Here is a 72,089-nt window from a genome sequence, read left to right on the forward strand (position 1 = left end):
GCCTCTAGTGCTCTACCTTGTCTTGTTGACAATTCGGTCATTTAGCAACGAACTCTGCAATACTCTTCTTCATACTATTCCACCAATAGATTTTTCTCAAGTCACGATACATCTTTGTGGAACTCGGATGGATAGAGTATCTATAGCTATGAGCTTCCTCCATGATCCTCTCTTGAAGTTCATCCACCCTTGGCACACACAATCTACCTTGATACCTCAATACCCATCCCCCCTTGTTCAAAAGCAATCACTTGCTGCTTATGAACAGTTGCCTTCAATTCAAGCAAAACAGGGTCTTGGTCTTGTTTCTCTTTCACTTCTGACACTAATGATGATTCAACCTCATTTATTACCACTACTCTACCTTTATTGCAATCCAACAAACGGACTCCTAATCGTGCAAGTTTGTGCACATCTTTGGCTAATTTTTTCTTGTCCTCCTCGACATGGGTGGTACTACCTATAGACAACCTGCTCAAGGAATCAACAACAACATTAGCCTTACCTGGGTGATAGAGAATACTCATATCATAATCCTTAAGTAACTCCAACCACCTCTTCTATTTGAGATTAAGCTATTTCTGACTTAACACATATTGAAGACTCTTGTAATCGATGAACACATCTACATGAACACCATAAAGATAGTGACGCCATATTTTAAAAGCAAACACTATTGCAGCCAACTCTAGATCATGGGTTGGGTAATTCCTCACGTGAATCTTAAGCTTTCTGGAGGCATAAGCTCTAACTTTGCCATTTTGCATCAATACACAACCAGTACGACTCTGGATGCATCGCAATACATAACAAAACCTTGCGTACCTTCTGGTAAGGTCAACATTGGGCAATAGTCAACCTAGTTTCAATTCCTGAAAGTTTTTCTCACAAGCTTCAGACCATTGGAACTTTAGTGTCTTCTGAGTCAACTTAGTCAACGGGGATGAAATAGATGAAAACCCCTCGACAAACCTTCTATAATAACCAGACAATCCCAAGAAACTCCTAATATAAGTTGGAGACGTGGGTCTAGGCCAGTTCTGCACTGCCTCAATCTTCTGAGTGTCAACTCGGATCCCCTCACCTGAAATAATGTGGCCTAAGAATGCCACAGACTCAAGCCAAAACTCACACTTAGAGAATTTAGCATACAACTCTTTATCCCTGAGAGTTTGAAAAACTACTGTGAGATGACTAGCCTGATCTTCCTCATTCCTCGAATAAATCAAGATGTCATTAATGAATACAATAACAAACATATCAAAATAAGGCTTAAACACTCTGTTCATAAGATCCATGAACGTTGCAGGGGAATTAGTCAACCCAAAAGACATAACTATAAACTTGTAATGGCCGTAACGGGTCCTGAATGTTGTCTTAGGGATATCACTTTATCTTACTCTCAATTGATGATAGTCAGATCTGAGGTCTATCTGTCACGACCCGAGTCTAGGCCCCAGATGCGACACAACGTACTTGACCCCGAAAGGGTCTCGTACAAGCCTCTTAGCATTCATAACATTCGATATATAGAAATAGTGAAGAATTAAAACTTATTTAAATCTAAACTATCAAAAACTTCATTTAAAATCTTTCATAAGACATAACGGAAATCTAAGTCTCACATGACCATCTTAACAATGTCCTCGAAAACTAAAGTAGGGACACGACTCTTTACAATCAAAAGAACTAGAATTGTTTATTACATAAAAGGAAATAAACTTTAAAAAAACACTTGTCCTCGATCTATGAGGACGTACCACTCTAGCCTTGGAGGAATAGGAATCCAAGCACTTCAATCCTAGCTAGAATCAATCACTTGCTGGAACCTACACTTGTAGTAAAATAAGAGAAATATGGGTTAGCACACAAAAATGTACTAAGTATGATGATCATGCAAAAACATGCTTTAAAAGGGACATTTTGGTTGGAAACCATGCATTATGCCACTTTTTAGAAATATCATGTTCAATAGCATAAGAGACATACAATACAAGTATAATCATCATACAAGTCATAATACCACATTTGGACAATATCATCATGTAAACCATTACCTTCACCTTAAGTAACCCTCATGCTATACCTTGTGCACTGCATGGATGCGTCCCATACCACCATCCACCCTAAGGCACCACATTAAGGTCACCTAAAGTGAACTTACCATTCATTCCTTTTCACCTTTACACAATATCCATACATAAAATATCTAACATTTCATAACACATGACAAGGGAAAATAACTCATAATGTAACCCAAGTATAGCATGCATCATCACATTAAGCATTTAAGAGTCAACATCCTCCAATAACTTCATTTAGAGGACTTTCATACATTAGCCATTAGGACTTAGAGAACTCACTATGACCCTATCAAAGCCTACTCGCGCAATGTATAGATGGCATCTCATACTACCACCTACATTTCGTAGAACCTCTCAAGAAACCATAATGCACATCTCACATGATGGAAATAAGCATTTAACCGACATAGACCATGCAGGCTAGACATGGAATCTAGTGTCATATAGCCCCACACCGTAAAGAAGTGTTCCACTTGCCTAAGGTAGAACGGTAACATTATCTCGGATAGAATCTGGTAGCTAATATCCTATGTGGGCACATAGTTATGGGATAGGAAGATGTTCCTTGGAACTCTAACATCGATTCTAGAGTCTTCTTTACCTTAGATCATTTATGAAAAGAATGCCTTAAGCCTATCAATTCATATACATCAAGTCAAGACACATTTATTACTCATATATAAAAGGAATGCCATAGCCTATCGATTCATATTCATCAAGTCAAGACACATTCATTATACAAGAAATGATGCCTAAGCCTACTACTTCAAGTTAGAACATTACACATAGAAGCCCTTCACATTCTATCATCATCATTCATGAGTGTCAAATTGAGAATTAGCCTTTCAATAATAACATAAATACCTTCAAGACATGATCACCTTAACTTCATTGAATTCACATTCATATACTTAGTAAGTAAACACATCCACCTTTCAAGTGGATCAATAGTTCAAGCACAATTCTACTTCAACATGAACATTTAGTCATAACTTGCCTTCAAGGCAATAAATCTCAAATCATCAAAACACCAACAATTTACCATAATTAAGGCATAGGTAATGATATAATTCAATAACCCAAAGCAATTTAGACATATTACCATCATAAGCTTTCATAATCAACAAACTCAATTCATAAAGGAACAATTTAAGAATTGAGATAAATCATGGGTTCATGGAGTATTTTCATCATCAATTAAACATCAATACAATCAATATATGATATTAGAAACCATTTGAAATCGTTTGAAGAAAGAACCCATGAGATTGAGTAAAAGCCTAGGTTTTTCATGAACTTGAAAACTTTGAAAAACTTCTTTGAAATTGACTATAGGGTGAAACCTAACCCTAGATGAAGGATCACCATACCTTTACTAAGATTCCTCAAGAAATTTGCTGAAGAAATCCTTGAATCGAAACCCTAGCTCTCACTTCTTCTTTTTTTCCCTTGAGTTAGAGAGAGAAATATTGAGAGATGAAGAACTTTGGGGTTTTGATTAATGGAGTAAATGAAGTGTGTTAAGACTTGAAACTATTTATATTTATGATATAAACCATTTAAAATAAACCCCACATAATAAAACATTAAAACAAAATTACTTAAAAACCTCTAACTTGGGCAGCCCCGTTAGGGACCAAGTCCATTTCTACAGTCCGTGAAGGGGGACCACGGCCCGTGGTGGTGCCCGTGGTCCTCTAGGTAGTGTGCTTATTTGCCTTGCCAAGCCCCAATATGCTAAGGCATCTTCACGGCCATTTCTACGGGCCGTGGTCAAGACTACTGGCAGTGGAGTGGTCCGTGAATTTGGGGCAGTAGCTTGGCCACAAGGCCTTGCCTCTCATGCCACCAAGTGATCTTCACGTCCACTTCTACGGACCGTGGTCAAGACCACTGGACATGAAGTGGTCTGTGGACTTGGGGCAGTGCTTGGCCAAGGTTGGGCAGCCTTGGCCTTTGGCTTAGGCCTTGCCCCCTTGGCTTGGCACTTGCCCTTGCAACCCTTAACCAAACCTAAAAAGGTCTTTCAACTATGGAGTCTAACACGTACCTTGACATTGATCCTCACTATTAGGCTCTAGTTCATCCTATCATTTTTGGGTCATTATACTATCTTAGAAAAACAAGTGGCACCCTGAAGTTGATCGAAAAGATCATCAATTCTTGGAAGATGATACTTATTCTTGATAATAACCTTGTTAATTGGCCGTAATCAATACACATTTTAAGTGAACCATCTTTCTTCCTTTCAAATAAGACTGGAGCAATAAATGTGGGAACTGATAAATATTATTAGAAAGATGATGAAGAAGAAGGAGGCAGAGAATTTGAAAGATGCCTTCATCTTTTCAATTTATCTCTCTCTCTCTCTCACTCACTCACTCACTCACTCACTCACTCTGTTTCTTTGTGGAAAATAAGTGGGAGAGATGATTGTAATGGGGAAGTAGTGGCTAGTTGGTTAAGTGCATGGTGGTTATATGTAATGAAATATGTACGGGTTGAATTATACATCTATTTGTTGATTCAACAAACGAATCAAATATTATAACTCAACATGTCAAAATGTAACATAATTTCATATGTACAAAATCAAATTTGTAGATTTGGAATTTTGTTAATTCTAAGGAGCAAAGTTGGATCATATTAAATGATGATTCCTTATTTGATTCGAGCAAACACTAAAAAAGTAAAAGTCATAGCATGTTAATTGAATTAATCTATTTTTATCACAATTAAATTTGATTCAATTTATTCATTTAACGCCGCTAATTAATTTATATATTCTAATTAACTTAGATTTGAGACTTGGTGCATTGATTAACTAACATGATGTCTTAAAGTATAAATATTAAATAAAAATGGAACTATTAAGTAATATCTTGATGTAAAGATTACTTATATATCTTCCTTCATACTTAGGCATTTTGATTTTTGAATGAAAATCACAATAATGAATATTTGATGGTTTATAAGGACTGGTCAAACTAAAAGTAACATATTAGTCAATTTTCTTTGTTGTGACACTATAAATGTAACTTATTAACTTTTGTTCAATAATTTATAAACGTTTTAAAAAAATATAAATTATACAAGATAAGTCTAATTGAACGAACTCAATTAAGAAGACATTAACAAGAGAAATCAATTTGTGACCTCCATTTTGGAATACCAAATGGTGGTGCACCAACACAATCACACTTACACTTAACATAAACATAATTAACAAGCAACCCAAACAATAATATCCTCTTACTTGTCTATAGCCAAGTTTCTTATACCATATTATCATACTAACTACATATAACTTGATAAATAAGACAGAGTACATGAGAGAATACACAGAATACTACTAGGTCTGACATAATATTTCTAACATCATATGAGTGGTTGGGATGTAACTCATACACCACGTACAATTCTGAAACTAAAAAGATCATAAAAGCAATAAAAGTATGCATGGCTTTTCCCTCGAACCATGAGGACTCACCAGTCTAAGTGATCAATAGCGGAGTAGGCCACCTAAGTACGTCTGAATGGAGGAGCGTCGAATCCTATATTATGAGACAATATAGGTACAAATATGCATTAGTATTATGAATGTACTAAGTATGGGAAATAAACATAAACATGATATCATAATGAGTTAGAAATGTGAATTTGCAAGACCAAGTAAATACATAAGGAAGTTTAAATGTCAAATCAAAAAAGTGTATACAAGGTCAATTAATCTTAAAATCATAAAGAAAGATTTCGTAAAACCTTTGAAAAAAATATAATTCATTTGTGGGATATTTACCATTAACCAACAATAAGACCATGTGAGCTATAACATGGAATCTGGTGTAACCATCACACTTAGGGGTGTGCATCATTTGTATTAAACTGAAAATCAAACCAAATCAGACTGAACTCTAATTTGGATTATATTTTTTTTGTTTTTGTTTTTTGTTTGGTTTTGGATTAATAATTTACTTTATTTGATTTTTTGGTTTGGTTTAAAATGTTAAAAATATAAACCAAAAAACCAAGGAGAGTCTACTTGTCAATGTAGAACTCCATATCATTCATTATTGCTAAGGTGGATACACTAGGTAGGTCATTTAAGACAATCCTATGCATGTAGTTAGGGACAAGGAGATTGCTTCATGAGATTCGACCTCAACTAATGGGAAAATCTTCATCTCAAAATCCTTTCGATGCTAATAAATTCCAACGAAAAAGGCATCATCATAATTATCGTAAAAATACTTGGAAAGTCAACGATTAAGACTACCAATTCAATTTTAAGTCATATTAGAGTATCTCCTTTCAATATCATGATTTCATAAGCTTGTTCATATATAAGACACTTCCTTTCTAAGCATCTACATATGATTTCTTTCATATGTGAGAAAAACTTTCACAAATCATTGACACTTTATCTTAAAAGTATCCTTTAGTCATAAATCATTACTTTCATAAAACATGCATAAATTCATAATCATAATCCATAAGTTCATAAACATAATTCATATCCATAAAATAGGCATAGGCATGTGTTCATGTGAAATCAATAAAAAAATATGTAATTGTATCAAATTATGCATAATAAGATTGAATATAAGCAATTGAATCACAATAAATTAAACCCATACAGAATCACATGAAACCCTAAGAGAATTAGGTGAAATTGAATTGAAGAATTGAGTTTTTCTCTTGGAACCCAGTAGATGAAAGGGATTCGTTGATGAATTCCCATATACCTTAGCAATCATAGCTCATGTAGCCCTTGAAACCCTAGTTCTTCACCTTGGAGCTCTCGAGAGAATTTGGAGAAGAAACTCTTTAGAGATATTGTGAGTTTGAGTGAATGTGAGGAAATGAGTATTGTTTTGAAGAGTAAAAGCAGTTATAAAGGTATTTATAGGGCCAAAACGACGTATTTTAGGAGTTAATTTTAGGTAGAAAAAGACCAAAACACACTGAATTAAAAACTGTCAAAAAACCTTACGACTTCGACATACGGACCATACTTGTCAGTCGTAGAACACTTACTAGGACTCAACATTTTTTATCACTTTCGTGAGATCTTCCTTCGACCCGCCAAACGTTCTATAGCTTGTAAACTCGATCCGTAGAACCTATGTTTCCCAAAAATTCTCCAAGTCCAAAAACACTTCAAATGATTTGCCTTCTACAAACCGTGGGAGTTCATACAGCCCATCCCGTTCATCCGTAAGTCATCATTAGAGACTTGGCATTTAACAAAATTTAACTCAAGTTCCATGAAAATCTTTCTATGAGTCATAGAGGTTCCTACGAACCATAGATAGGTTATGTGGAAACTGCACTAGTGCACTTTTCTGAGACTTTTCCTTTCCAATTCAACTTTTCGATTACTGAGGTGTTACAATAAAGTTTTCTTCCCACTCATGTTTTACACATTTTCAACATCATGCCTCCTAGAAGATCATATCTTAGAAGGAATATGAATGAGGAGAAACAAGCACATATGGCTCCAACAGATCCGTTAGGTGAACATGTTACTCATGTTGAGTTTAAGGCTACTTTCCAAGTGATAGCCCAATCTATGACTGCTCAGCCAACTGAGAAGTTACAGCCCCTATTAACCTGGATGTTGGTACTACTGTAACTAGAGTTTGGGACTTCACTCGAATGAACCCTCCAGAGTTCCATGGGTTTATGGTGGACAAGGATCTACAAAGTTTATTGAGGGTATTTAGAAGATTACTGGGATTATGAGAATCACTCCAATCAAGAGTGAAAATTTGGTTGTGTATCATTTGAATGGAGTGACTAAGATTTGGTATAAACTATTAAGGAGGAAAAGTTGTCGATGCAGGTCCATTGGATTGAGAAAAGTTCAAGGGTGCTCTTTCCACTTGAGTAGAGAGAGAGGCTAAGGTTAAAGAGTTCATAAATCTAAGACAAGGTAACATGACAGTGAATGAGTATTCTTTGAAGTTTACTCGATTTTCCAAGTATGTTTCGACTATGGTGGCCGACTCTAGGGCTCGTATGAGTAAGTTCTTCTCTAGTGTTTCTAAGATGGTCATGAAGGATTGTAGGACTGCGATGTTGATTAAATAGATTGATATCTCTAGGTTGATGACGCATGGTTGATTAACGTTTCAAAGACACTTCATCTAGTTCTAAGCGTCAACGATCGTTAATCAATGTATAACCCAATTAAATAAGTTGGAGTCGAATCCCACAGAGAGCGGTACGTGTTTGAGATTCAATAGTAAAGTGTGAACTGTTCAAATCAGTCATAGGAATAGAAATTATCGAATAAAAACATCATTCGAATCATGGGGTGATACGAATGACAAATGGGGGGTTTGGTTTGAAATTATCAACTACAAACAGTAACAAACAATACGAATTAACAATAGTGAGATGAGTTCTTGGGATGTGATTCGATTATAATCTAATATAGACAAATGGGTAATTGCAACTATTAGAAAATAGCTAGATATTAGTGAGTAAGCTAGACTATAAAAGAGGTAAACTTTCTCTCGAACAATTTACCCCGAATCAAGTCGATTTCTCTCGAACATCAACAATCATGCAAAATAAGAACAGCCCACACCTTAGTCCATTCACTCTTTCGAGCTGAATGTGTGGAAAAGGGTTTGGGATTCACTCTTTCGAGCTGAACTCATGTCAACCCAATACCCACAGAGCATCAATCAAACACCTTAGTTTTAAAATCTCTCTCTCGAGCAAGCTAAGAACACAAAGGTAGAACTGTATTTGCAACTAAAATTCTTAAATTAAACCACAATAAATGATTGAACTCACTTCTTAATAGCATTTAAACTAACAATTAGCAATACCCATAAACTAAATCAGCCCATAATCACACCCAAAGAATTAAGGTTTTAGCTAGACATCATAAAAGGATAAAAATCGTTACCAAATTGATTTTTCATTAACTGGGTAAGATTGATTTCGTCTTTACAATGGTCCAATTCAAAGAATCTCAAAGACCCACTTCCAATTTCTCAAAAATGAAAAACTTCAATTCTTCAAAGCTAAAAAAAACTAGAGAAAACCTGTCTCATAGTTCAAAACTTAATAATATACTAAGATATTATGATATCAGATGCCAAACTAAATGTTCAAAAATGTATTTATAGTCGCCAAAAATGTGTTGCAAAGAGTCACTCAAAGAAGTAAGTCAGGCTCACCGAACCACTCGGCGATCCGCCCTTTGGTCATTTACATCGCCCTTCTGCCTTGGCATTCAGCAACCTCAAGGTCTGTAACTTTGGGCGATCTAACTTTGCATCACGAAACCACTCAGTGCTCCGCTGACTGTTCCTTTCTCTCGTTAGTTCTTTCCTTCAGGGTTTGGCGCACTGGAACTTTAGGCGGTCAAGTAGCCATTCGACAACTCGCTAAATGGACTTGGCGATCACCAGACTTGCATTTCTTTAATATTTCAGGTCACTTCATTTCTTTTTGCAAATTAGTGTCTTTGCTTTGTTCCTTAATCCATATACTTGGAAATCAAAGGTTTTACATCAATTATTGACACAAAATAAGCATTTGAGAACACTAAACCTATATAAATAAAGCCTTAAATGAGTCCAATTCTCGGACTCATCAATGGTCAATGGATTAAAGGGAAAAAGTTTAAGAAGAGTGCTAGGGGGACTAAGAGGGCTTGGAAAGATAGTGTGCACTACTCTCATCAGAAATTAGAAGGTGGGTAGTCGATCTTAGTTTTGTTAGAAATATTAAGGCCTGGCCCCATCTTTTGCTAGCGCTCTAGTGCTAAATTTAACAAGGATAAGGCGCTAGGCTATAAGTCATAGAGCAACATTTCTAGTGGACATTCTTTCCCCCCGCGTGACAAATGTGTGATAAGAACTATCCAGGAGAGTGTATGACCGGTACTGGTAGGTGCTTTGGATTTGATAAGACTGATCATCGATTGAGGGATTGCCCATTGGACACAAACAAGGGCAGACATGTTTGTCACCAGGCTCAGCCTTACGCTTCAGCATGCTACATGATTCAGTAGGGTACCTCATCTAGGACTGGTGGCTGACAACTTCAAAACAAGTTTTATGCTCTTCATACTCAATAAGATTCCCCTGATGTAGTCACTAGTATGTCACGAGTCTTTCAGTTTAATTTTTATGCCTTGTTAGATCCAGAAGCCACACTTTATTTCGTAACTCTTTAGATTACTATGAAATTTGATGTCAGTTTTGAATTATTATTAGAACCCTTCTCACTCTCTACTCCTATTGGTGAGTCAATTTTAGCTAAATGGGTATATGAGATTAGGTACCAAGTCGATAAGGTATGTAGACACCTAGCGATCACTATAGGTCATAACTGTATTGGAAAACATAAAACTCTTAACATATATGTACGTATGAGAGTGAGACTTATGATTTCTAGAGGTATGTTATTGATTGGTGCGATGGTTATGCATCTGTAAGGTGAGGATGAATATGAAACTCATTTGACTTGTTGCATTAGGACAAGTGTGTCGAAGTATCTTTTTACATTACGATAAGTATGTTGAATTATCTTATTGTATTATGGAAAGTGTATTGAATTGATTTGTTGAATTTTAACAAGTATATGCTGATTTATATTGATTAAATGTCTAGTGGTGTTAAAAGAGTAGTACTTGCTTAACTCTTGCAATTTGAATTCCCTTATAAATGCTAGGTATGGTTGAACTATCTTATACGTGATAAGTCTATGGGTGTGAATTGTGAATATATTAAAGAAGTGGTGATGTTGTGATGAATGTGCTATATGTGTTAACTATGTGCAAATGTTTGTCTATATGTTCTATGGATGTGATTATATTTGCTACTAGTCTTAGTCGATCCTAAAACGCTGATGCTACTTCTGCACTTTATTTTGAGTGCAAATTGTGATCTAGAGGTGTCTACCATCCTCATATTTAGTTGAGTTGCTTCTAGATCTGAGGTTGAGCTACTTCTGTTTGAGGTGTCACAAATCATTTTATTTGTTGATGTTTTTCTTCTTAGACATTAAGATTCCTTATTTATTAGTTATTACTATTCTTAGACTTGTTAGTTAGATGTTCTAGTACAATGACTTTCAGATTCTGGGATTGTAATAATTAGACTTCCACATTTATCTATTCATTTAAGATTTAGACTTTATCATGTTGTGATTTCGATTTTTGACTAGATTATTAGATGAATGCATGATTTAGGATATTAAGTGTTAGTTCACTCATCGGGGGTTGATGTGGGTGCTACTTATGCAATTTGGATTGTGACACTTTCACCATCGCAACCTCCAAAGCCCCAATAAATAGGGATGAACATAAATCATCAAAACAAAATTTACTATACCAATTTTTTATTGCAATAGAGGATCAAACTTTAAAAGTTCAGTATTTAATATCTATGTTTAATTGTCGATTACCTAACTATCGAAATTGAACTTTAGAAATACCAAGTCGATTATCAAATGCCCACCCCTAGGTATCTCTATTTTATTATATATAAATAATATTAACGAATAATTGAGATGTATTGATTGACCTATCCCGATAAATTTACAATGTTAAAAAATGAGAGTAAAATCTAACCTCTATACATGGATGACTAACATGTTAAATATTGGAGAAATAATGAACATACCTTGTTAAAAATATATTTTCCTTCAATTCGATAATTACTTAATTATTATTGAACGAAAATCTGATTTATCGAACTGAACTTTGAAAGCTCATCGTTGATATCTACTTTCAATTATCTAATTATCAAATCAAACTTTTAAAATACCGAATGCCCACTCCTAAGTATGGGTGTTCACGGCTCGGTTTGGATCAGATAAGTCACACCCCAAACTCAAGGGGCGGAACTGGCTCCTAATGCCAAAACTCAAGCCCGAGCCGATTCTGCTGAACCATTTGCTACTAGCGCATGACAGCCACACGCAATCAAGAAATCAAACAAGTATATCTCGACTTAAAACTAAGTCATCGGCCGGCAAGACCCCTGCCAACTGATCTATAAAAGAAACAGCTACTCCCAGGAGATCATATAAATAAATAGCCAACTAGCACAGAAGTCCTGATTGGGCCGTCGAGGCCACCATGATATCTATACCAAAACTAAAAGTAGGTATATATCAATACAATACATCAAACAACTCACAAGCTTCAGCAAACCACCCGCATAGGCCAGTATGGCCATAACATAGCTATACACCCCATACACTAGTCTGCAAGCCTCTAAGAGTAGTAAAGATTAGCGGGATAGGGCCCCAGCCTACCCATAAGGATATATGCAACAAAAGGTAACAAACCTCCCAACTCTGGCAGCTCCGGAGGAAAGGGGCTAGCCAACCGGATAAAAGTCAATCCTGTTGTTGAGGAGGTCTACTCAGTCGTCTGTCAGGACCTGCATGCATGAATGCAGCGCCCCCAGGCAATGCGGCGTCATTACAAAATAATGTACAAAGTATGAAAGGCAATAGTCTATGATGAGGTATCCTGATATACTGGAATAATCTGATAAATAAATCAAGGATAAGATAAGTGTACTGACCTGCTTCTAAATCTAAACTTATCAAAAATAATAAAACAACAACCTAACCAAGCCCCCATAAGCTCGGCAGGTACAAACAGCACACAAGACCACCTACTCAGGCCCCCATAAGCCCGGAAGGTGCCAATAAGCCTATATACCCCTACCAGTAGTCCCCTAGCCCCGTAGACAATCACATAGCCCTCTTAGGCATTAATATAGCCCCGTAGGTAGCACATAGCTCTCTTAGGCATCAACATAGCTTATAGACAACTCATAGCCCTCTTAGGCAACAACATGACCCTGTAGGAAGCACATAGCCTTCTTAGGTGTCAATATAGCCCTGTAGGCAACTCATAGCCCTTCTAGGCACAATATAGTCCTATTAGACAACATCCCCCATAGGCAGTTCATAGCTCAACAACTAACCACAATAGCCCTAAGGGCAACAACAAACAATTAACTAGGCTGAAGGCGAGCAATTTAGCTACAAACAATATATATGAATAATCTCCAAGTCATTCTTAACTTAGGGTCTTTCTTAACAGATCGTGAGTCCCTAAAATGAGGGGTTATAACCACTCAATCAACCAACCATTCACAATTACCTCTACAAGATCACCAACGCTTGCTACATCTAAGGAAATATGTCGAACGAAGGGAATAACCTTAACATACCTTTTCAATGAACACTCGAAAGACCGTAGTTCCTTCACGAAAGTTGTTCCTTATGTCCTAAGCTTCCCAAACACTATATATACACAGCTGGTACGCACCTATAAACAGTTTATAATTAATCTTATATCGGCAGATTTGCCATATTGCTCCAACTTGTCGAAACGTTCGTAGAAATTCATAAAAACAATCATAAAAGAGTCCCGAGATGATTGCCTTAGTTAACCAAGTTAAAACCTTGAAGAAACACCAATAATTACAAATTTATATCTTTAAAAACCAGCTCCAAACGCAGCAAATAGAAGGGAAAAACGATTGCCACGTGTAGGGATTACGTTTCTAGGCACGGGGGCAATGTTTAATGGTAGAAATCGTCAAAACTAACCTTCATTATGCTAGGACTTCATAGAAACTCTCTCCTGAGCTTTCTCTCTGGTTTTGGAACTGAAATGAACTGTTTCCATGGCTAAAAACGTTAAATAACCGACATACCATATTTCTTTACCCGACCCGGATTCTGCCATAGCAGTCCCTGGTAAAACCCTCATAATTTTTTACTCGGATGTCCGTTTGATACGGGGTTTTGTGCGTTGCAAACTAGACTCGTAGGCCTTCGATTTAATGGGTAATAGGCCTTCTAACTCTTTATATATTGGGAGAAAACATCCAATACATTTGACCCAAATTTCAAAGAAATCTTTAAAAATGAACTTATGATAACTTTCGCCAACTTTTATTTTGCCACTTACTTAACTTCAAAACTTGAGATAAAACCCTTGAACACTTAAAATATGACATACCACATCCTTTTTAATTTATTACTCATCCTCTTTGTCTTTCCATGAAGGCACGAGTTAATTTAGACGTTTTGGAAAAGTCGGGGTATTAGAGGTTATTGGTAAAAACCAAAACCAAACCAACTTAATCGGTTCTAAAATTATCAAAACCAAACCAAACCAAATATAATATATATTTATCGGTTTTGTGGTTATCGGTTTCAATTTGGTTTGGTTCGGTTATTCGGTTGTTAACCATACACAAAAAAATAAAACAATTCATTCAAAATGTGAAAAAGTGACAACAATCCATTCAAAATAAAAAATAGTTAGAATGACTTAAATTACCGAAATTTCGATCACTGAATTTACTATCAATAAAACTTTAAAATTCACTATATTGGACTAGAAGAAAGAGACAATAACATTTTCAGTCCCACAAAGAATTGTCATAGACACTCATATACATGAAATCAATAAGTATAAAGAAATTTTAATGAAAACATATATAAGATCTTTAAAATTGTTTATAAAAATAATATATTTAAGTATGTATATTAATAAAATATATGTATATAATTCATCGATTTGGTTATTTCTTCGGGTTTTTTCGAATAAAATCATAACCAAACCAAATACTACCGGTTTTCTAAAATCTAAAATCAAACCAAACCCAAATAAAATTGGTTTTATTTTATCGATTTGATTTGATTTTTAGATTTGGATCAATTTTTATCCAAACTGTGAACATCCTTGCTCCTAAGAACAAGTGTATTTGACTTCAATTTTAATAAGACATGTATGAACTATAGTAGCAACTCTTATTGGAGGGAAGAGAGAAAATAAAAATATGGAGCAGTTAATTTAATTCCACCACCATCCCTTTTCCCCTTTTTCACTCTCTCTCTCTCTCCTTAGCTTGAAGAAGAAGAGTTAAGAGTTAGTACTAGCAACCAAGAAGGCAAGAACTGTACAAAGTTAACCGAATCTTCCTTCTTCCCCTTCCATCTCCCCCCTCCCCACCCCACTTTTTATACCCACCCTTTTTGCCCGTATCCCCAAATTCTCTCACAAATATTGAGTCTTTTTTCATTCTCTCCCTTCCATGATACTTCACCATGTCCAAAATGAAGCATTTACTCAGGAAACTTCATATCGGCGGTGGTGTGGCCGATAATCCTCCTCACCTTGCCCCTCATCACACCTCTCCTACTCATCAACCACCTCTTGTACTTGATCCGAATCAGCAAAATAACCGGTTTGAACAATCTGGGTCAACTTCATCTTTGTCTCCTCAAACGACGCCGGCATCAGCAGCATTGCCCAGAGTCCCTGAGATGAATTCGGCTTCGGCTTCTGATTCTGCTGATTTTAATTACTTTGAGGAGGAGTTTCAGGTTCAATTGGCTTTGGCGATCAGTGTTTCTGACCCAGATTCTCGTGAAGATCCGGAAACGGCCCAGATCAAAGCAGCCCAAGAGATAAGTTTAGGATGTTCGCCTTTGGAAAATCCTGTGGAGTTCCTTTCACTTCGTTATTGGGTATATTCGAATCCCCCTTCTGATTATTTAATATTTTGATTGTTTTTTTCTTAATTGCTTTTGCAAATTCTCAATTTAGGTTTAATTTCCATTTTTTTGCTTATTGATGCTACATTGAGGAATTTACTTGTTCTGGTACCTTACATGGAAAAATACTGAAACTCTGCTTCAAATTATCCTAATTTGCCAATAAATTATGTTAAAATTGGACTGCTTGACCTTTGTTTTTTTTGGTTGTATGGGGGACAACTGACTAGGTAAGGGGAATAGTGTGATTGGAATGAACTCCTATGTATGAAAGACTCCCACTGATACTATTTGGTTATACACCTCGGTTATATCGAACTGCCACTTGTGCTTCTATGTGATTACAGTTTTAGTTTTGTATTTAGTTTTAGTTCTTGTGGGATTTCACTGGTATGTTGTTATTGTATAGGCGTACTTCCATATTTAAATCATAAGCCTCTTGTACTGGGATCAAGCTATAAGCTCAGATATTTGAACTTGAGAGTCAATTAAATTTGCTTAAAATTGTAAGTAGGCATCTATTCAGTTCATTGTAAATTTGTGAGTATACACAGTCCTCATCTCCACCTTACTCATTTTCTTTGTGTTCACTTTGATGTATGACGTAATCATCAATCCTATCGACCCTGGGGAATACAGCTAGAACAGTTTTAACCTACATTACAGAAACGACATCTAATTTTTGGTTTGTATACGTGTCTTTGTCTAAAAACTTTTTAATTCGTTCTATTTTTCTCTGATAATCATCTACATATAAAATCATTTTAATATTTTTTATATGAATACAATGAGTACAAGTTCCAACTATGAACTATGGGCTCATACTAATTGCTATTATTCGCTTTCCTCCAACGCCGTTTGGTTAAGCCAGCTGTTTCAAGTGACTCCACTCTCCAAAAGTTAGATATCTTTTAATGCGTCACTCAGTTGGGATCTTGTTATGTTTAAGTTTTAGATTACCTCACTATAAAAGCTCTATCTTGTAACCGTCGTCGTGTTAATTGGACCGCTATCCTTGCACCTACATTTGTACTTTATTGATCCATTAATGAGAACCTCCATCTGTGCACGACTCTTACTTTTTTTTGGCTGGACTCGGATACTTTATTGATAAAGTAATAACTTTCCCTTAAATGTTAATTAAGCAATAAAACAACAAGTATCTAATTTCTAGCTGCTTCACTATCACAAGTTGTCTATTTAACTCTATTTGGAACTTTTTTTTTATAATCGTGGTGTTCGGGCCAGCTTGCGTGCACCTCGACTAATTCCACGGGATACATGCCACCTTCCACACGTACCCGCTAGCTCTGTCCACCAAGGCTACGACAGAGGGAAATAAATCATTTAGTGTTTTTTTTTAATCTTTGTTGGGATTTGAACCTGATACCTCATGATTCTCAACTCACCCTATAGACCACTAGGTCACACCCTTGGGTGCACTAGCCCTATTTGGAACTTAAAGTTGGATGCAATATATTCCACTTAAAATGCTTTACAAATTTGAAGTGAAAACAATTTGATTCATAACTAAAATTAAAAATAACCATTTCTACGATATAACATGTCTTTAACAAGTAATATGATAGGTTATTAATACAAAAATATTGTTTTTTTTTTTAAACTGGTAACTTTAGTCTATATATCCACATGTATATTACAACAAAAGTGCAGTTCCCCTTCAAAAGTATTACAACTTACAGTGTAAAACAGTCTTAATCTAAACTGCTACCTATAAACAATCTAGCACATCAAAGATGTCTTCTTCCCTAGTTAATATATCTTGTTTACACCAAAAATAGAAAAGAGCTAAACAATTCATCTTGTTCTTCTGTAAGCTATTCTGCCCATTTTCAAAACTCCCGTTGTTTCTCTCTGTCTAAATTGTCCACCAAATACATGCTGGGACAAGTTTCCATTTCTTCTCCTTATCAGAAGCATTTCCATCTCTATTCCAGCTGCTTAGGACTCCTTTAATGCTCCCTTTGAAAAGATATAAATATATAAAAGCTTATAGGTATGTCAGATACTAAGAATTCAACATAATTTACTGTTTTGGTTTCTAGTTTCCTTCTTCTGTACATAGAAGGAAAAAACTAAGTCATACATTCAAAAGTATTGTTCAGACAATGCATCTTAATGTTTCAGCTGAATTATTCAGTTTAATAAGCATCAACCATTTCTTAAAAAAATAAAATAGATATCAACCTTCAGACGTTAGACTTCGAAATTTTAGTTTTATCAAATAGTTCTTGTATAACAATTAACAATATAAGCTTGGAGGTCAAATTGAATTGCATTCTTCGTCATATGTAGTAACAACACATCAGTGCAGTAACAAATAGATGTGTTCTCTCTCTCTTGCTGCACCGTCTTAATTAGGTGTTATTAGATAATAGAATTTTTAGTAGGTGTTTGTGTTTAGCTATTAGTTGCTTCATATGGGTTTGACTTAGTTATCTTTAGAAAATGGAATTTTCTACCTTCGTTGTTTTATCTTGGATTATTAGGCGAAATGAATTTTATAATGTAGGTTTATTTGATTCAATCTGATTGAAACTCAAATTTCTGAACATTAAAACATATTACCCAACCCTAAGACTTTTTTTTGAGAAGTTACCCAAACAAACATTGACCTTTTCTTAAAAAAATAAACAGATATCAACTTTCAGAGGTTGGACTTCGAAATTTTAGTTTTATCAAATAGTTCCTCTATAACAATTAACAATATAAGCTTGGAGGTCAAATTGAATTACATTCTTCTTCATCTGTAGTAACAACACATCAGTGCAATAACAAAATAGATGTATTCTCTTTCTCTGCACTATCTTAATTAGGTGTTATTTATATAATAGAAGTTTTAGTACGTATCCTTTCTCAAAAAAAAGAAGTTTTAGACTCTTTTTTTTCGAAAAGTTACCCAACCCTAAGACTGGTTTACTTCTCACTATTTGGGATCGGTTTTAGGCAATGATAATCTGAAATAATCTCAAAGATCTTCAATCAGATCCTTGGGACTCCAATTTGTAATATCTACATAGATGTAAGTGTCAGGTTTGGTGCACGTTGATGTACTTAATCTTCCTATTCACTTAAGTTTACGATTGATGGATATCGTAAATGTTGGCGCTTGCAGGTAAAAATTGTGTCATTACATGTGAGCACTAGAAATTAAAATAAAATTTTCTATGTATGACCTTTTGCATAGGAGGTCTTGTCATTCTAGGAGTTGCTTAGGGGGTACTATTTTTGAGCTTTCAAAATTAATAAAGTAATTAATTTATGGGATAGTGCTACTTATATAGTTGATGAACGGTAGGTCTTACTAGTTGCGATTTACTCTTTCCTCCAAATCTTTAGGCTAAACTAGCTATTTCAAGTGACCGAGCTCTACAAAAGTCTGATATCTCCCTTTAATGCATTAAGCCATTGGGATCTCGTTACATACATTTAAGGAGAAAATGGCCAAATGACCCCCCAATTTATTATCAGATTTCCAACTACACACCTATTCTTCGCGGGAGTCATATTACCCCCTGAACTACTTTACAATGGAATAAATAACCCCTTAAGTGCTGAGTTGACATAGAGAGTGTATTTCACTGTCGAGTGAGAGTGAGTTGCCTTATATTTTTTTTAATTTCCATTTTTTTTTCTAATTTTCTTTTTTCTTTCTCTTTCTTTCTTCTTATTTATCTATACAACTATACATTTTTCACCATTATCATTGTTGAAGTTTTTTCAATGGATGTATGGTATAAAAATTATCAACAATTAATGCATTTTATGAATAAATAATTTTTCAATAGACTTATTTAAAACATATCTAACAAGTTAATTTTTTTTTTTTTAAAAAAAACATACCCATCAATTAATTTTTTTAAAGTCATGGACTCGAGAGTAACAAAATCAAAGTGAAGTAATTGTATATTTAAAAAGTATTTTCAAACTTATTAAAAGGAACTAAAACAAAACAATTTCTTCTACATTTTAAAAGAAAAATCCTACATGTTCTCCTAAAACCCATGAAGAATCAAAATAGAAAACTCAAATTATAAATTAATCATAAAAATTTTAGAGGGAGAAAGAATAAAGAATGGGGAAGAGAGAGAGGTTTCTCAAATTGGTCTTCTCATCCGCGATGATTTTGAGTTGTCGGCGGAATCTTCAGGCGATGAATCTGATCTCGAATGTTCATGACCCATTTAATATGTATCTGAAATTGTCCAAGGAAATAAATCAAACGAAATGTAAAAAAATCTGGAAAAATTGTTGAATTGATTGGATGAAAGATTTGATTAGATACTCTATCTTCTAAGCTCTAGAGATTCGGAGTAGATGAAAAGGTGACTTGAATTTTGTTTTTATAAATTGTTAGAGATATATAAATTTATTGAGGTAAAAAATGGTGTTTATTATAGTTAGGGCTGAAGAAATGATTGGGGAAGAAAGGAAGAGGAAGGAAGAGAACCTTTTTTTAATTTTTTTTATTAAATGGTGAAATACACGTGTCAAGTGCATGTATTTCACCGCAAGACACATGCTTGGTAATGACATTTCAGGGAGAAAATAATTCTCAGGGGGGTAATAGGATCCCCGTGAAGTACAAGTGTGTAATTGGAAATCCGGTAATAGAGTGGGGGGTCATTTGGCTATTTCTCTACATTTAAGTTTTACATTACCTCATTTTAAATGTTGTATCTTGTAAACCTAAAACTTGTTAGCCAGAGAATTAGTCTGTCACGACCCAAACCGTCATGATTGGCGCCCATACTAAACCCTTGGTGGGGGAACCATATCTTACCAACTACCAATGGCATAACCGATTCATTTAACACATTCAAAAGCATTTGAGACGAGAAATAAGAGTTCTCAAATATAACTGCGATAAAGTGCAGAAATTTAACTATTACAATCCCCAAGATCTGAAAGTCATTATACAAGGACTCTAACTAATAATGTCTAGGAGTAGCAAAAGCAAATAAAGTAAAAGAATGCCAGAAAGGAAATAGATGTCGGTCATCAAGAAGATCTGTGGCGGCCTGGATAGGAGTAGCTCACCTTCAAATTGGAAATGTGAGAAATATAGGAGAAATATATTATTGAATTGTGTATCTACATTATTACATTGAGACCCTATTTATAGACACTACGTTGGAATCCTTTTCCAACTAGGATTCTTATTCCTATTCCTATTCCTATTCCTATTCTAATTAGGATTGTATATACTAATTTCTATTCTAACACTCCCCTCAAGCTGGTGCATACAAATCATATGTACTTAGCTTGTTACAGATGTAATTAATACGAGGACCGGTGAGGGACTTGGTGAAGATATCTGCAAGCTGATCATTTGACTTCATGAATTTCGTAACAATATCTCCTGAGAGTATCTTTTCTCTGATAAAGTGACAGTCAATCTCAATGTGCTTAGTCCTTTCATGAAACACTGGATTTGATGCGATATGAAGAGCCGCTTGATTATCACACACAAGTTTCATTTAATCGATTTCGCCAAATTTTCGCTCTCCCAGCAACAGTTTGATCCAAACTAGCTCATAAGTTGTTGCCGCCATTGCTCGATATTTTGATTCTGCACTAGATCGAGCAACCACGCTCTGTTTCTTACTCTTCCACGACACCAAATTACCTCCTACTAAAACACAATATTCGGATGTCGAACGTCTATCAGAGGGTGATCCTGCCCAATCAACGTCTGTATATCCAGTGATATGCTCATGGCCTTGATCCTCAAAGAGTAGTCCTTTACCGAGAGCTGACTTTATATATCGTAGAATACGAACAATTACTTCCCAATGACTATCACAAGGGGAAGTCATAAACTGACTTACAACACTCACAGGAAAAGAGATGTCAGGTCTAGTCACTGTGAGATAGTTCAACTTTCCAACCAGCCGTCTATACCTTTCAGGATTACTAAGTGGCTCCCCCTGTCCTGAAAGGAGTTTAACATTCAGATCCATAGGAGTGTCAATGGGTCTACATCCCATTATTCTTGTCTCCTCAAGAATGTCTAAGGCATACTTGCGTTGAGAAATAACAATACCTGATCTAGACTGAGCAACCTCAATACCTAGAAAATACTTCAGTCTGCCAAGGTCTTTAGTCTGAAAATGCTTAAAGAGATGTTACTTCAAATTAGTGATATCATCTTGATCATTGCCTGTGATAACAATATCATCAACATAAACAACTAAATAAATACACTGATTTGGTGCAGAATGCCGATAAAACACAGAGTGATCAGCTCCACTACGAGTCATGCCGAACTCTTGAATTATTTTGCTAAACTTTCCAAACTAGGCTCGAGGAGACTGTTTTAGACCATAGAGTGACGTAGACATATTGGATTCTTGTTTCTTTAAGTTGGTCATTCTAGATATCACATCATAGAATCGAGATATATCATTAGTATATAAAGTACGTGCCTTTTCCCAAACTAAATAACATGTCTGGGATGGGCGAAACAAGGGCATTAACTTGGAATCAATAGATCCTATGCCATAGGAGACTACATAATTGAGCATCAACCTTCTCCCATTGTGCGTTGGCTTTATCATCTGCCTCACTAGCCTTTGCCTTTTCATCTACCACACAAGCATTGTTGATCAAGTGATCTTGGACGCCTTGACCCTTGCACCACAACTCAATTGAAGAAGCCCAAGCTAAATAGTTTGAGCTTCCCATTAATGGTTCTGAAGTGATCATAGCACTGGAACTTCCTATATTTTTGGAGCCAAGAATATCAATCCCGAACGACATATTGTGATATTAGAATATTCTCACAAAAAAAATAAAATAATAATAATTAGATCTGACTGCTGGAAATAAAATAAAAATTTGGGGCCAGAATCTGATTGCTGGAAATAAAATAGAAATTTTGGGCCAGAATCTGACTGCTGAAAAGATCTAACTGCCGGAAAAAAATAAATCTGGCCGCCAAAAACTGGTCGGAATCAGGAAAAAAAATTATATGGTCAGCCTCGGAATCAAGAGGCAACCCCACTGGGAAAAAAAACTGCTGGAAAAAAAAAAGGCCTGAATAATTGCTGAATTTTTTTTTCTGGAACAACAATTTAGGTCACCGGAAAATTGCACAGTGACAACTGATTGAATTTTCTCACCATTGCTTTGATACCATGTGAGCAATATAGGAGAAATATATTATTGAATTGTGTATCTACATTATTACATTGAGACCCTATTTATAGACACTACATTGGAATCCTTTTCCAACTAGGATTCCTATTCTTATTCCTATTCCTATTCTAATTAGGATTGTATATAAGTATTTCTATTCTAACAGGAAACACTATTGTGCTAGATATAGGGGCACATAGAAGATAATGGGTCATAAACTGCACTTAAAGAAAAGTGCAGGAGTAGAATCAATACAAACATTATGTACTAGTAGGCATCATAGGCCGACTCAGGTTAGTAACAAGTATATACTAATAAACCAACAAAACGAGTGGACATGTACAACAACACTTAATCAATAACTCAGTAATTCAAGTAGTCAACACTGTAAATAACCTCATTCCCAACATATCAATGTCAAACAATCACTGGACATATAAGTCACCAAAATACATATAATAGCTATCACAAAACTCTGCAATATAAAGTAGTCACACACAATCATGGAATTATATCCAAACTAATCCACATCTGTTCAGCCTCTGTATCTCATCAGTCTCACGCAGTGCCATATACAACACTCACAATTGTCACTCATCTGTACACACATGATAAGGGACTTTAATCTTGCCCAACTGTCCATGACCTGTAGGGGTCGTTAGGTGTCCATGTACCGTACATGCATAGTACCCAATCCATCATACAACCGCTTGTGCGTAAGCTCATATTGAACTCGAGCCACTCATATATATTCTTTGAACCTAAATATATCTCACTATGTTCTTTGCTCAATTATCTCTCAAGATAACGACAAGTACAAAATGAATATCACAAGTGCATCACAATGTCATTTAAAGATATGCTTCAACAATTTGACAACTTATTCAAGCATTGTCAAACCAACAAATATCAACCAAAGACTATGTATGAAGACCAATCAAACATGCTTTACCGACTCACAACGCATACAAGCGGCTAATCAAAGTCTAATTGCAAATAAACCATAACCTACCTAAATTGAAGAACCTGAACAAGCAAGTTATTTCATGTGAGCCTTCCCTTTCCTTAATGCCTCAGAATGCTCAAATTTAAAACAAGCAAATACAAGAATATTCAATCATCTATTCTTCTAACAATAGCTTTGGAAATTCAAACCTACTTAATTCTACTCTTTCTCAAGGTTTAACACGTTACCCATGGGTTAATTCATCATACACTAGTTTTCCAATGATCATATTAGCCTATTTCATGGAGTTTCTACTCTATTAACCCCTTTAGAGTGGTTTTCATGCTAAGGATCCTTGTCTATTGGACTCTAGGTCCCTACAACATCATAAACACATATTAGAGCATCAATTCCATCCTAAGAAGTGTTAATTAACAACTTAGAAGCAAAATATACACTAATTACGTCAACCCATAGGTTTTCCCACAATATTTATGAACTCTAGGGTTCCAACCCATAATCCACCATTTTCGATTCTAGGATGTTAATGAATCACTAGGTGGAATAGTTGATGAAGTAGACTTACCTCGAAGAAGAAAATAGCCCTAACATTGGAAAAATCGTCTCTATAGGGTTTTTGGGACACGTTCTTTAAGTTATGAAGGAGAGACTTGAATTAACTAACTTTAGCGCCTATTCTACCTCGTTTCGTCTCCCGCAACGTCTACTTCTTCACTATAGTGGACCCGCTATGGTGAGTCGTGGCGATATAGCTCACCCATGCTACATTGAGTCCCTGCCTACTACGACGGTTTCGCTACAGCGGAAACCCTACCACTGCAGCAGAACCCCCCTTGTCACGACCCAGGGGTACACCCTAGGTGTAACATGGCGTATAAGACCCCGAGGCCCCATATAAGCCACTTAACATTCATAACATAAGAAATAGAAGATAAGAGATTTAAAACACATTTCAAGCCCAATAGTTTATAAAAGAAAAGCAGAAGTCTAAAACACTTGTCTCAATAGCCATCTAATACAATAGAATGAAATTGGGCCTAGCCCATACATCATGTTCAAAACTGAAATACAAGAAAGAAACTAATCAATGAAAGTCCGTCCTCGAAGCATGAGGACTCACCAAGCTCGAAAATCAACCACGGGTGCAGCATCGAAATTGAAGAGTCCGCGCAACTTAGGCCTTAATCGACATAGAGACCATATGAGCTATAACATGATCCCCGGTGTCTCCCACACCGAAAAGGGTTGTCCTACTTGTCAAGGTAAGGACCATGAACTTCTAGCTTAAGTGGATCCACTAGCTAATGTCTATCTAGACAATCATCCTATGGAGGCACATAGGTAAGGGATAAGGAGATTGCTTCTGAAACCCGGCCTCTACTAACGGGAGAGCCTCCATTTCAATATCCTCTCGGTGCTAAGCATAAATCCCATAGAATAGTCATTTCTTGTTCTTATTATCCATGGAAGGGCACGTCATCTTGCCAATCCAAGCTAAGTCATAAGTCATCAATGGGAAGGTACCATTAAATATCCAATCCAAGCTAGGTTTCATTAGGATAGCTCCTTATCATTGATTCAATTAGGTGAAAAGACCTTTCAACCTTAGAATCCTTACTATGTGAGAAAAACTTTCACAATCATGCTTTCATGTGTTTATGAGAAAATCCTTTCAACAACACAACATTAACATCATCATTGATACTTCACTCTCAAAGCATCCTTAAAGCATTTACATAGATTTCATAAGAACACGATAATTTCATAATCTCCTCTTTCATACTTCAAAATCCCACATCACATCATCATAATTGGAAAATATGGGATTTACATGTGTTCATGGGAAAACATCATAAAATCATAGTATTTCATCAATTCATGCATAAGAGATCATAATTCAATCATTTAAATCAATAATCAAAAGAACCCATGGCAATTGAAGAAACTCAATTGGGGAATTCTAATCTTTGAAAATTGGAGAATTTGGGAACTCTATGAATAGAAGGAATCCATGGATGAAAACCATCATATGTCAAAGCCAATTGCTTATCTTAAATGGAGGAATTGAGACTTGACTTGAAACCCTAGGTTGAACCCTTCTTCTTCTTTAAGTTCTAGAGAGAAATATTTTGGAGAGTTCTTCTTTTTGGTGAATTGAGAGAATGATTTCTATTGGGAAATTTGGGGGTTAAAATACTTATATAGGGGTCTTAGTGAAGGGTTAAATGACGTAGTATTAGGCTAGACTAATTAGGAAAAGACCCAACTACCCCTAAACTTAACTGCCGACCCACCATCTACGGCCCTAATCGACAGACCGTGGACTAACCTATGGCCCGTCCTGGTGGTCCATCGTTCGAATTAGAGAGCTGGATTTTGGCCTTTGAACCACGAGTCCCCCAACCACGGACCGTGGTCTGATCGACGATCCGTTGGTCAGGCCGTGGTTTCATGGTTCCTGGGAGACTATGGGTGCCCAGTCCACGGACCATACCCACGATCCGTGGTCTCATCCACGGGTCGTGGTTGGCCCTCATGGCTGGCACCTAAAATCCCTGAAAATTGCCATGTTGCCCTTTTTCGAATACGAGGTGTTACACCCCTCTCCCTTACCTTGAAACTAGATGAAAATTGATATAAGCACCATCTCACAACACAACTCTCAATTGTAAGACATCACGACACAAACCAAACGCAACAATTACTACAAATGTCTGTTACGAACTCACTTGTAGCCTCAAAATCTCTTGCAGAGGTCTCAATTACTAGGTCACCTCTTAACGGAACACAACAACCACAATTCATCTCAATTAAACAAGAGTTTTCAGTTTTAAACCTCCCAATCTTTGAGTTCTTATTAGCTCATTTCATTATCTGGACTCTAACAAGGGTACTATGGTCTCAACCTCTATAACGATTAGATGGGTCGTTACATAAGATACCAATTAAACAATCGTTGTCCCCGAACGTACAAGAAAGGGAATAAGGAAAGAATTACCCAACTCAGCGAAAAGTTTGGGATATTTACTATGAATGTCTGATTCAATCTCATAAGTGGCCTATTCCATGGGATGGTCCTTCCACTAGACCTTCATGGATGCAATATCTCTGGACCTCAGCTTACAGACCTCTCTATCTAAGATAATCGCTGGCTATTCTTCATAAGACAACTTTTCCTTAAACAAGACTAAATCCCAACAAATAATATAATTACCATCACCATGATACTTTTTCAACATAGAAACATGAAATACCGGTGAACTCCCACCAAACCTGGAGGCAAATCCAAATCATAGGCTACCTCCCCCACACGTCTAAGAATCTCAAATGGACCAACAAAGTTTGAACCTCCCTAGTCAATGGATGTTTTGTAACCTCCAAACAAGCTAGACTACCTATACTCTCGGACTTCAGAGCATCAACTACTACATTGGCCTTGCCCAGATAATATAAAATGGTGACATCATAATCCTTGAGCAACTTCATCCACCTCTGCTGCCTCAAGTTAAAGTCTCTCTAGGTAAATACATGTTGCAAACTACAGTAATCCGTAAATACCTCATAACAGAAACCATAAAGGTAGTGTCTCCAAATCTTTAGAGCAAACACTACTGCTCCCAACTCGAAGTTATGATCAAAATATCACCCAAACAAAACGTGAAGCATCATAATAAACAACAAAATTTGTACCCTCCATAGTCATTGCTAAGATGGGAGCCGTAGTCAGTGGAGTCATGAGATTTAGAAAGCTCTCCTCTCACTCATCAGACCATGGAAACAACACTTCTTTCTGAGTCAAACGAGTCAGCTGGGAAGCAATAGAAGCAAATTAATCACAAAAAACAGTCCCAACTCTTTACTGCCTCCACTTTTTGTGGATCAATCATTATCCATTCCTTCGTAACCACATGCCCCAAGAAGGATGCATCTTACCACCAAAACTCACATTTGGAGAACGTCGAAAAAAAATTCTTTTCAACAACCCCAAAACAATGCTCAAATGATTCTTATGCTCCTCCTTACTCCTCGAATATACCAATATATCATTAATAAAAATTATCACAAACAAATCCAAATACGGTTTAAAAGATCCCATTTATCAGGCTCATAAAAGCAGTTGTGGCATTAGTAAGCCCAAAAGACATAACCAAAAACTCATAGTAGGGGAAAACTCTGTATACGAGCCGTATACTAAAAGATACTAAAAAAGAAAACCTATATCAAAAAAGGAGACCCAATCTTCTATACAAACTGGGTTCTCATAGGAACACCAAAAACAAACTAGAACAAAAGACTATTTTCCAGCTTTACAATATCTTGTGCAACCCCTTCAAATGCTCTTCTCTTTCTCTCTCTCCAAACAACACTCAACAACTTTACAAAAAAGAATAAGATATGATTTCTGAGACCTCGTGGGTGCACCAAAAAGAAATGCTCCCTCTATTTCAATTAGTTTGTCTTACTTTCCTTTTTAGTCCGTTTAAAAAAGAATGTCACTTTCTATATTTAGTAGCTCTTTACACCCAACATCCTATATGACATATTTAAGACCACATGATTCAAAGGGTATTTTGGTTCATTACACACATCTTCAGTTTATATAAAATTGTACCACCGAAACTTAAAGGTAAGTTCTACAAGTGGTGGTTAGATCGACTTTGTTGTGTGGACGGAGTGTTGGTCAATCAAGAACTTTCATGTTCAGAAGATACAAGTTGAAGAGATGGATGTGTGGACATATTAGAAGAGATAGGATTAGGAATGAGGATATCCGAGACAAGGTGGGAATGACCTCCGTAGTGAGATGGTTTGGGCATGTGAAGAGGAGATGTGTAGACCCCCCCGTGAGGAGGTGCGAGAGGTTGCATATAGTGGGTATGAGGAGAGGTAGAGGTAGGCCAAAGAAGTATTGGGGAGAGTTGATTAGACATGACATGATGCAACTTCAACTTACCGAGGACATGACCTTAGATAGAAGGGTATGAAAGTCACGAATTAGGTATAAGGTTAGTAGGTGGTTGAGTTTTGTCTTGCTTTTTGGTGCAATTAGGCTTGGTGGGAGTCCGGTAGCACCGTGTTTGTTGTAGTATTAGTCATAAACATGTAGTCTCTTGCTTTTGATATCTACTACCATTTGTTGTCTGTTATGTTTTAGTTACCGCTTTATTCCGTCGTTATTATTCTTTTTTCTGAATGCTTTGTACTGCTTTCCTTATCAATTGTCATGTTCTCTTCAGTGTCTTATTTTTTTTTCATAACTGTTTTGATTTGTTGCACTTAAGGCGAGGGTCTTTGAAAATAGTCTCTCTACCTCCACGAGGTAGAGGTAAGGTATGCGTACACTTTACCTTCCCAAGACTGCACTTGTGGGATTGGACTGGTTATGTTGTTGTTGTACGCACATCTTTAGTTTAAGACCACAAGATTCAAAAGCCTTTTATTTTTCTAAAACTTTGTGCTGTGTAAAACTAAGACAAAAAATTTGAGGAGGCAGTAAAAGATAGAGGTTATTCCTCAAGCTTACATAATTCTTCTCTACTTATTGAAAGCTCTTCTATTTTTCTCTCTTCATATCTTCCACATTTGTGCTAATGGCGCAACACCCCATGCTTCATGTTTTCTCTTTCCTCTCTTAAGGGTCTAGTTAAATATTTGCATATTTAACCGTGCCTAATATCACTCATTGAAGACCAACTCATATCAGTATTTCACACCACAAGTAAGACTATCCGATAATGTAATAGGATGTGATTCATGTCTTTTCTGGAGCTTTTACTCATGAAGTATCTACTGATGTATGTAATCTCCTCTTCCGCGAGTTCTCAGCCGTCAAGATCACCTCCTTACGGCTAGCCAAGTGAAAAAGTACCCTTTTCTCAGTATGCCAACTCTTACCTGCCCAAAAGCTTCTCATAATTGGACTTAAAAGAAAATATGTCATTATTCTCTGTCCTCCATCTCCATGCATCATGATTAGCTTGTATAATATTTTGTTTGTGAAGTAATCCAATTCAACGTTAGAATTTTGCCATCTCCCAATCTCGCAAGTTCCTCATGAACCTCAAAGCCAATGAACTTATCTACCTTGTAGCCTTCGTGTCCCTTGGATTGTCATCTCCTTTTGGCATGAAATCTGTACATATTTGGAAAGATGATACTAAAAGTGTTGTTCTCACATCACTTGTGACCTCAAAATTTACCCTACTCCTATCACCTATCCTGCATGACACATTCCCATCAAATCCCCCCCCCCCCCCTTCAAGATATTTCTCTAAAGCTGACATTAAGTGTTGCATTTTTAGTCCTGCGTTCTCCTTCCAGTGCTCTATATTTCTCCTCAATCACTTCCCTCTAAAAGTATTCTCCTTTACTCCAAATCTCCATAACCACTGATAGCACCCTGTTAAGGACCTATACATCTTTAATCCCAAGTATTCCCCGACATTTTGAAGCCATGACAGTCTTCCAGTTTATCAGGTGAAAATTTCCCCACTTGTAACATCCCATAGAAGAAATGTTTTTTTCACTTTCTTAGAATGGAAATTTTCTCATGTTCTATGCTATAGTGTTCTGTTATATTAGTGAAAGGTAGGATTGGACTAATGTTGAAATTATTATGGATTAAATTACTCCAAGAAATTAAACATCATCACTATTGGATGCAAGTGCACTTTAAAATGTAGTCCTTACCTTGATCCTAATTCCCATTGAATTAGAACATCCAACATTGACAAAGGCAGTACTATAAAAGTAATTATATACATTAATTTACCTCGTTGTGTGTATAAACAGTTAGTTACTTATAGCAGACTGCAGACTTTGGGTTGTCTCTATTTAGTGCTTTGTTTCCTGTGTTCCTTGCTTAAGTTTTGCATCTGAAGTTTGAATTGGTTCTAAGCCTTCTACCTTGTGTTAATGCAGAACTATAATGTCGTAAATTATGATGAGAAAGTGATGGATGGATTCTATGATGTTTATGGAATTAATTCCAGTGCGGCGATTCAGGGAAAGATGCCTTTGGTAGTGGATCTAAAAGCAGTTTCGGTTTTGGATAATGTTGCTTATGAAGTTATCTTAGTAAACCGTGCAGCTGATATGGAACTGCGGCAGCTTGAGGAGAGAGTGTACTTCATGTCCCGGGAATGCCGAGCTTTAAAGAAGGTCCCGGTTACAAGCTTTTTAGTTGAGAAAATCGCTGACCTTGTTGTTAATAAGATGGGAGGTCCTGTTAATGATGCAGAAGAAATGTCAAAGAGGTGGACTGCAAGGAGTTACGAGCTAAGAATTTCATTAAACTCTATCATTCTTCCCCTTGGCTGTCTTGATATTGGACATTCTCGACATAGGGCCTTACTCTTTAAGGTGACAAGAGCTTCAATCTCTCCTTACATTTCTTTACTAGATTGATATGGATAATTAGCTTGCTTTAGGATAAAACATACTGTTCTTTTTTTTGGGTTCTAGTATCAAATGATTGATACTCATTATCATGAAGTATTCAGTAGTGAAGTATTTCCTGGCTAACTTCCTCATTTTTATCATCTGTAACTACCAAGTAACACTTACTATTTACTTCAGATAGATCTTTGCCTGTCTTTCAATGGTCAGCAGTGGAATCCATGCTCTAGTATAAGGGCATCTGGCATCTTATTCAAAATGAGAAGACAGTGCTAATTCTATCATTTTAAGCTATATTTAGTCCTTTTCTAACCGAATGGAAAATACGGAAAATCTCTGATTTCCAAGAGTGGATGATTGACTTTCTCTTTTACACCAGTTTATTGTTTAGTTGGTTTCTTTTCTAAAGGACTACAACATTTTCTATGATTTTTGTTGAGAGTCTTTCCAGACTCATGCTTTTAACCATACCATTTACTCTGCTGAATAGGTACTTGCTGATAGAATCAACCTACCATGCAAGCTAGTTAAGGGAAGTTACTACACTGGCACTGATGACGGAGCAGTTAATTTGATCAAATTTGACAATGGAAGGTAAAGAATCTTTTGGTGGCACATTTTTCCTGGATGTTTATAGTGTTTGCTGAAAATATCGATTTGTGTTTAAATCTTTTCAAGAGGTGAATTTGGTTCTGCTTTCTCAAAATTAGTATTTCTAATAAAATCCTTCGTAGTGGCTGTTGAGTTTCTGATGGCTCTTCTCTCTCTCTCTTAGATCTTTCCACCCTATATTTCTAGTTGTCGAAAATCATGTAGAGCAGGGGTGAGGTTTGAGGGTTTTGGATGGGTAAATGCTAGCTTCAAAAAAGATGCAGCACCCCCTCCCCCCCTTTTACTCTGTTTGAGCAGATATGCTTTTGATTTTAATACAAATTTGGTGAGCTTTCTGCACAGAGAATGCTGCCTGGTATATTTACTAACATTTTTTTTTATTTAGCAAGAATAACCGTTATATCTTTTTATTTTTTTCATGCTTCAGTTATCAAGTAAATGAAGTTAAGGCATACTTATATTCGTCTTTGTAAAATATAGTATTGTTTATACTAAATAAAAAAGAGTACTGTTAATTTCCCTCTGTTTTCTCTTTTTCCTCTTGCAAGTGTAGTCAAAAGTTTGTTGTCTAAATCTTGCTGTTTCATGTAGGTTATTTGCTGTTTATCAATCTTTTGCCTTTATCTTCTATTTAAGTTCTTTAACCTTCTTCTGTAGAATTACAACCATGAAAATTTAGGAAATTTCCAGTAGTGACCTGACTGATTATTTTTTTTATTGTGCAGTGAATATATTATTGATTTAATGGGTGCACCAGGTGCCCTGATTCCTACTGAGGCACCAAGTGGTCAATTACAAAGTTATGCAGTAGATGTGCACAGTGTAACACCACTTCCTTCTGGCGGTACTGTCATTTCATTTCCTGTTTTTGACACACAAACTGGGACAGGATCAGGTTCAGTTACTGCTGCTCATGGAACTGCCAATACATGGATTTCAAGGGGAGAACCAGCTTTCTACCACAATGAAGCAAAGGGGAATTGTGGAAATAGTTCAGGTAGAACTGGAAGCACCCAGTTTGAGCATGACTCTGGAAATCTCCTTCCATTGTCGGCTAGATTATGTGATGCTTCAGCAGTTTCCCATGATAACGCATCCATTGCACAAATAACGCAAGCTAGAGAAGCTTACGAGAATGTGAACAGTCTTGCAGAAAACTCAGAAGTTAAACTCCTAGGTGTTTCTCCAGAGAGTCAAATGTATTTGCAATCAGATCTGGTTTTAGGAGTTGTTGCTGGAAAAAATCAATTATCAGAGGAAAGGGCTGTTGATACTAGACAAAGTTCAGAAATTAACAAGCAGTCTCTTGTAGCCTACACCGGGATGCAGTTCCCTTACAGTATATCCTATAAAGGTGAACAGGAGTATACCGTTGCTGCACCGAGAGACAATACATTATATGATACTTCAGGTGAGAATTTTGCACTCGTTGGATGTAGAACGAATGAAACAATCCAAATTGGTCAAGGAGAATGTGTGGATATTTCTTATTTATCCATTTTCTTGATCTTTTAGAAGAACAATCTGAAAGTTGTTTTACTTGATGAAGGTGATAAATTCTTTAGGGAGAAGTTTGGAAATATTTCAGATAACGATTGTACTTACAAAGACAAAGAATCAGCTTCAAAAGCAAGGGAAATAGTTACTTGCATACAGTCTAAGTCTTATGCGGTGCAGAAAGAACAGCTTGATCCAATGCTACGTGGAGTGGCAGAGTGGGAAATTCCATGGGAAAATCTCCATGTTGGTGAACGTATTGGTATTGGTAAGACTCAGTACTTTAAGTTCATCTTCTGTGATCGGACATGGATTGGTGATGCAACATTGGAGAAAAGTTTGTGCATATTTATCTAAATCAAATATAAGCTTTCACTTTTTGGCTTTCTGTTGTGAACGTATGGGTACATGTTGCTATCTTGTTGTTAAATGATTGAAGAAAAATGGCAGAGTCAGACAGAATAGTTCTGTATGTTATTCGTAAATTATGTAGTTCACAGTTCATATGCAGTTACTTACCGAATGATGCAAGGTACACATTACGGAAATGTGTTCTCAGATTATAGAGCACAATCATACTTTATGCCCGTAAAAAGGCCACTTCTAATTATGTTGTTAAACTAGGTCATAAGCAAAAAAAATGTTGAATCATTTTTCCCCCTAGTGTTTGTGATTTCAGGCTTAGTCATTTTAAATTCTCCAATTTTTGTGAATATTCCTGTTAATAAGTCATGTGTTAATTTTATATGAATAATAAGGTTTAAATTACAACCAGTTTCAAAAAATATAAGAAGGTCTAAATGACAAGTGTTCAGATGAAATTTGTTAGATTCTTTCCTTGTCAGAACTAGGTCTGTGTTAGTTTAATTGTGATTATTCATTGGCAAATTGTAGCATGCACATTGGGTTAAGGTGAATTGGTAGATGATATGACCTTTTATTTAATGGATGTGCCAACTATTGGAAAGGGCTGAATGCATTACCTTTCTTCACATGAACAATACAGTACTCCTGCCATCCCAAATTCAGTTGTCCAAATTTTGACCGTTTTATGGAAACGGAATTGTTATATATTTTGTGTGAGGAACAGATGTTGGAGAGTTCTCACAGCTTGTTGATTTCATTCTAAACTGAATATTTTGTTGAAGATGTAATATCCTTTTATGTACTTTGCAGTATCTCCCTGGTACTAGCTTTATTAAAATACTATTATCTTATGAAACATATTAATGCCTTTTCAGTATCATATTACCAAAAGTTATCATAGTACCTTCTTTTCTTAAAATTATCAAAATACTCCAATTCTGGAAGAGGTATAATTGTGTGAGTGCCTCCAGTAGTATTGTTTGACTAGAGACTTTTAGCGCTTTGCTAAATATTTCCCCCTTCCCTTCTTTTTACTTACTTTTAGGAAGCAGATTATTTGTTCCTTATTAATGCAGTTTAACGTGTAAATTAGTTATTTTTTTCTTGCTCAAGTGAATGTAAAAAGAAGAATATCATTGAGATTGGATGCTCAATATAATAACACTGATTTGACTTTGCAGGGTCATATGGCGAGGTATACCGTGCAGAATGGAATGGCACAGTAAGTCTTATTTCTGATTGAATAGCTATTCGTCTACCCTGAGTAGAAATAAGAACCATAGCACATTAGCTCTAAAGTTTGACAAGTCACCAATTTTCTGTGCTCCATTTTCCAGAGAAAGCAAAATGGATTTGTCTTTTTTCATGGATCAGTTTTCTAATTTTCTGAAGGGTTCTTTCAAATTAGAGATTATTTTCTATTTCTTTTATGTGTCAATCTTTTCCATGAATTCTGAAATCGTAGGAGCTATTAACACTATTGGATGTGTGCACACTCTCTTATCATAAGAGGCGTGTGTGCACACTAGATATTAAATGACTTGACGAAATATTTAGGCACCTTACACTTTTCATCAAAATTGTTTCAAAAAATGTCATTCGCAGAGGATAATGACAAAAAGAAAATAGGAAAAACTTGAGAAATCATTGGATCATATGTGGTTCTCATGATTCCAAGTGGAAGGATAAGAAGAGTTTCCACTCTACTTTACTTTTAGTGGCACTGGTGCCTGTAAATTTCTCCCTGATTCCAATTTATGTGACATAGTTTGACGCGGGATGAAGTTTGAAAGAAAAGAAGATTTTTGAAACTTGTGGTTTTACACATGTCATAACATTTGTGTAGCTGTAAGACTTTTGAAACTTGTGGTTTACACATGCCCTAACATTTTAAGGAAGAGCTCATTTCTCATTAAGAGTAAAATGAGAAGTTTAAAGTTGAATTACTTTTAAATATAGAAATGTGCTATTTTTTTAGAATTGATTAATAAGGGAATCCTATCACATAAATTGGAACAAAGTATGTTTGGAATACAAGATGATGGTAAGGGTAATTTAGAAGCGCCATTGAACTTCAAGTAAACTCAAAGCAACTATTTCAAATAATATTATGCATAGTATTGACAAGATTTTCCTCTTAGATCTCTGTATGTAGCTTAATAGATAAGCTGATATTTCCTTTCACAAATTCCTTTCTTCCCATAGTCACTATAGTTACAACCGAACTCTCACCCATGAACTTCATTATGTCCTCTTTCCTATTTCCCTCCTTACTAAATCACCTGACAAAATCTAAAATTGGTTCAGCCAGATTCTAATTGAGCATTTTGTTCCTGATTAAAGACATATACACTTGGCAGAAAACACTGACAACCCCTTTAACTTGCCAATAAAATTCATTTTGACATTCAAACTATGGCATGTTCCTATTAAGCACCTGCACATGATTAAATATTTCTATTTGACACTTTTGGCTCAAAGTTTGGAAAATCTTTTGCTCCTGTTCTCGAGTGCTCATTCCATAGATAAGTTAATCACATAAATATGTCACATCCTTTAATTATAGACATCAATCTTAGTTGGAACATGCATGAGGTTTTACGGCCTATTGATCTAATGTGAACAATCAAAGGAGGTGAGATACAACTAGTTAACTTATCTATGTAATGGGTGCTTGCGAACACACATAAGCTTTTCTAAAATTGAGCGAATTGTCTAAAGGTGTTCGGGTGCTCAATCGGAATAGGCCGTAGTTTGAGTGTCCGAATGAAATTTATTGGCAAGTTTGAAGGGTTTTCAAAGTATTCCTTTTGCCTATACACTTCCTTTTTTGATAAGAATGCATATATAAACACATACATATATACATGCTCACATAACGAGAAATATGTGTACATGTAATAGTGATGGTCTCTCTTTACCAAATCAATCTACCCCCAGCTTAATGTTTCAACCATTTTCTTTCATTCTCCATTGATCTTAAAATCACAGACCATGCGCTCCAATTCTCCGTTAATTGTATGAGCTATTTTGATTATCCTTAAAATTGAAGAGATTGTAAAGTAGTTACAACCAAAAATTGAATTAACATATGAAACACTATGTTTAGAAACCATGGCAAGGAAATCCCATTGTCTTGGTTTTTCTATTCCTTTAGCCAAGTCCCCCCAAATTAAACTTAATCAAATCAAATAGACTATGCCCTCAAACTAAATTCATTAGATGGTGAATAATCAGAGAGAATAATGAAGAATAAAGGGGAATAAATGAACTACAAATTTTGGGTAAAGGCTGGGCATAGTTATAGCAATCAAACTAAACCTAATCAATGTAAATTAATCAAATTAATATGAAATTATGAATCGTGTGATAATCTTAACACTCTCCTTGAAGTATTTTTGTCATAGTCTCCAAACGTGTTGCAAATGTATTCAATTCGAGGAATTTTGTTTTTGTAAGAAAATCCACTTGTTGATCATTTAATTTGATGAAGCTAGAAGCAATTCATCCGGATAAAATTCTGTTCTTAAAACACAATCCACCTCTATGTCATGTTCTTTCATGAGAAAACTAGACTTGAGGCAATATGATTTTGACATATTGGTTTTATCTATTATACTTTACTTCACGTCTACTCTTGGAGAAGTTATTTCTTTACTAAATTGGTGACAAACATCTTGGTTTTCACTCTTCAAAGAAATTAGATTTTCTCTAATCATGACACAGTATTTAGAAGTAGCTTCTCTATCTAATCGAGAACTTGCCCAATACAACTACTCTTCAAATCCCAAGCTATTTGGGATCTGTTATATATATATATCCTTACCATTCATTCCATTCTACGTCTTTTCTTAGGAGCACATCCCAACATATCCTATTATAGGATAAATAGTAAGAGTGAAATATATGCAGCACAAGTTTAGTCAGTATAAGAAAAGAGAAGTTAAGGTGAGATTAGACGGGATTGCGGTTGTCTAAAAGCAAACAATTCAAATATCTTGGTTCGTTCCACGAGAATGGAATGATACATGAAGATGTTAAACAAAATCAAATCAGATGGTTGAAATGCAAATTTGCTACCGGGGTGTTATATGATTGATGGAAGCATGCCTACCAAAATGAAGGATAAGTTCTATAGAACAGTTATAAGACCAACAATGTATATGGGAGTGAATGTAGGGCCATTTAAGTCCAACATATCTGTAATATGAGTGTTTAGGAGATGCATATGCTCATACAAGATTAGACAAGATTAAAATATACCACCTTCGCCAAAAAGTACAAGTAGCAAACGCTAAAGATAAAATAAAAGGTTGCTTGAGATAGTTTGGTGATGTCCTGCATCAATCTCTAGATGCACCGGCTTGTAGATGTAATACCATGGTAAGTGAATGTGTTAACTAAGATCACGTGGAAGGAAGTTATCTAAACGCCCTATAATTTTTCTTTGGAAGTCTCATGCAGAGTTAGCGAAACTTAGGGCACAACGGATAAAATAAACATTTATACAGGTGATCGAATTAGTTGGGAATATGCTTTGGTCGTGTTAGTACATTTATTTTAGGTTTTGTGCTTTCTAGCATTCTTTTAGCCCTATCTAAGATTTTTATGCCTACAGAAATATAGACAACTTCTGGTACTCTTTCTATATTTTATTTTTAGCCCTATCTGAGATTTTTGTTTTTTTCTAGTCTTTGTGTTCTCTGGTATCTTGTCAAATCTTTGTTCTGGTTAGTGGTGTCCTAGAAAACTGACATGTGCTGATCACTCACTGTCCATCCATTACTTTGAACTGATAAAAGTAATGAAAGAAATAGACTAGCATCCCGCACCTTGGTAGTCTGTGCCAGTAGCATGAGAATGGTCTGGAATGTTTACTGTAGTGATTGTATAATTATCTAACACTCTTTTTCTGTAAATTTAATTTAATGGAATGAATCTTTCTATATTGCAGGAAGTTGCTGTGAAGAAATTCATGAATCAGGATATAACAAATGATGCCCTTGAACAGTTTAAATGTGAAGTAAGTTGTAACTAGACAATGATAAAGATATCTCTGTACTATGAGTTCTCCTGAACTTTAAGAACTCCTTGTGTGTATTGCATTTTGCAGATTGAAATTATGTTGAGGCTGAGACATCCTAATGTTGTCCTATTCATGGGAGCTGTAACTCGTCCCCCAAATCTCTCTATATTGACCGAGTTCCTTCCCAGGTTGAGAACTCTTTGCTACATGCACATCTACTGACATACTACACTTGGAAGTTTGCCCATTTCTTAAATGTTTAGTCTTGGCTTTCTAATTTTGGCTCAAGGGATTTCAAACCATTCGTGTGACAGGAAATTCTGCATTGTTGTCGGTTTGTAGTGGCTTGTACCTTTTACATTTGTGTTCTCTCAAATCTTTCTTTTGGGAGAGCAAATGGTTACAGTTTAAAATGTGCAAGAAACTCCTATCTCATCTGAAATACCTCCTAGCTCTATTGCCATTGATGCTGAGATATTTGATAGTATATCACATTTGTTATTGAGTAATATATCAATTTTGTGTTTCTCTGCTGAAGTGTATCTGATATCTGTAGTTTTGGTGCAGGGGAGGTTTATATAAGCTACTGCATCGTCCAAACATCCTTATTGAGGAGAAAAAGCGTATGCGGATGGCACTTGATGTGGTATTTATTTGATGCTGAACAGCCCCACCCCCAACCCTCACGGGTTTGTTGTCAGTTTTAGTTTTCTGTTTACTAATGTCTCAACTTCTTGTAGGCCAAAGGAATGAATTACTTGCACACAAGCAACCCTATCATTGTGCATCGAGATTTGAAGACTCCGAATCTTCTGGTTGATAAAAATTGGGTTGTTAAGGTGTGTCTGACTTGAATCTTGAAATAGTAGCCTATAAAATTTGTAAGAAGTAAGCTTCTGTTTATCCCCCAATAATCCATGCTTCTTCCATGCTTGAAGGTTTGTGATTTTGGGATGTCTCGCATGAAGCACCACACATTTCTCTCTTCAAAGTCAACTGCTGGAACGGTGATTGCATGCTCACTTTTTATGACTCAGTTTATGCCATCTTTTCAGGCCTCTTTCCTGCTGTCCACTACCCTTTGAGAACAAAAACAAGAACTAACAAAGATTATGGTCTAAATAGGTTGAGAAAAAGATAAGATCTGAAACCATCAAATTTTCTAATGGTATTCCATTAATTGCAGGCTGAATGGATGGCACCAGAAGTTTTAAGGAATGAACCATCCAATGAAAAGTGAGTTTACTCTTTATTAATACTGTTCTTGCGGCTGAACTTTGCTATGGTTATTAGTTTTGGATTTTCTTAGATGAGTTTGGTTTGTCTGGTTTGCAGATCTGATGTGTACAGTTTTGGTGTAATACTCTGGGAGTTAACTACTCTCCAAGTGCCATGGACAGGGATGAACTCAATGCAAGTTGTTGGAGCTGTTGGTTTTCAGGGTAGACGCCTTGATATTCCTCCAAGTGTTGATCCCATAGTTGCAGAGATTATAAGCGAATGTTGGAATCAGTATGTATCTATAGAACTTTGATACAATTTCATGTGCAAATGATTTCCAGTGTGTTCATGTCCAAAAGAATGTGTCTTCGTTTAAATGGCTAATACCCTTTTTTTCTGCAGAGATCCCCAAGTGCGCCCCTCTTTTGCGCAGATTATAAGTCGTCTAAAACGTCTTCAGCGTCTTAATATCCAGGGATTTGAAACTTGTACAAATCAGCATTAAGGTTGACAGGTTAGGCATTGTTGTAATAATAACAGAAGCTTGTTGCTGGGCTCAAAGTGCCAGAGCAACTGAGAATTGATTGCAAAGTCTTGTAGATGCAAAGAAGCACTCAAGAAAACCCTGGATTGGAAGCAGTTGGTTCATTCGAAGTGGGGACTCAACGTAACCAATTCAGAAACAAGCAGATATCTCCAAGTCAATGGCTGCACGAAGTGCAGTAGTTGAAAATTAGGTCATAGTGATCGTTGTGTTCAGTCTTGAGTTATGTAAAAGGAAAAAAGAAAAAAAATATCCTTTTTAGTTTTAGTTAGTTTTAGGCTGATGAATGCACAGTACCATTGAGATATGTAATGAGTTCCAAAAAGGAGCAGCAGAAGAAAAATCTCAATTCTGTGAAGGTCGTCGAAGGAAGCAATTGTAAACAGTCGGTCTCTGCAGGTTGTACCAACAGAAGAATAAATGGAAATGAGGAAAATTTCCTACATTACCATCTTCATTCTCTTTGTTGTGCTTATATATATAGTGAAGTGAAAGACATTTTTGTGTATAGTAATACATACGGTGTACAGTAAGTACAGTGCTAAACTTATTTGCTAGACGTAGAACCACCAACTTGAGTAAGGAGCCTTATGCCTGCTGATTCAACTCATTGCTAAGGTTATTAAAATCTCCCTACCACTTTTGCAGGTAAACTGTTCTGTTTTGGCTTTGGTTAAATGCTTTTGTGAATAAGTCATCTATCTGTCTTCTCTTACATTTGTGACAACTAGCTATGACAGACAGATCAAGGAATTATAAATGATAAATTGCAAGAATATCTATCTCAGCTTAAATTCTCGAATCAACTTATGTTAAGGTGATTTCCACAATTCTTATACATTGATGGGAATTTTTCAAGTTGTAATTAGGGAATTCTTTTTATCTACTTGTCAAATACTTGGAAATAAGTGTAATATTTACAAACTACAACTTTTGGAGATTCACAAGTTTCAACAAGTACACACTATTAGGAAGAACTTCAATGACTTTCAAAATGCAAGCTTTGATTTTAGTTTTTATCCAAGGAAAATTCACTAATAGCAGTACTTTGAGCCCTAATTACCAACTATAGCGATAGTTTGGCTAATTATCAAATATAGTTCACTTTTAAAAAGCCTTGTGATACAATGTATCGATTCATGTTGTATAAAAGCAAACATATACAAAATTAATTGGTACATTGATACAAAAGCGAATCGATATAGCTCCAAGCAAAATAGATAAAGTTCAAACTCTCACCATGTATTGTAATTTTTGAGCGTATATTTGCTCTGTCAAATAATTTTTCCTTCTTTATCTCATACATCCAAGAGTCGACCAAACCATAAGGCCGCTAAAGCCTTGACCTTAAGCACAGCATCATTAAGGCCTCAAAAATTGTCTATGTACATTATTATTCAAAGGTTTTAAGTTGTATGTTTTCTGATGAATTTTGTTTATATTTATTGATGAATGAATGCACAAACTAAGATTAAGTTTTTATCTTTTATTTATTACTACATTACCTCTCCTTCTTTTCTTTTCTTTTGTTCTCACTGCACATACGTGCATTCATTTTCTCTTTGCCACGTATGGTTGATTCATTCACCATAAAAGTTAGCCCTTTGAGATTATAGAATCAAGGTATTTATTTTTTATGTAACCTCAATGAATTCAAGCATCCAAAAGAGTTGTAACATAGTAGTGTAACTCAACTTGATTTTCTCCAATTTAAATTTTACTATTTTTTCTTGTCCTAATCTTACACAGTTATTTAATTGAATATATTTAGTGAAATATATTGTTAATAATACAATGTTTAATACTTCTTAAATATTGAATTAATATAAACTAATTTTTAAAAGTTAAAATTAATAACACTCAGATGTTTGAGAAAATAAAAGTTGCAGAAATGAGGATATTATGATGGATATAAGGGTATATTAGGAGGGATAGGATTAGAGATAAAGATATTTGGGACAAGGTGGGAGGAGGTTCGATGGAGGATAAGAAGTGGGAAGTGAGAATGAGATGATTTGGGCATAATAAGAGGTGAGGCAGCGATGCCCAAGTGCGAATGTATGAGAGGTTAGCTATGTCTGGTTTCAGGAGAGTTGGGGATAGACCAAAGAAGTATCGAGGAGAGGTGATTATACATGGCACGACACAGTTTCAACTTACAGAAAATATGATCGCAGATAGTAGGTTGTGGAAGATAAGAACTAGATAGAAGGTTAATAGGTAGTAAAGTGTCGTTTCACTTATCTTTCCATACTATTAGTCATAAACTTACTACTCCAGTTTTTGGTCCTTCAAATTTTGTTACTATTTGTTGTTTCTTGTACTTCAATAATCATATTATTTGTTGCAATCATTGTTCAAAATCATGCTTCATATAGTTTTTTTTTTTCATGGCTTCTTCACTTATGTTATTTTCTTTTTTCCGTACTACTTTGAAATATTTCTTCTTGAGCCAAGAGCCTATTGAAAATAGTATATCTACCTCGAAGGTATAAATAAAATCTATGTACACTCTAACCATCCCTCGTCGTCCGCCCACAAACTCAATTTTGTGGGATTTCACTAAATGAGTTTGCGGCCACCTACTCTAATCTAATTTAGATAGTCCTTACCACCTTTCCCGTCCAATAGGAACATTTAAGTACAAGAAGTTCTATTAACAAGAATAAACAAAATACTTAACATCTCTCCGAAGGATTGATCTAGTCTAGACAGATATATGTGGAATGTTTTATTTATATGGCATGATTTTTTAAAGGAAAAAGAGTTTGATATATCCATTAACTTTGACATTTAAAGTTGATATACCATTTGTTATGAAAATAACTCATATATATCCCTATTGATATACAAATGACTCGCATACCCTTGTAAGGATATATATAAGTTATTTGTATAACGGTAAAATTATTTATGAGCTAAATAATAAAGTTAAAAAGTATATCAGACTCTTCACCTTTTTTTAAATAAAAGAAAATGTATACACAATATCAAGAGGGTAGTGAAAGAGATAGGTATGAAAGCTTCGAATAACTTAGGTATAACACTCAAAAAAAAAAAATTAAAAAAATTTGACACTTCACTTTGTATTTATTCAGAGAAGAAAAAATACCTTACAATTCTCCAAAAGTATACTCAACTCTTGATATTTTTTGCATTCACTATCACCATAGATTTTTTTCATGATGAAGAAACAAAAATGTACAAACTTCCCTGTAGTTTTATTAGCAACTAAAGGAAACAGGGCAAATGCAAATGGCCATATCAGTGGCAACACCATTTTCACCAAATCATCAACCTTTCTGTTTTCCTTCTTCATCAACTCAATATCTCAAAATCCACCATTTTCATAACCAAAGATTTATTCCAAGAATACCCTTTTCATCTTTCAGAAATAACAACCCTTTACCAGAAACTGAGTGTCCAGTTCCACTAGACCAGCAGCCTGTTAACGAATTCAAAACCCTTTCTAATTCTTTCCCTTTTTCATGGGCTTCTGGTGACTTGGTTGAGTACTGTTCCCGTTTATTTGCTACTGGACTTGCTTTTGCCCTCTTTGTGGGTCTGCCCGTTAACTTATACGGGTCAGCTGGACCCATACCCGAACCCCTTAAACCGTTCTTGGGTGCTGTTTCTGGTGGCCTTATTGTTGTTACTTTGGCTGTTGTGAGGATGTATCTTGGTTGGGCTTATATTGGTAACAGATTGCTTAGTGCCACTGTTGAATGTACTGATCTTTCTTTTTCTTATTTTTCTTGTTGGATTGTTATTTTTATGCCAATTAATCACTATCTGTTTTGGCTTTGCTTGGTGATAGATGAAGAAACAGGATGGTATGATGGCCAGGTACTAATTCTTATGTTTTCTTCAATTTATGCCATTTGTTTTTGTCATTTATTTGGACAGTTAGTACCTTTAGCTAATGGGATTGGACTCCATGAACTAATGCACTTTGTTTGGATGGTTGTTACATATTGTTTCATAATGTATCATATTATATTGTGTTGTGTTGTATTGTATCAATACTGTGTTGTTTTAATGAATACAATGTTTGAATAGATTGTATCATTCTCCGTCGTTACATAATGTCACAAATTCATGATTTGAATGATAAACCTACTAGAAAAGTCCGTACAGGGTAGATCTACTACGAAAAGGTAGGGTAAAAGATGAAATATAATTATTAAATAATAAATAAAGACAAAATGAGAAGAAAATATTAAGGTAATGACACTAACACACCAAATCGGTCGTTACATAAAATGGGTCTTTTCGTCGTTACCTAACGATGGATTTAAACTATTAGATACAATAGTAATTAAGTAACAATTAAAACAACATTGTATTTAAACTAACCATACAATACAATACACCGGGTAACAACCATCCAAACAAGGTGTAACTCTCTAATGAATGCTACTTGGCCTTTGGCTTCAGAGAGTATTTTATTTTTTTCTTTTGTTGAAAATTCTGATTTTTATTAGGATTAGTTGTACTAAATGTGTCTGGTGCACGAAAAATCTTGTGTTCACTCATGGTTCGGGGAAGGGCTGCATTCCAAGAGAGTGTGATGTAGGCAGCCACCTTTCCATAGCTCAAATTCATGACATGGTCATATAGAGACAACTTTACCGTTTCTCCTCCCCTTCACAATTAGTAGTGCTAGTCGGAGTAAAATATGTCCAAATGGACAGAAAATGGATGTAGAAGATTACTGAGAAAACTGCTTCAATATTTAATGAATTTCTATTTGCCGACATATTGAGTAGTACCTCTCAAATTCATTATAGTATAGTTTTGTTATCCTTTTAAGAAATATGCAACATTGCTGGATTAGATTGTGATCAAAAGCATTAATGAATCTTGATCCCTATAACTTAATTCAAATAGGATTGAAAAGGTATTGTGAAGCAGTGAAAGGTTGTGTACCCTTCAATTTTACTTCTTAACTGCTACCTTTTAACCAAGCAAAGAAGATGTCCCCAACATAGTTTAGGTCCAATCTTTTCTGGGAGTGGTAATAATTGTCTTGACTTTGATGCATTCAGCTGCACCTTAGCTAACTAGTTCTTGGTCTGATTGTTGCCCTATTACACATGTTTAACATAGAGGCTAGAACTGCCAGTCTTATTTCTGACCAAAATTGTTTTGCTTTTCTGATATTGCAATCATTGATCTTGTTCTTTCCCTGAACAATAACTTGATCTATGGTTACAGAATCGTCATTTATTTACTGAAATGTGATATCTACATGAATATGCCCATTCAAACAATTTTGCACACCTTGAATGTTGCACCAGAAAGCCAAAACCATAGACATCTGAACTTCAACAGTTGTACAAGGCTCTCTTTTCCTTCAGAACATACCGAGTTTTGTATAAATTTTTCTAGGAAAAACATAATGCTTTTGTAGGAGAAAAGTCAGATTTTGGATGCAACCCTTACAACTGAAAAGTTAGTCAATTCAATTCCTTACATATGGATGTTGGAGATCCTATCATGTATGCTGGACATAGAGAAGGTATATGATCAGGTTAATCGGAAATATTCTGATATACTCCTTGTTGAGAATTGGATTTGGATAGAAGTGGAGACATTAGATCTTGTATATCTCTAAGGGAGATGGGAGCCTCTTAGTTTCTTTGAAATAATAGGGGCTTTAGATAGAGCCCCCTCTTCCCTCTGCTATTTCTTCTAGTTATGAAAGGCCACAGTTGGATGTTGACAAGTAAAGGTAGGAGAATATATGCAAGGCTTTCAGGTCAATGATTACCTTGGAGGATGTAAAACTGTGTGCCTCACCTCCTGTTCTCAAATTATATTCTGTTCCTCAGTTATCTGTATATGTCGAAGATCCGGTATCTATTCAGAACTTTAGAATGAGGTGAACAATTTTCAGGCCTGGAAATGAACTTAAGGAAGTCGGAATTGATTCCAGTGGGACTCCTCCAGAATGCTCAGGATTTTCCCTAGCAGTGGGTTGTGGGGTAGTCTCACTACCCACAGAATATTTGGGATGTGCAGTTAAAGGGAAGTTTAAAGATGTAGATCTCTAGAGGCTTGTAATTGTAAGATGAAAGAAAAGGTTGGAAAGGTGGAAACACATAATTTTTAAGGGATGCAAAATAACTATCCTTTCTAATTTTCCACATATTATATGCAATTGTCCTGAATTACTGCGAGGTTGATGAAGTTGATGAAAGATGTCCAATGGGAAGGAAAAGAGTGGAGAAGACTTAGTTGAATGGAAGGCGAAAGAAGCTTAATAGAAATGGGTGGATTTATAATTCGTTGGTTATTGTCTTTGGTCTTTTAAACAAGCACTCTTTGGAAAATGGAAAAAAAATGGATGTGGAAGTTGTCAGTGAGGAAAATGCATTATGTAGAACTATCACTTCCATTTATGGAGGTGATATGGAAATGGGTAGTTAACAAGAAAGGTTACAGGTAGATGTGAATTCTCAACTTACATTTGTTTATGATTGGTGGGGAATGGGAATTATATCCTTTTTTGTTAGAACATTTCTATCCTTGAAATAAAAACAAAACTATTTGTCTCCACCTCTTTTTTCACTTTCTTTTTTCCTTTTGCAGCTGTCTTTGCGTTCTTTAACTTCTAATTTTCCTTGGGATAACTGACTAATTATCTTCAACTAGTGTACCTTTGCAGACTACAAAAAATTACATCTTCAACTTTATCTTGTCATGCTAAATTAACTAAGGCAATAAGGCATAGAATTACGGATGATGTGATTTTGAAATATGAAGTCAGACAGTCTGTCATTTTAAAAGAGTGTTATTAAAAGAAAACAGTACCGTTGACTGGAAGAGTAATTTGGAAATTCAAAGGATATCACATGATCAGTAAAAAGAGAGAAATGTTGCAGAAGTCTAAGGTGGCAATCAACTAATATAGATGAATATAATAAGCAGGAAAGTGTTAGTATAATAGCTTTTTTCATATTTTACTGTACAGCACTTACATTAGAACTACTATTGTCTAGATGGTCATGGTCAGTGATGATAATTTTCTGTGAGCACTCTTTTTCATCTTCAGATTATAGTGGAGCCGATATTGCAGATCTGTTGTATATATGTTGCCAAACTTCCCATGGAATCTGTTGCTTCAGGGAGGGAAATACTGCAGGAACGGTTACCTTGAATTGAATGGAAGAATATAGCTTTAGGCTAAATGCTGATTGCATCATAGAATTTGCGTGTGTTAAGCTTTTCTTGGATGAGAAGTTTTCCACACCCTTTGGTACTTGAAGGAGACTTTTCCTTGTAGATATGAGATATGGGTGAAGGAATATAGCTTTTAGGCTAAATGCTGATTTCATGCATGTAATCTGCTAGTAACAATAATCTAGTCTTTACCTAATTTCTGATGAGAATATTTCCTGACCTTTGGTATTGAAAAAGAAATTCTTCATTGCAGATATGGGTGAAGACTCCTGAAGTTTTGGCACGGGACCGCCTTTTGGGTTCTTTTTCTGTAAGTAATTCAAACTTGGTCAAGTTGTTGGATAAACTATTTTGGTGAGCAACAACGTTATGGTATAATTTTTTTGAGACTGACATCCATTTCTTTGCTAAATAAAAGATATTTAAGTCTGAGTAAATTGGTCTAGCGCTTTTATTTACTATTCAAGGTTGCTTGAAATACGATGCTGCATTAGTTATGTAGGTATAGATAGCTATTTGGGCAGATTTTTCTAACGGACTTAGATTATTGCATCTTCAAGTAAGGATGGCAAATCTTAGTAATTGAATCAGCAGATCTTGTTCCATGCATTACCAAGCCCACACTATGAAATTTTCATACCCTATTCGATTCATCACAGCTCAATACAAAAGACTCAAATTACTCATAATTCCCATAATTGACTCTAAACCTTTAAGGGGTCGTTTTGTATGATGGATAAGGAAAAATAATCCCGGGATAATATTTTAGCACCCCTCAATTCTTTGTTTGGTTACATAGTGTGGGATAACTTATCCCTGGATTAATAATTATGACTAAGATAAGTTATCCCTACTTGTGGGTAGAATACTAATTCCAGGATAAAAATGTAAAATAACAAAAGTACCCCCTTAAACCCTCTTTTATAAACAAACAACTTAGAGGGTGTTTGGACTGGCTTAATAGTTGGTCAAACCTACTTTTAAGTCAGTTTTTGACAAATATAAAAAAATAACTTAAAATAAGTCAAAAATGACTTAAAATAAGTTAGGAGTGTTTGACAAGGTCAAAAATGACTTAAAATAAGTCAAAAACCAAAAGTAGGCTCCCCCTACTTTTTATTTTTTGACTTAAAAGCTACTTTTTTTAACCCAATCCAAACAGGCTCTTATTCTTAGAGGGTATTTTTGTAAATAAACAATTTATTCTTAAAAATTATGTCATGCATATTATTTGAATATGACAAACCAAACAACCAATAAAAAAATATTAACACAACTAATCCCATCATAACTAATTCCAACATAGCCTGTATCCAAACCAAACAACCCCTAAATGAAAGAATGATGCTTCTAAGCTGACAATGATTGAATTTATTCCAGTGGAACGTATAAAATCAAGAGATCGAGATTTATTTCATTGATCCAATATTGTGTTTATATACAAGAATGAACTAACTAATTGCCTAAACTAACTCCTCTGAAAGAGTAGTGCTAAACGTGCTAAACTACTTGAAGAGATATAGGAGTGCTAGACTACTAGCTGAAGTATATGTCAAACAATAATCAACTAAATATAATAATTAACATGTGCTTTAATACGCCCCCCTCAAGATAGGCAGTGTGTAACAACGCCTAGCTTGAATAGATGTTTATCAAAGGCTGGCTTCGGTAGAGCTTTAGTGAGAGTGTCCGCGAGTTGATCTGCAGCATGGATATGGACAATGTGAACTTGATTCTGCTGAACTTGTTTGCGAACAAAGTGAAAGTCTACAACAATGTGCTTCATGCGGCTATGAAAAACTGGATTTGCACACAGATAAGTTGCACCCACATTGTCACAGTAAATGGTACATCTCCAGCCCAATCCGCATCAGAGTACATGTATAGCTTGAAATCATTATATCTTTGAATGTGGATGACCCAATGTTTTGGACGGCGAGAGGCGACAAAAGGCGACAAGGGCCTACCTCGCCACGCGGCGAGGCGAGCGGCGAGGCGATCGCCTTTTTGAATCAAGGCGCCAATTAATACCAAAAATTAAAAATATTTAATTGCATATATAAATATCCAAAATCTCAATAGCAATAACATATATTAGCAAATATTTCAATTCAAAAACAAAAAGTAGATACTAAAAGTCTAGAACTTTAAAGACCCAATAATTCAAAAGATAATACTAGAACTCTAAAAGTCTATTCTTCTTCAAAACTATCCAACTCTTGAAGATCAACATCCTCTACATCATTATATTGCTCCTCATCTTCTTCCTCCTCGTAGTCTTCATCAATTAGTGTCCGAGTCCTACTTGAAGTTGAACTTGTAGATGAAGTTTCTACTCCTTTGCCCTTGTCAAGTGCTCTTGATCTTGAAGAAAGTCCCCTAAGATGATAGATACTCTCATCAGCTCCAATTGCCGTAGCAACACTACCCCAAGTAAGATCATCATCCTCATATACTAGTTCATCTTCTTGATCTTCGGGGCATCCAACTAACCATTCATTTGAATCATCAATGTTATCCAAGCGAATTGGATCAATGAGATCACGAGCATCATAACGAAGTTTCAATGTTCTATTGTACTTAATGTACACTAGATCATTGAGACGCGATAGTGCAAGCCTATTCCTCTTTTTGGAATGAATCTACACATAAGTTACAGATATTAAGTTATTAACTAATAGATATTGATAATAATATAATATGGAAATTAGGATATAATTTTTTTACTTACGTGTTCAAACACACTCCAATTTCGCTCACATCCGGATGAGCTACAAGTTAGGCTTAATACTTTCATGGCAAACTTTTGCAAGTTTGGTGTTTCACTACCAAATAGTGACCACCATTCCACTATAATAAAATAAATTTAGAGGTTAATGAGTGTAAATAAGTCGAATAATTTAAGTAAGAGCTAAATCAACTCACTTACCCGGTGACCTTGTGTCTCTAGCTCTTTTAGCCGTACCACAACCAAATAGTCCATTCGCCATTTTGTACCTAGGAAGCTCAGCGACTAGTAAATCTTGTATTGTTGTATCGGGGATCATCTTCTCAACACATGCATAATACTCGGTCCACAGACTCTGTAGTAAAGTTCCCTCTTCTTGAGCTTTATAATACAATCCTGGGTTCAAAACATGGCCTGCAACATGCAAAGGCCGATGGAGTTGGTCTGACCACCTTGCATCAATAATTTCAAACACTTTCTCATATTGCTTCTTAATTCCACGAAAACCCCGTTCAATAGTTTCTTTGGCTCTATCCATTGCTTCATAAATATAGCCTATTGGTGGTTTTTTCTCCCCATCCACCAAACGAAGCACTTTTGTTAAAGGGCCACAAACTGTAAGTGCTCGAACAACATCATCCCAAAAGTGGGCAAAAATAATAAGATTGGCAACTTCTTTCCCCAAAGTTTCCTTTGCAAATTTACTTGAAGTCCATTCGGTTGAGAGGACTAAAGTTCTCAAGTTTTTTCTTTGTATGTACATAGCTCTCAAAGTTAAGAAGGCCGTTGCAAATCTTGTCTTGGCCGGTTTCACCAAATTTCTTTCCTTGGTGAATTTTCTCATCAAGTTTAACAACAATGGCCTTTGACTAATGTAAGAATGGATTCTGATGGCCTTCTTAAAAACTGTTAAGGTAAGATTATAGTAATTAGTAGCTAATAAGTATTAAATATTGACTATAAAGAAAGTTAGAGGATATGAGAGTGATATTACCGGAAGCATATGGCTTAACCTTGAATATGTCACCAAACATCAAGTTGATGCAATGAGCGGCACATGGAGTCTAATAAATGTGTGGGTATGCACCCAACATCATGCTTCCCGCTTTAACATTCTCACTAGCATTATCAGTGACAATTTGTACAACATTTTCCGGTCCAATTCTTTCAATAGTGCTTTCAAACAACTTGTACATTTTGGTGGAATCGGTAGATTCATTGCTAGCATCGACAGAACCAAGAAATACACTACCGATTGGAGAATTCACCAAAATATTGATGATCATTTTACCATTTCGTGCCGTCCATTTGTCCATCATAATGGAACATCCAAACTTTGTCCATTGCACTTTATGCTCATCAACGATTTTTTCCACTTTCTCCACCTCTGTTTTTAGGTGAGTAACTCTAACTTCATGAAATGTAGGAGGCTTCATTCCGGGGCCATGTTGTCCTACTGTCTCAATAAATTTATCAAATGATTTGTGATTGACACAATTAAAAGGGAGCCCCGCATCATACATCCATATCGCGAAAGCACTTACCGCACGCTCTCTTAGAATTTTCTTTGTTTCATCAATTCCTCCTCCTTTTTCAAAGCCTCCTTTTTGTGTTGATTTATGCGGAAAATAGAGATTCATAGGGCCTTTCGTCACATTCCGCGCGGTGGATGATGCACCTCCACTAGAAGATATCTTTGGAGTTTTGGAGGGAGGCATCATTTCCGCATATTCATCCATATCATCAACATCATCAATATCAATATATTCTTCCGGCTGCCTCACTTGAAATTTGGGATTATTAGCGATTTTATTTTGCATATAAGCCCTTACTTCTTCTCTAATCTCCGACGGACAAGCTGTACATTGTTTAACATTCTTGAAACCACCCACTAGATGTTGTTTGTGTCGAGTTATTCCACCATTAAAAGTACTCCCACAAAAGTTACAATTAACCGAATCTTTCGTTGCTCCTTGAGTACCATAATTCCATCCAATGTCCCTCTTTTTGCTAGCATCTGCCATTGAATTCACTATTGTACAATACAACATATACTATATTAATTAGTAATTACTATTAATTACTATAGAGGAATTTTTTTTAAAATAAAATAATAGACAGCACAGTAAAAGGCTGAAAGCAGTAGCATTCAGCAGCATATTACAGTGAACAAAGAAAACAGAGGAAAAAGACAGAGCATTGAAGAAAAAGAGGAAACAAACAGAGCATATTACAGTGAAGTGTGAACAAAGAAAACAGAGGATAAAAATAGAGCATTGAAGAAAAAGAGGAAACAAACAGAGCAGTCAGCAGAGAAGGCAGAAAACAATAGTATCTCAATTTTTATTTTTTTTTGAGATAGCAGTTCAGGATTTCATATTCACTTCACAAGAGAATTGCGAGATTGAAGGAGAAAGTAAGAGAAGAAGAGGACTGAAGGAGAAGAAGAAAGAAAAGAGGCCATACCTTTCAATTCGCGCGAGTCAACTGAAGGAGAAGAGAATCGCGAGGTTCAAGGAGAAGAAGAGTATCACAAGTCGTGACTGAGTCCCAAGTAGTCGACTGAAGGAGAAGAAGAGAATCGCGAGGTTGAAGGAGAAGAAGAGTCGCGTCTGAGTCCCAATTTTGGAAATATGAAAAAAAACCCTAATTTTGACTAATATTATTAAGTGAAGACCTTTTTAAAATTTTAATAATAAAAGGCGCCGCCATTCACGTCGCCTTTACATCGCCTCACGTCGCCTAATTGATCTCGCCGCGCCTCACTAGGAAATGGCGCGACATCCTCGCCTCGCCTCGCCTTCTCGCCTTTGGCGAATGGCGAGCGCCATTAAGAACACTGGGATGACCCAACCGACGATGCCAAGTGAAACTGGTTGTGGTGGAGGAAGTCAAATGCGCTTGAGGAGGAGAGATGGAGGTTAAGTCTGGCCACTCATAGAGACCGTCTCTACTCTGACCGTGCACCAACGGAGTCCGTGTTTCCAAGTCCTTCACAGAAAAATGAAAAGGAAAGAATTCAATAGAGGTTAGGTTATCTTGACAAAATTTAGAGACTGAGAGTAAATTGCGTTTAATGCTTGGAGCACAGAGTGTTAGAGAGTTTGAAAGATCTATTTGATGCATTTAAATGAGTAGAACCAGTGTGAGTTATGGGAATTTTGTTACCATCACCCATAGATACTTGCTCCATGCCATTGTATGCCTGCAGGTCTTGGGGTGTGGCAGTGATGTGGTGAGATGCTCCCGAGTCGAGAATCCAAGGATTGTCTGACGTGTTCAAGCCTGACACATAGTTGGCCTTGGCCTCAAAGTGATTGTGAGACTGCGATCGACAAACGTTTGCAACATGACCGGGTTTGTTGCACAACTGGCAGCGTACACCATCATAATAGTTGTTGTTGGTCGAAGATCTCCTCGGATTGGGTGAAGTGAAGCGATTGTTGGACCGCCGTTGTTGGTTGGTACCATTGTTATTGTTGGGGCGACGATTGTTGCGATAGTTTGAATGACCAGATTGGTTGGCTGTAGCAGCAGCAGCAGCAATCTGGGTAGGAACGCTTTTGGACTCCTCACGTCGAAGAAAAAGTTCATGGTCTTGAAGCTTTTCGTACAGTTCTTCATATGTTATAGGGGAATCACGAGCACGGATTGCAGCAGAAATACCATGAAACTCTGCACCCAGACCACTAAGGATCTTTACTATAAGTTCAGAGTTGGTGACGGGGGCACCAGCAATAGAGAGTTCATCAGCAATAGAGCGAACACTTTGCAAATACTCGGTGACTGGTTGGGAGTCTTTGGTCAGACGCATCAGTCAATCACGCAGACTGAAAATTCTGGTTTGAGACTTATTTGCATAAGCAGTGTGCAGGGCATCCCAGGCTGTCTTAGCTGAGGTAGCAGCGACAACCGTTGTAGCAATTGTTGGATCAACAGATGCCATAAGTGCGTTTTGAATGAGTTGGTCTTGCCGAAACCAAAGAGCAAACGCAGGATTGGCACTAGGGGCTGTGCCAGTTGTGATAGTGCGAGATGGGGAAGGAGTAGACCCATCGAGATGACCATAGAGATCATGACCATGCATAAGCATGGAGAATTGTGCCTTCCACGTTGCAAAATTATGACTGCCATGTAATTTTATGGGCAATTGGGATGCAGGGTTAAATTGAACGATCATTGCGCCGACGTTGTAATCAGCATTAACAACACGAGTAGCGTCTCCCATATGTGGAAGGTGGGTGGAAGAAAGAAGGAAAAAAAAAACAGATCTTACTCTTTAGAGTATATTAGGGCTCCTGATACCATATAAAATCAAGAGATCGAGATTTATTTCATTGATCCAATATTGTGTTTATATACAAGAATGGACTAACTAATTGCCTAAACTAACTCCTCTGAAAGAGGAGTGCTAAACGTGCTAAACTACTTGAAGAGATATAGGAGTGCTAGACTACTAGCTGAAGTATATGTCAAACAATAATCAACTAAATATAATAATTAACATGTGCTTTAATAGGACGGACATCTTGCTCAAACTGATTGAATTGTGAAGTGACTACTCTTTCTGGCCTACCATGCAGGTGAAGCCTGTCCTGAGTAGATTAAAGAACACCTTGGTGGTTCTTGCAACATCATTGCTTGTGTGTGTCGTCGTTTTTGTCAGTATTGAGAATGGCCAAATGGATAGTTATATACCATCAGAAGAAGCTGGTGGTAGATCTGTACCAGGAGTCTACGATGATGAGTCTGCAAGATCATTTGAACCAGATGCATTTTGTGGTGGTGAACCTGCTGATCCTTAGTTCCTAATAACCAACTGCTAGGCATTCTTCATGTAGTTATGTATATGGTACAATGTAACCTTATGTGTGTACAGTAATAGAGTTAATGTTTATTCTTCCTTTCTCCATTCTCATGTTTCTGGAAATGCATAAATATAGTCAATTTTCATTCTATTTTTCTTTTAAGGCTGCGTGTTCGTGTGAAAGAAATATTTTATGAAAACTTGTTTTCTTGATTAAACAATTTTCTCAATGTTTGGTTACCTTGAAGTGTTGACAATAATCTTTCTGAAAAAAGGGGAAATGATTTCCTTCGTTTATAGAAATTCAGATATGTTGTGTACTTTTTTATATTTTGTGTTTTACTTGAAAGAAGTGTGTTCAACTTTTGATTTCAAGCTCCATGGATCAAGATATCTTCTTGTTTTTTTTGTATTCTTTTGGCTTTTTAAGTATATTGAGAGCATGATTGTGGTAGGTTGACCATTTATATAAAATTAGCTAATTTATGATGATGAATTCTTGTAATCTGTAACTTGCTTTGTCCTACCTTGATGGGCAGAGTTACCTATGGCTGGTGGGAGATGGTAGGTATTCCGTAAAATTAGTCGAGGTGAGCCAGAGTTGGTTCCGATACCATAATCATAAAAAAAAAATGCTAAGTTGCCTGATGCTATTTGTGTGGTTTACATCCCATCTCTGGCCACACTGGTTTATTTGACAAATTACCTTTGCTTAAATACTAAAAAGAAAAAGGAGATTAGACTATTTTCATCAAGCATATAAAGATAGGAAGATAACCACAATCACAAAATGAACCATGTGTCCTTGTAAGGGGGAAGGGGTTGCTGATATGCATAACTAGTTTAAATAATAACTCAATCAATATTCTACAAGTTATAAATATACTTAACACATTTGGTGTGATGGATATATGAAAATAATCTTGGGATAAATTTTTAGTTCCCTTTAATTCCTTGTTAGTTACAAACTTTAGAATAATTTTAGAATTAATAATTAGTACTGAGATAAGTTATTCTTACCTCTAGGTGGAATAATAATATCATGAAATAACTTATCACATGATAAAATAGTTAAAATGATAAAAATATCCCCTCAAAAAAAAATTATACTTCACTTTTCAAATCGCTTACACTAATGGGGTTTTTTTTTTTTGTAAATAAACAACTTAGTATTAGAAAGTATGTAATGCATATTATTTTTAATACAACAAATCAAACATTCAATAAGAAATAATAGCATAATAACTAATATCAACATAATGTATCTTCAAAACAAACAACCCCTTATAATATAAATGTTGTTTATATTATTAGGATATATAAATTAATTTCAAATTCTTTATATTGTTAAGAGTATTATTTAACTACTAAAATCGTAGTAAAGAACAAATGTGGAAAAATTACTACCATACAGAAGCGATTAAAAGCAGGCAGTTGATGATTGATGTAATTGCTTCTGACCAAGAATATTTTTGATATTTTACATAATTTTCATAATTTAACAAGTTTATACCTTATTATTTTATAAATGTACCTTTTTTTAAGCAGAAATTAAAATCATTATGTAATGATTGACTCTAAATTATTCTATATCACATAAATTAAAATATAAAAAATAACATATGTTAGGCTCGTGCTAGCATGAAGCTCTGTATCTAATTCCTAAATAAGAGTTCAAAGGTTTTAATGCTCTATTAGAAATTCTTCCTCGAAAATGTATATATGCATGCACATGTATTTAAACACTAAATAAAGCCTATAAATATTTACTAGGACTTTTTATATAGTTCAAATAAGAAAATAATTAATAATTAAAATTTTACAGCTCTTTAATAGACAACAATAAATTATGATAAAGCTGAAGGACAATGTTTCCATAAATAATACTAGTAATTTTTTTTTATGATTTTTGAAAATTTCTAAAGGGAGTGATATTAACATTAGTTTTGCGCCAAAAGAAACCAAAAAAAAAATGTTAATGTCCTCTAGTTTGTACATTCAGAATATTTTTGAGCATATTTGATCTAAGCTGTCTTTATCCTAGTTGTTTTCAAAATTCTAAATATAAAATTAAAAAAAAAAAAAAGTCTAATTTATTCCATGTTAAATCTATTTTTAAAGGGTAAAAAGGTTACAACATTTCACAAAGGTCTTGATGTTTCTTATAATATATCCCATGGATATGTGTATTAAGCATGTATTACCATCGATGTGTATAATCTTTTTAAAATTACATAAATATTAATTAAATAATATATTTAAATTGAAAAAAACTTACAAGAAAAAATCAATCTTTGAAAATAATGAAGGCTAATAATATACTAACTCAACAAAAGAAAGAAATTATGCGTCAACAAAAATCCTAAAATCAACAATTGATTATAAAAATGTCTTCCACACATGTATTGTGTGCATTAGGAAGTTCAATTATTTGCATTGTGACTCATTAAGCACATACATGTGCAAAATACTTGTAACTACATTGATAGACTATAATTTTTCTTGTTTTTTGAGTATGATAATATTAACGTTATACGTTTTTATTTAAAAATATTGTAAGCTTTACAACTTTTTAAAAATATTTTTATTCATGAAGCATTGATGTTTATGGAACTTTAACAATATGTAGGACACTCAATTTGTATTAGTGTGTCATACAAATTCATATTAGAAAAAAAAATTAAAATGTTAGTACAATTTTATTCAACAACAAATAACTATCTTTTTGAAAGAAAAAAAAAACGCAAACAAAATCAATAAAAATGAGTCTTGACGTGTATTAAAAGGAATTTCCTTTATATATTTTTTAAAATTAGTCAATTTTCCTTTTCTTCTTTTTGTTTATTTAAATGATAAAAAATTATTAGAAAATCAAAGTAGCATATGCATAATTGAACTCAAACTACTAAATATTTTTTTCTAAAGTTAAGCATTATGAGTACAATTTTATCTTTATCCATCATATAAATCAACTCAAGTAGTTCACTTTTTGCACAACAAAGCAAAATATAACATCTTACTTTTGTTCGATTTTTCCAAAACTATTCCACTAAAATTCAAAATAGGTTCACAATCAAGATAGTAACATTTAAAGAATTGTCTCCAAAAGTTGGGTCAATAAAGTTTCTTATAATAAACAAGATGACACTTACTATAGTTGAATGTAATTAAGATCCTATGGTCGATTCATCCCAAGAAAATTAGCTATTACAAACAAAAAAAATGGAAAAATCCTTTTGGCCAGAAAATTTGGTCAGAATAATTCCTTTTTTTTTTTTACCTTTTTAAACATTTTTACCCTTTTAACTTTAATATCTTTTATCTAAAAAATGGAAAAAAGATCAGTTTATTTTAAAATAAAAAAAATATTATCATTTTTTTAAATTTCTGGCCAATTTTTCTGGTCATTTAGCCTTACCCAAAAAAATTATGTAGATAAAATTTAGTAGGAACAGGTTTCTTGTTGTAGCAACAATTTCTTCTTCGAACCTTTTCATATAGATTTGGGAACAATTTTATAATTATAAAATAAAATATATTTTACAATTCCACACAAAGCACAAATATATTCACTAGTAAATTGGGATCAAAGGTAGGGTTGTCTCAACAACATTCGACTGCCTAAAGTCAATTTAGTAGAGATTCCTTTTAATTGAAATATAAGAATTGAATAATAATAATAATAATAATAACAATAACATATCTTGTGTATCTTACCAATGAGGTTTAAGGATGCAGGTACGATTAGGGTTACTCATCGGGCAAATAATTTTACTTAACCATTTTCCTTATCATGTATCATTTTTTAAATTTACTAATTCGCTAGCCAATAAGATATTGGTTGGTTCGATAACGGATTAGTAATTATCGAACGGTGAATCGGCTAACCTCTATATTTTATTTTTCATGAATGCACCATAAAAAAAGACTTCTTTTCATTATTTTAAATCAAGTTAAATGATAAAATTCTTCTATATTGTGAAAAGTATAGATTAATAGTAATATAATAGTTAATACAACAAAAAAGTAAATAGTTTTTTTTTTTTTTTTTCTGTTTTTGACTTTACAACTTTAGGACTAACAAAATATAATTATATATTATGACAAAATATTAAATGAGGCTAATATATCTAAGACAAAAGTGTAAGTATGGTAACTCTTAAAGGGTTAACGGTATATCTGATAAGGAAATTGAATAATCCATCGCCACACCAATAAACCGTTAATTATAAATTTTGAATCCATTCACCAATCATTTATTCGATAACCCAATATCAATAGACCAATTTCGCGGTTGGCTTATCGATTATAGTTTGATTTTGAAACTCCATATACGATGCAAGTAGAAGTAAGAATGTAAACAATGAAATTTTTCAATGAAAAACGTAATATAAATTTAGAATAATAAAACTTGGCTCAAATATTTGTGAATTGATATAATAATATCGAAAATATGTTGCGCTGAATTTGATATAATGATGATTGGTTATTTTGCTTGAAATTTGAATAAAGATACCATAAAACAAATTTAATCTTTTTGTAAACAGATAACAATAGGTTTTGTAGAAGGTTTGACTATGTGAGATAATTTAATATTAATAATAATCAAAATAGTGAAAGAGGAATGAAAAAGATAAATAAAGAATAATTAATGTCAATCGTCAAAATATAAATAAGGCAATAAAATATGTAGCAACGTAAAAAAAAATATTACAATTACACTATTTTGTTTCTCACAACCTCACATTAAACAAGGTAAAATATTGAATATTATATTTCTATTCAAATAACTTTTTTTCAAATTTAACGGTAAATGATTTTTTTTCTTAACAATATGTAAATTTTAAAAAAATGAGTTATACTTTAGTTGTCTTATGATGGAGCGGATGCTGGTGAAAAGAATACTTGTAATTATGTTATAAAATTGGCATTTGAAAAATAGGTATAAAAACATGGTCTTTTTAAAATATTGGTCTAAATACATAGAATTTCAAAGGAGATAGGCAAAGATAATAAATAATCCATCTAAATGTTGCATTTAATTTTGTTTATATAACAACACAATAAAACAGATAAAGTGGGAACCACATGAGGCTTCTTTTTGTGTGTTTATGGTGGGCCCCAGTTCATGTATCTAACCCAAATTCTATCTATCCCCCATTTTCAAAATAAAATAAAATTAGTCAATAATAATAATAATAATGTTGAATATAATGGAAAATGTGAAAAAGTGAATATTTTTTATATGTATGTTCCACACTTTCCCATTGCTTTCTTCTATGCTTCATCAATCAAAGAAGAGGACTAAGCAAAAGTTGTTTTCATCACTTTGATTTCTTGCCTCATTTTGAAGGTTCCATTTTCCCCTTGTTCATTTATTCTTGAAATTTTTTAGTTTGTTTACTCTTCCATTGTTTAACTTAGAATCCATCAAGATTTCATTTTTTTAGTAAGTAAGACAAAGGGGTTTTTAAGGTTTTGATTATTAATTGCCATATACAGACTTGTGAGCTCTTTAGATTTTTTTCATTAATGTAGTTGATGTCACTAGATTCTTAAAAGTTAGAAGAAATAGAAAAACTTTTTTTTTTTTTTTTGGTTTTTTCAGATTATCCTTGACCTAGATAGGGTTCTGTGCAGCATATTTAACAATGTTGATGGTGATTTGAAATTCAAAAACAGTTTTGATTTCACCTTGGAGAATGTTTGTGTTGTCTTGATTGATAGAGGAAGATGGCAAAGCACTATATTGACCAAATAAATCTTTTCAATTCTTTTAACTCAATTGGTGATCACCTTTAAATGAATTTGGTAAAAAACAAAATTGTAATTTAGTAAGAAATGTGTAGTTTGGTTGTAGTGTTATTTGGTTGTAATATTGTTCTGTTTCTATTTGTTGATTTGTTACTACCTATTGTCTCTTGTACTTTCATTGTGTCTTTTTCTAGTTTGTTTATGTCTTGAGTAAGGGTCTACTGGAAACAACATCTCTGTCTCACTTCTGAGGTAGAATAAGGTCTGCGTACACTCTACCCTCCCTGAAGTTCAATATGTGGGAACACTTGGTATGTTGTTGTTGTTATTTAGTAAGATAGCCTGCAAATGTGTGTGAGTTTTTGGGAGGGAATGCAATGCAAGTCTTAACCACTATGAAGTTAATGATTCTCTTATCACTTGCGCTGCTTGAATTGATCGGTGCCGTAATACATTTTTATCAGGTCCTAGTTTAGCAACTTGTCAAAGTGTCCAACAAGAAGCTATAAGGCAGTTACATTAGTGCAGAATCCGTCGAAGATAATGCAGAACATCTTTTTTTTAAAAAAAATTGGGGATAGGGGAAGGGGAAATGGGGGAGGGGACAAGGTGGAGAATCGAACCCTCACCAACAAGGTGAAAGTTCAGGTATCCAACTTCCTGAGCTACTAAGATTATCCCAATGAAGAACATCTTATTGATTACACTTACAAAAAAAATCTTGTGATGAAGTAATAATCTTGTTAATGTGGGTTAACTTCCATGTAGAAGTAATACACCAAAAATTAGAGAAACCTACAAACTGTCAGATAGATTAACCAAAAACAGGAGGTTATTCCTCAAATATACAAAGTTATCATCAACTCTTCCATGCTCTCCTTCCAAAGGACCCATATAAGGGCTAAAGGGGCTATTTCTCGTGTCCTACGTCTTCTTTCCTTCTTCTAAGGTCCATCTGTGTAACAGGTCCTTTACTGTGCCCAACATTATCGACTGTACGTGCTCAGGACCAGTTTCCATTCACCACAACTGGGTAACACATGAAAATGCAGCAGTAGGTCGTCCAGATATATATATACATTAAGCACCATCCCGGAGCATTAGTATTATTCCTGTATTTTCGTGTTTTTAGATTTATTTGTTACTACCGGCTGTTTCTTTAGCCTTGATCATTGTATCATCTTATGGTTTTTTTGGTTTGTTCCTACTGCTTTCTTTTGCATCTTTCTTTGAGCCAAGAGCCTGTATGAAACAGCCTCTCTCCCTTCAAGTAATTTGCATCTTTCCTGGATGCTGTGTTAGTATTACAATTACATTTTGACTATCAGTGAAGAAATAATAATGTGAAATCATCCAGTCTGATCAAAACACAAAAGATACCTTTTAGCACTTCCTATAATTTGTTTGTCGTTATTCAAGCTATAGGCAGATCAAGTGCTTCTTTAGTTGCCTAGTTCTAGAGAGCATCTTTTACATAATTTGTGTTGTTGGTGTAAAAGTAGTTTCATTGATAATAGAGATCAATATATGGAGTTTTTGGAGTTGCTTGAGAGATGTTGTAATTGACTGTATGGATATTCCCAGCAGTCTTTTGTAAATTTTGGTTTTGGGACCTTCTTGGTATAGTCAATGAACCTTTACCTTATCCAAAAAAAAAAAAGAGCATCTCTTACCATCCAGAAAAATGAAACCTATAAGTGCAGGTTTAGAATCACCAAACAAATATGTTGGTCATTGAAGTTGTGAAACAACTCAAGAGTTCCAGAAAATGTTAATTCACAAGAATCACCAAAATACAACATATGAGAGCAAAGAAATACTATGGAAGAAACACAACTGACATAAAACTTATGTTGCAGTAGAGATGTAGAGCAGATCATAATGAAGATATAATCATTATTAACAATCCATGTTAAGTTGGGGCATTCAAATCATGCATTCAAAACTATAGAAAGAGAGTTAAATATTCTAAGCTGTGTTGGAAGTTTTGCTGAAACCATTTTTAACTGTATGCTTGCATAAATGGGATCAGTTACCACCTTTTTATATGGATATCCAAGAGAACTTTTGCATTTCTGGAATTGTTGAATTTGGGCTGCATCTATTGAAATGTCTTATTAATTTTGTAATGGCTAAACTCATTTTTCAAACTTTTTTAACCATCAGTAGTCATGGATGTTTATGCAATTATGCTACATATGCGGATCGATTAGTGCAGTTGTATAGCATAGTGCAATTGGCACCTAATGTTTCTTTATAGCTGCTTTAACTGATTTTTTGTTTTACTCCTTTTCTTTTCACAGAAACCTTTTTTCATGACGGCAAAATTGTATGTCGCCATATGCCATCAGGAAGACTTTCTTTAATGGATTTGGAACCTGCCTACAAAATGGAGATCATAAGAGCAGTCCAAGATATTCAGCATGAATTTTGGCCTCTTGATGAAATAAATCTAGAGAATGCTAAGTTCCCCTGTTGTTTAGTTTGGACTCCTCTACCAGTAGTCTCATGGTTGGCACCTTTCATTGGACATGTAGGAATATGCAGAGAGGATGGTTCTGCCGTGGCCTTTTCTGGTTCCAACTTTATTAATGTTGATGATTTTGCATTAGGTTCTGTGGCCAAATACCTTCAACTAGACAGAAAACAGGTACAATTTACTGTGGCATGCTCTTAGCCTTTCAATTGTTTGTTGTAGCATTATTTCACTCACTAACCTCTCCCCCCCATCTTCCTTAACGCATCACCCCTACTATTTGTATTCACATATAACTTCCAACACTTCCACCTGAAACACTATGCTTAGTTACCCCACATAAAGAAATAGGCCAATTTGATCTTACCAACAAAGTATTGACAAGAATTTCTGAATGCTGAATAATTGGACAGTGCTGCTTTCCGCGAAACCTTGCTGCACACACATGTAAGCATGGCTATAAACACACAGAGTTTGGGTCTGCAATTTCTTGGGATGATGCCATCCAATCAAGCGTTCGTCATTTTGAGCACAAATCGTACAATTTATTCACTTGCAACAGCTATTCTTTTCTTGCTAATTGTTTGAACAAGCTCTGCTATGGTGGATCAATGGATTGGAACATGATCAATGTTGGTGCTCTTTTATTGTTCAAAGGACATTGGGTTGACAACATGTCAATCTTGAGATCATTTTCACCTTTTATGCTAGTTGTATGCTTTGGCATTTTCATGGTGGGATGGCCTTTTTTGGTAGCATTATTGGCTTTCTCACTTCTTCTTTTAGCATGGTTTATTTTTGGCACTTGCTGTCTCAAAAATATGTTGGATTCCTAGGTTTCTTGTATCACATTGCTACAAGATTAAAATTTGTTAATCCTTAATATGTGAGGAACCCTATAGAGTTTAATAACTCTGCACTTTCAAGTGTAGAAGAATTTGTACAATATCAAGTTACCTAAAAATATTCACTTTGATTCAATTTATATGACACACTTTCCTTTTTAATTCATTGAAAAAATGAATGAATGACACTATCTATCTTTAGTTTTGAAACATTATAAAATCTTTTCATATTTTTAAACTCAGTGTCTAGTCGTAAATCACATAAACTGAAACAAACATGAGTAGTTATAAGTTGTCATCAGTGATAATTGGAATTAGGGATGTGCATCAATTGGTTTGATTTTATGCATTATTGATTCAGTTTTCAATTTTTAAATACGCTAAATTAATAGGATATTCTTTTTATCTATTTATTGATTTTTGGTCCTTAATAGTTTGATTTTCGATTGGATAAACAAAAAAATCTCATAAAATAGTTATATAAAGCAAATCGATGGCTTGAAGCTGAATTTGAGCACAGTAAAATGAATTAAATCAATAAATGAGTTATTGTGAAGCATGTTCAAAATTCAGTTTGGATTAAGATGTGCTAAACAATGAGATGTAACTAATCTAACCGGATTTGCGGTGGCCTTTTTTGGTTCCAACTTTTATTACTAATAAGTAATAATGTTGATGATTTGGCATTTGCTTCTGTGGCCAACTCTAGTTTTTGGATTCTTTTAAAATTAAAATTTATCATAATTTTTTTATTAAAAAAAGTTCCCGCTAACTATTACTTGAGAAAATTTTACGTTAGCAAATTAAAAATTGCTAATTGTATGCTATAGCAAATTTTATAAAATTGCAGTCCGTAGCAAAATTTTAGTTTGCTACGGATGTGTCTTTCTATATATTCGCTAGTCAGTCTTTTTTTTATATATACATTTTGATTGTTTTAAAAAATAAATAAAAAGGCGCGTTAATTTAATTTGTGTATGTAATTGTTTATATATAAATGTATATGGAGAATGTGTATATAAACGTTTATATGAGTATATAATGGGAATATGTATATATGTGAATAACTGAAGTTGCTAATATGTATATATGTGAATAACTGAAGTTGCTAGAATTTATATAAATATATGTTCTGTTTGTTGTTGAAATTCTTAATCATATAAATGTATATGTATATAAAACTTTTTTTTTATACAGAAATTTTGAAAATGGCTTCATTAGCTATTTTGGTTATGCATTCCGGTAGATGGGACAGTGACAATTGTTACGTTGATTATACAATTGAGGGGGTGATTTTTAAAGAAAGTTCATCGTATAAGGAGTTTTATAATGTTATTGCAATGCAACTCGAGACACAAGTGTATAAGTGTAAACAAATATGTATGTTTAAAGGAACATTATACAATAACTACTAATATTATACATTTATACAACCACAATTGTATAAGCAAACAATATAAGACATGAATCAACTCAAAAAATATAAAAATAATGATTATATAGTCCAATGACCCACATAATTATATAGTCCAATGACCCACAAACAATAACTTCAGTTTTATCATTGTGATCAGTATAAAATTCAGTTTTATCTTTCCTTTTTTTACTTGACCCAACAATAAGTGTATAAGTGTGAGCAAATGTGTATGTTTAAAGGAACATTATACAATAACTACTAATATTATACATTTATACAACCACAATTGTATAAGCAAACAGTATAAGACATGAATCAACACAAAAAAATGTAAAAATAATGATTATACAGTAAATGACTGAAAAAAATAAGTTATATATACATATACATTTAAATTGAAAAAATTGAAAAAATTGAAAAAAATTAACAAAAATTAATAGAATGAGATGAGTTTTGGCGGTACCTGAAATTTTTGAAGAAATGTTTCTCTTTTAAAAACGAGACGATGATGTGCTGGAGAAATTTGTAATTTGAAATTGTATTTGGGGAGAAGAGTTGGGAGAATTTGAAGGAAATAGGAGAAGAAATTGTATGAAAGAAAGAGAAAAGGAAAAACGACTGTTTTATTGTTTTAATAAATTATACAAATCGGTGGGGCCCTATAATAGCAAAGTGACCGAGATTTTTCTTATTAATGGAAATAGCTGAAACGATAGTTAGTGCATTTAATTAACATTATTAGTTTGCCATTTTGTACAATTATTCCTATATTACTTTAACTATAATATATTTGCACAACTAACCCCCTCATTAAATCATTCTTATCTATAATTATAAAAACAAAGAATGGCTCTTTCTTGTGGCTGTATTCCTACTTAAAAAGAAGGAAAATGGCGTTTTTAGTCCCTGTGTTATTGTCTAATTCCACTTTTAGTCCCTGTGATATTTGACTATGTACATTTAACCTTGAATTAACTAGACTGAGCGATTTTGATCTAATCACTAAGAAACGTTAACTTTGTTAACATATCACTTATTAACGGAAAGGACAATTCTGGTACTATTAGCTAAAATACTTGAAAAAACCTAATTGTACAAAAATTTAGAAGTATTTATGTCGCATCGTTGCCTCATAATCGTATGTTGTCTTCATCTCTTCTTCCACTTGGATGCAAATTAATGGTTTGATCATGAATAGCTAAGAGACTTTGTATATCTTGATGATAACTTCTCTTTAGTTGTTTTCTCGTGTGAGAACAATTCTAGGGCATTCAAAGTTTGCTCACTATACCACCTGAAAAAGAAAAAAAGAATGACAATGAAATTGCGTTATAAGAATGGACTACAATTCACACCAACATGTAAGTACTCTATCTAGTTAATAAACTATAACTTTGATATTGATTGATCAAGAAAAAGATTAAATATTGATATGGCAAATCAAAGCATAAATACATACTAGATAAATATGCATTATAACTTTTTAGAAAATGTTTCTGTTTTTATATTAATATATCTTGTACTGCTATTACTTAATCTACATAAAATTAAAGCTATATTGGTCTTCAGTACTAGATTGATAACAAACAATATCAAGAAACTAAAATGAATAGCAAAATATTTTTATCTCACTATAAATAAAAGTGAATACTATTACTGCTTATATGACTAATGTAGGAGAACACACAATAGATTTTCTTCACACAAGATTTAAATATGTCTTGAAAAGTTAAAAACTATATGAGAAGAGACATAAAAGATGTACGTACTATTATTTTGTTTCAAAGCACAAAGAGAAAAGTTTACTTTAGATTATGGTAGGAACGTATTCTTTTTGGTCTTCTGGTTACTTTGGACAATGTTCAGTGATCAACTTGTAAAGGAAGAGGAGTCCTATAAACTCTCTCATTTTGATCTCAGCTTTTGCTACATAGTTACAACATTCATTTCACCCCTTGTATTGGAGGCTAAAATATATGTCAATATTCAAGTGATGTTATTTTTTTATGAAATACACAAGTAAGGGTTAAGGCCTAATCTCACTCCTAAAACTATTCCACCTTCACGTTTTCTTAAGAAGTATATAAAAAGAACTTTCAAAAATTGTATAGTTCTAAAAAAAATGACAAGTTGACAATTCCTTCTTTATGGACATTAGTTGCACAATTACTTAATTATTCAAATTCAACAAATATTTGAACTTGCAAGGACTGGTTACATTTTGTTGTTGGATTTATATGTTGTTGACACCCAATTTTGGACCTCCACAATATAAATTAATCATCGAGCTTCTTAAAATTCCAAACTATTTGAAATAATTGACTTTATAAAATTTAAATTATTTTCAAGTTAGTTTTATGTAATTTTGTCCCTTTTTTGAATTTTTAAATATTATGTATATATATTTTATATAATTAGGATATTTTATAAATATTCGAAAATCATCTCAAAAAGATTTTATTTTAATTAAATATTTGATTAATTAGTTTAGTTATATAATAGTTTATATTTTTAAATCATTCGGTTTATAATTAAGTTAATTATTTCATTTTGTTAAGTTTAAGAAGCTCCTTAATTAATCTTATTTAAATTCATCTTAGATTTTAACTAAATTTGCAAATTAAATTCAATTCAAACTATATTGTGAATTTTAATTGGCTATAACTTTAATCCATTGGCCAAATCCCCAATTTAAAGCCTAATCAATTTCTTCAACTCATTTTGAGACCAAGAATTCGGGCCCTATTTCAATACAACCAACAACCCAACTTCATAATACCAAACCGACTCAATCCTAAACCCATTACAATAACAACAACAATACATACAGAAACCCAACCCAATTCCTTCAATTCAATAACCCATTCCAGCAGCAATATACGTACAACAGTACGCTTCTTCTTTCCTCTTCACTAACGCGTGAACAAACTCCAGTGAACCCAGACGCGCACCAGCTCCAGACGCAAACCAGAACGCGAGTCCAGCAGCCTAGCACGTCGTCCTTTCCTCTCTCCCTCATCCTTTGTACGTGAACACGACAGTAGACGGAAAAGCGACCCAGACGCGTGCTTGAACGCTCACATTGTCTTCTTCAACTCTGCTCGACAGGCAATACACTAGTACAGTGTTTTCGGCTACAACAGTCTGAGAATTTGTACTATTTTCAGCTCCTCCAACCTTATCTCTGAAAAAATTTGAAATTTTGAATTTCAAACTTCATCTCATTCCTTACCCGATTCCCCCCAAAATCTGCCCTAATTTCCCCTATAAATAGCTCCTTTCTTATTCATTTTGGAGGGTTGAAAAAAAAGAAGGAATTAGTATTAGAGAGGAAAACACAAGAGGAAACAAAAAAAAAATGACAATTAAAATATATAAATAGGCAGAAGAAGTAGAACTTGGAGGTGATAGTAGTCGTGTTGCTGAAATTATGAGTCTGTTTGTTTCGCAACTCAAATTCCCATCAAGGTCTTTCAAAGGTAGGTGGAATCGCTCTCTCTCTTTGCTCGTCGTACCAGTCGTTGCCCGGAAAAAGGTAATATCCTTTTCCCTTTGGTTAAATTCCTCTTCATCTCGTGTTTTCATTGTTTGGAGTTTTTTTTCAATTTCGATTATGTTACTGTTGTTCGCTTTCTGCTTCCTTTAATAGTGATACCGGGTTGTCGTTTTAGCATTTGAATATAGCTAATTGTTACTCCTCTTGCTGATTGAATGTGTTATTGATTTAGTTTAAGCTTTGTTTTGATCAAATCTTCCCATGTTTAGTCTAAGATTACTTATTGTTTGAATCATTTGATGTTGTCTAGATCAATTTCTTTGCATCTTCTTAGGCTTAGTTAAGGTCAGGGTCTGTTCGATTGTTAGTGTTAGCTCAAGTTTTGTTTAAATATTTTCTTTATACATTTGTTGAGTCTGGTTTAAGGGACATTTGATATGTTCAAGTGCAAGTTTAGTAGCTTATGATCAGTTTTTTTTTCCATCTTTATTTGGGTTTGATGTTGGAGTTAGATCTTTATGTTTATATCAGAAGTTGTTCTTATCTCCTATAGTATACTGGTTCTCAAAATGCCCCCTTTGATCACAATTTCTTCATAAATTGTGAGAAGAGGAATGCATTTTGTCATTTATTGCTCATAATTCTCTTGTTTTGAAACTCTAAGGTACTACTTTCCTTGTCCATTAATCTAACATGTCTTATGGTAGCCTTACTGTGTAAAAATGAGTTTTTCTTATCATTGGCATTCTCGTGATAGATATATGTTCATTAGTTCATAGTGTTATCTTTTATCTTATTTCATTATTTTATTAGATATCTTGTGTTAGTAGTATTTCAATTAGTTCATATCTTCCTCTATGTGCTGTTACTGTTAAGAATGGATTAGCTCATGGTCGCCTACTGACTTTCATTGGAAAATTTGCTCTCGAATAATTTTGTATCACTCTTGATTAATTCTTTTCCTTTACTTTGTTTACATGTGATGCTTCGCCGAGTCTATTTGGACTCTTCCCATTGCCTCTTTGCATTTTCGAATAATGAGTCAGCCATCCGATGTTCAAGAGCGAAATGGGATTGATGTATAGGTGTTTGGAGCCGATATACGAGATTGTATACACTAGTATACACCTAGTGTATACGAAAATGAGGAAATGGGCCTAAAGTCCCCGAAATTCGGTTTTGTATTTTGTTGTGCCTAAGCCTTTTTATTTTAAGTACTATTATCTTGCTAGAACCTAGGACAGGTGGAAGATGGGTCCAAAGCCCAAAGAAAGTCATCTTTCAAGATTAGTTTAGGACAGGTTTATTGGGCCTTTGGTCCCAAAACCAAAAATTGGGCCCAAGTGCTGGCCCAAGCGGACAGAAAATCAGACTTAGGCCCAAAACTCATTCTATTTATTTTATCTGTTTCGTATTTGTTTAATTGTTTATTTGCTAGTTAATTTTAAGGTTTTTTCTTAATTCAAATCCCCAAAAGACGAACCAATCATATTTTTAAAATCAAACAAGTATATTTTATTTAACTTTAGAATATCTAGTACATAAGTAATATCCTTTTATCCCCTTTCCCTTTAAAAGCAATTTCAAGTCTTAAATTGTTGTTTCTTTAAAACAAAGTATGCTTTTATTTTAAAATTGTTTAGCCAAATAGTTAATTACTGGATAATCGCGTATTAACGGGTATTTCGGGTGCTTTCAAATCCTTCTCGAAATGCTAATAAGAACCCCGAATCCCTTTGAATATTTTCATTAGATTTCTGTTTTATTTTAAAAAAAAAATAGTTTTCTTGATATTTTTTTAAAAATTAAGTGGCGACTCTTAAAACCATCCAGTCTCTTTTTAATAATAAAACATATGTTTCTTTTTGTATTTTCTATATTGGTGATATTTGTTATATCGATACTAAATATCATATTTTTTCTGATAATAGATGAATATCCAGAAATGTACACTCTTAAATTGCACTATAATGGTCAGTGGGTGTTCGAACAGGAGATGAATTACGTTGGTGGACAGATAGCCTACTACGACTACTGTAAGGGGGGTGAAAATTCTATCATTCAAATGAGACAATGTATGAAAAAGTTGAAAGTTGATGATAGAAAAGTGAAATTTTGGTTTAAGTTTGGGCCTTATTTTGAAATAAGCTTAAGACTTTTGTCAATTGATATAGATATATATAATCTTATCCACGAAATCCTTGACAGTAGAGAGGTAGAGATATTTGTGGAGCACACAGATAAAGATCAATTGACCTATGATGTGGTTAATATTGAAGGGGCTCGACTTCAAGGTGAAGAGAGCTTGGTAGATGTTGATGTAATAGAGGAAAGTGACGCTACAAGTGAAGAATGTGAGTCATTTCATGACTGATTGTTCCTTGGAAGGAGATGAGATGATTTTTGATAAAATTGTCGACTCTATTGCTGAGTGGATTGGTGTTAATGAAAAAAATCAGAGACAACCAATTTAAAGAAAAACTATTGAGTTTGGCGCTGCCTCCGACATTGCTAAGATTTCCAGTAACACTCAAGAAGAAGTTTGTGATGCATCAGATGATGAACTAATGAGTTTGCAAGGAGATTCAGATGATGATAATTCAAAAAGATTCATTGTTTATAATGCAAAAAGGGATCTAGAAGATCCAAAATTTGAGTTTACACTTAATATGATTTTCAGTAGTAGTAAAGAGTTCAAATGGATAGTAGAAGTGCGTGCTGTGATGATGAAAAAAGACATCAAGTTTAAGAAAAATGAAAGTAGGAGGGCAAGGGCAATTTGTAAGGTATCAAACTACAAATGGTTCATATATGCATCAAAGGCTAACGAAGATGAACCTTTCATGATCAAAACAATAGGCCCTGATTATTCATTTGGCAATCAGAGAGAAAATAAAACTATTGACTCTGGATTTTTGGCTAAGAAATATGCAGATGAGTTCAAA

General features: G+C 34.6%; 4 protein-coding genes and 1 pseudogene across 5 annotated transcripts; 4 read left to right on the top strand and 1 right to left on the bottom strand.

Annotated features, from left to right (window-relative positions):
- Window positions 1-15,094: 15,094 nt before the first annotated feature.
- On the top strand, window positions 15,095-40,950 carry LOC125838723 (serine/threonine-protein kinase EDR1). The gene is made up of 14 exons (XM_049517764.1): window positions 15,095-15,617; window positions 30,694-31,134; window positions 31,661-31,764; window positions 32,508-33,193; window positions 33,332-33,547; window positions 34,827-34,867; window positions 38,600-38,668; window positions 38,759-38,859; window positions 39,239-39,317; window positions 39,412-39,510; window positions 39,610-39,678; window positions 39,858-39,907; window positions 40,007-40,183; window positions 40,295-40,950. The coding sequence occupies exons 1-14, from the start codon at window positions 15,195-15,197 to the stop codon at window positions 40,395-40,397; spliced, it is 2,658 nt and encodes an 885-aa protein (XP_049373721.1). The 5' UTR covers window positions 15,095-15,194; the 3' UTR covers window positions 40,398-40,950.
- A 2,673-nt stretch (window positions 40,951-43,623) lies between these two features.
- On the top strand, window positions 43,624-55,374 carry LOC125838734 (uncharacterized protein ycf36). Of its 2 annotated transcripts, none has more exons than XM_049517777.1 (4): window positions 43,624-44,133; window positions 44,254-44,282; window positions 47,875-47,931; window positions 54,933-55,374. In XM_049517777.1, the coding sequence occupies exons 1-4, from the start codon at window positions 43,686-43,688 to the stop codon at window positions 55,152-55,154; spliced, it is 756 nt and encodes a 251-aa protein (XP_049373734.1). In that variant the 5' UTR covers window positions 43,624-43,685; the 3' UTR covers window positions 55,155-55,374. The 2 variants fall into 2 exon arrangements, with proteins under 2 accessions (XP_049373734.1, XP_049373733.1); XM_049517776.1 differs by having other exon boundaries at window positions 43,637-44,163.
- On the bottom strand, window positions 49,808-50,576 carry LOC125838741 (uncharacterized). Its single transcript, XM_049517783.1, has 3 exons — window positions 50,551-50,576; window positions 50,353-50,446; window positions 49,808-50,263 (listed from the first exon to the last, which is right to left on the bottom strand). Exons 2-3 carry the CDS (start codon window positions 50,416-50,418, stop codon window positions 49,814-49,816), a joined length of 516 nt encoding a protein of 171 aa, XP_049373740.1. The 5' UTR covers window positions 50,419-50,446; window positions 50,551-50,576; the 3' UTR covers window positions 49,808-49,813.
- Window positions 55,375-63,182: 7,808 nt separating the features above from the next.
- Window positions 63,183-64,269, top strand: LOC125838738 (protein REVERSION-TO-ETHYLENE SENSITIVITY1). The gene is made up of 2 exons (XM_049517779.1): window positions 63,183-63,560; window positions 63,800-64,269. Exons 1-2 carry the CDS (start codon window positions 63,252-63,254, stop codon window positions 64,220-64,222), a joined length of 732 nt encoding a protein of 243 aa, XP_049373736.1. The 5' UTR covers window positions 63,183-63,251; the 3' UTR covers window positions 64,223-64,269.
- A 6,820-nt stretch (window positions 64,270-71,089) lies between these two features.
- The window catches only part of LOC125838857 (uncharacterized), a 5,251-nt pseudogene continuing 4,251 nt past the window's right edge, over window positions 71,090-72,089 (top strand).

Source organism: Solanum verrucosum, unplaced genomic scaffold (genome assembly GCF_900185275.1).
Source record: "Solanum verrucosum unplaced genomic scaffold, falcon-dt-bn FXZP01000182.1, whole genome shotgun sequence".
Taxonomy (NCBI): Eukaryota; Viridiplantae; Streptophyta; class Magnoliopsida; order Solanales; family Solanaceae; genus Solanum; species Solanum verrucosum.

What these genes read in the sequence shown, in the direction of transcription:
- LOC125838734 (XM_049517776.1), top strand. Translation starts at nt 43,686, where the DNA reads ATGCAAATGGCCATATCAGTGGCAACACCATTTTCACCAAATCATCAA. An exon ending in GCTTAGTGCCACTGTTGAAT is followed by an intron (nt 44,164 to 44,253) that starts GTACTGATCTTT and finishes GCTTGGTGATAG; the next exon opens with ATGAAGAAACAGGATGGTAT. An exon ending in CAGGATGGTATGATGGCCAG is followed by an intron (nt 44,283 to 47,874) that starts GTACTAATTCTT and finishes TCTTCATTGCAG; the next exon opens with ATATGGGTGAAGACTCCTGA.
- LOC125838738 (XM_049517779.1), top strand. Translation starts at nt 63,252, where the DNA reads ATGCCATCAGGAAGACTTTCTTTAATGGATTTGGAACCTGCCTACAAA. An exon ending in TTCAACTAGACAGAAAACAG is followed by an intron (nt 63,561 to 63,799) that starts GTACAATTTACT and finishes ATAATTGGACAG; the next exon opens with TGCTGCTTTCCGCGAAACCT.
- LOC125838723 (XM_049517764.1), top strand. Translation starts at nt 15,195, where the DNA reads ATGTCCAAAATGAAGCATTTACTCAGGAAACTTCATATCGGCGGTGGT. An exon ending in GTGCAGAATGGAATGGCACA is followed by an intron (nt 34,868 to 38,599) that starts GTAAGTCTTATT and finishes TCTATATTGCAG; the next exon opens with GAAGTTGCTGTGAAGAAATT. An exon ending in TTGACCGAGTTCCTTCCCAG is followed by an intron (nt 38,860 to 39,238) that starts GTTGAGAACTCT and finishes GTTTTGGTGCAG; the next exon opens with GGGAGGTTTATATAAGCTAC.
- LOC125838741 (XM_049517783.1), bottom strand. Translation starts at nt 50,418, where the DNA reads ATGAAAGTATTAAGCCTAACTTGTAGCTCATCCGGATGTGAGCGAAAT. An exon ending in ATTGGAGTGTGTTTGAACAC is followed by an intron (nt 50,264 to 50,352) that starts GTAAGTAAAAAA and finishes ACTTATGTGTAG; the next exon opens with ATTCATTCCAAAAAGAGGAA.